Genomic DNA, 65,808 nt, shown 5'->3' with positions numbered 1-65,808 from the left:
GTGCCTTTCAGTGCTCCTGCAGCCTGGATCACCTGAGGGCATCACCCCAGGGCTGGTCGTGCCAGCAGCTCCCATGGGAGAAGGTCTCAGCCACTGCAAACACCTGCAGGCAGAGCTGGGGCAGCTCTGAGTGGATTCTCTGCTAAAAGTGCAACAGCTCCTTCCACCCTGCCTGGTTCACAGCAGCTGATTTCTGGTGGGGCTCTCTGCTCCACACCATGGTAAGGGACTGAGAATGCAGGAGCTGATTTCCTATAAACAGCTGCTGTATAGCTGGATCAGTGTGAAACAGGGAGATGTACAGGAATAACAGCCAGAGACTGAATTCCCTCTCACTGACCCTGCTTTCTTTCACAGAGCACAGTCAAGAAAGCCCTCAGTGGCCACTTTGGCATTCCCCAGGAGTCCTCTCCATGCCTGGCTGGCCATGAGAGTGCTTCCCTGGGACCTGTCACCGTGCCTGCCTTGGGGAATGGTTTTATTGCCATATTTTGCCAAGACACTGATCCCAGGCCCTTCAAAGTTTGCAGTGCTGAGGAACTGAGCCCCACAGGAATGGAACAAGGGGAGATGAACACAGAGAAGTGCATTAGACTTGAATGAAGTGAGAGACTCGTGCAGGTTCATTTGAGCAAGAGATGTGCAACTGCCCTTAAGAAATAATTGTTAAGGAGGAAGAAAGAAGGGAATGGGAAGACTTAAAGAACCTGAAGTAATTTAAGATGCTAAAATTAATGACTATTAGCTTCTGCTTTGGTGCTCATCCTAGCACCCTGAAGAACAATCAAGTATCTCAATTTTCTACTCAACTAGTACACTCTCTCCATGCAAATAATGGAAAACTATTGATGCAGGAGCAGCACAAGATGCCCCTTCCATCCACCTCCTTTGGAGAAGAAGACAGGAATGTGTGGGTTCTTCCAAGCTGGGAATGGACCAGATAATTCCATTGCTGAGCTCAACTCTGTGGGATGCTGCAGCAGGATTGGGGTTTCAGGTACTGGGGTCCACGTTGTGCTGTCCACTGCTGCCAGTATCAAGGTTTTGGAGTAAGGAATAGGATATTGAAAGAGATTCTCTGTCTTTGGCACAGGGATAAGAACTATGTTTTATTAAGTAATGGTAGTACAGTACAAAAATATGATTGTATACAACCTTTGAAAAATATGGCACCACTGAAAGCAGCCTTTTCTCCTTTCATATGTTCCTTTCTTTTCATAAATATACATTGTAAATGCTTCTAACTGTTTTTCTACCAGCACTGGGAAATGAAGTCTTTAAATCACAGTCAAGATAAAGGGCAGCCAACAGTGTAATTTGAATTATCTTTGCTTTGCAAAATGAAAGATCTTCAGAAGAATAAGAAAAAGCTTCCAGACAAGTCTGAGGAAAACAAAGCCCAAAAAAAATTTCCTGTTTGGAGCATATAAGATTACTCAGCATTTGAAATTATTTGATAGTTTTAGAAGCAAAGTCTCCTAGGCCTGACAAGCAAAGTCTTCTAGACAGGAGAATTAGGGCACCACCAGAGCCATGGAGGGAATGACCTGAGTGTTCCCAGGCAGATGGTGCTTGGCCAAGGCCAAGGCTGAGCTCTGCAGATTGCAGCAGCCCACGTGCTCGCTGCTCTCTCCTGGACCCTCTTCAGCACCTCTCTGGCTTCCATGGCACTGGGATCCCAGATGGATCAAGTATTAAAGTGGGAGGAACTCTTCAACCTGATCAATGTAGTAAGTTGGTGGGTTTTTACTCCGGACAAGTATATTTATGTGTAAGGAAAAAGAATTCCTTCTCACAAAGCATTACGTCTCCAGCAACATCTGGAAATAATATTTGGGATAAAGCTCTCTTTTTCCGAAGAAGCCAACTGAATTAGGACCCAATTTTCTCTCTTTACTGCCAGACAACTGCTGTTTTATTCAGAGGTTTTATTTCTGAGACTCATTCTTAAGGAAAGATAACAATTATGGAGTTAAATTCCATCAATATGCTGGGAAGTTCCCCTGCAATATCAAACCCTGTGTGTTCTTACTAATGAGCATAATTGCTGGCACCATTAAAGCAGCCTACTTTAAAGACAAGATAAGTTATCAAAACGAGTTCTTTTGCAATACAGAGACTAAACACAACCTGGCACAGATGGAGGAAAACCTTTGACTTTGAAAACTACCCAGACCTGCCAGGGATCATAGGACAGTCTAAAGTCTTGTCTAGGTGGTGAAACTCTCTGGCAGGACATCCCTGGGCCAGTTATCTCAGCACTGTCACACCTTCACCAAGATTCCCATGTGTTTCCTGGTGGGGTTTGACCTGCTCACTGTCACCTGGTGGCCCAAATGGAAACCGGCTGCTTGAGGAAGAAAAAAAACACTGCTTATGGTGAGCATCAGATGTGCCCAGAGCTTGGCAAAGCTGAACTGGAAGCCAAGGCAGGCTGGTAAGAGTATGATTCTTATTTCAGTCCCTAAACTTCCATGGGCTCCACTAGCAGCTGAAGTATGGGCAAGAAACAGCATCTATCTGATTATTTTTAGTCCCTACATGCCTTATTCTGTACCAGGAAGTGGCACTGGAGCTCCAGGGAAGCAGTAGCTGTCACATAACTGCATCTGCACCCAGGACGTCCAGGATGAACGCAGGATTCTCCCTTGTACAGCTGGAGCAGAATGAAGTGGGGTGGAAATGTCGTCCTTCTCCTTGCTCTGCTCCTGCCCTCGGTGTTTGGGTTTGATGTAGGACCAAAGCTCAGCTAGGTGGGAAGATGGGGCATGGGATTTGTTCACCTACAGGCAGCTCCTTTAGGAAGGCGCCCTGCTGTGCCCTGGAGAGCCAGCCCAGGTAGCCTGGGTGGACAGAAGGTGTGTGAGCCATGGCCAGATTGCCCCACTCCTAAGTGCAAGGTCCAGGCAGTGAGGAAGCAGGACATTTTTACCCAAATGACAGCAATTTGAGGCCATTCACCTGCATGAGGAAGGAGCTGTGGTATGTGGGTTGCCAAGCCTCTGCTGTGCTGCCGGGCAGGGAAGGAAATTCCCTGGATTTGCCTTTCATCTCAGACAAGGACACGGCGGCGTTTGAAGCAATCACAAACCGCAGCTGGCACAGCCGGCCCTGCGCACACGGGGAGAGTTCAATAATTCAGCAAAAAACCCAGAGCCAGCAGCAGACTTGGGCTCCAGCCAAGGCTCGGGACATTGCCCCAGCATCAAACAACGCCTCTGCTTGAGATCTCCCTGCCTGGGAAAGCACCGTCTGCCAGGGGAAGGAGAAATCCTCAGCCCACAGGATTTCTGTGCTCCAGTGCCAGGAAAGGGCTGATGTGCTGGTGGCTCATGCTCGCACTGTGTGACCTGGTGACCTGTCCTGTCTCAGCAGTACAAAGGGACTCAGAAAACTGGGTGGCCTTTGCCAAAACATTTGCCCTAGTCCACACAGCAACTGCTGTGGTTTTTATCTTTTTTCTCCCTTTTTTCCTCTTTCTATTTTTGTCCTTTCTTTCTCTTTCTTTTCTTCCTTCTTTCCTTCCTTCCTTTTTTTTTTCTTTTTAATTTTTTCCTCTTAAACTAAAGTGGTTTTAGTGCTGGTGAAAGGTGCTGAATGGCAGCCTTGGAGATGGATGTCCCTCTACTCAGCCCCAGCAAGCCTTGGTGTTTTCTCTGGTGTTTCTCCTCCTGGCATCATCCCTGTGCAGGACAGATCCCAGGTTCCCTTGTCCTCTCACCTGCTTCTTTCTGTGCTGGTTGGGACACCCATGGCTAAGCATGACTTCAACCTCCCATCCCAGGCTCGGGTGCTGCTGACCTGGGCCAGGCTGGACCTGGCAGTGCCCCAGGGCACTTTGCTGTGAGCTATTCCAGCCTCTGCTCCCACAACAAGCAGCAGATCCCCAACCCAGCTCAGCCCTGCTCCCATCCTGAGCCAGGAGAGGGAGGAGAGTGGATGCACCCCGTGGGTGCCACTTTTCTCTCTGCCTTCTTTTGGTGCCTAACCCAGAGCTGACCCCAAGTGCTTCAGTGCAGACTGATTGTCTCTTCCTTGGTGCTCTCTTTCACCTCTCTCCCTAAAGTGCAAACGAACACAACAGAGTCACCCTGGGTGCTGCAGCCAGCTCACACCCAGGGGCCCAGAGGGACAAGTGGGACATCAAGCCCTTGGCTTGCCCACAGGCCCCAAGCCAGGCTTTCAAGTAACACCCTAGAGGTGCTTGGCACATTTCTCCCCACCCCAAACACCAATGCCAACCTGTGCTACCTCTTGGGCAAAGAGAAACCCCTTTGCTCACCCCTTCCCACCTCCCTCCCCCCTCTCCCCATCCCCACCAAGCTGTGCCAGCCTCCCCCTCTCTCTGCCAGGCAGCAGAGAGGGGCAAAGCAGCCTGCTCCATCTTCCCATCCGTGTTCAAGGTAAATGCAGCACCAAAATAGATACAAAAATAGAATTTTGGGTCCATTGGCCCAGCTTCACTATTAATATAACTGCTATGAAATGTCAGAAAATAAAAGCTGCTCTCTCTGTACACACCTGCCCCCCACCCCCCTCACTGACAGTATTGCCACACGCCCGGTCCTGTCAAAACAAGGCATCAAGATGCCTGTTTTCTCTATATTTTAAATACAATTGCTTCCATCCCCCCATTGTAAACAAACATGGCAGAAAGGGGTTTGGAAAAAAAACAAACAAACAAATAAACAAAAAACTATTTTAAAAATCCTTCATCGTTTCTAGTGTTCTGAATAATATTTCTGCCTCCTGGGACTTGAATCCTGCCAGGCTGTTTAAAAGGACAGAAGGTACCTGTGATTTCTGATGAAGGCCCTGATGTCCTTCTTGGGTTTCCTTTGGATGCTCTCTGGTGGGGATGAGAGAGATAATGTATTTGCTTTCCTCTATGCAAAAGTCACAAAGTGTTTGATCGGCAAACCCGTGACTAAAAAAAGTAAATATATAAAATAAACAGCAATCCACAGCCTCTTTCTTAAGTTTCCCCATCTATCCAGTTTTCAAAGTGCAAAACCTAGAGAAGCACAGAATGATTTTCTTGAGGTGTTTTTCCCCTTTTTTTAGGGCTTCTTCCCCCCACGTGCTTGACTGGAATGGCCTTTCTATAGCAAAAGTCAGATAAAGCATAATTGCAGTAGTTTCTGCACAAGGAATCATGAATCATTCCAGTGACTTGAGAATCTAAGCTGTTAATAGGCTAAAAAAAGGATTTTTTTTGTCTTTTTTTTGTTTTGTTTTCTTTTTGCATTATAATTAAGCATGAATATATATTACTATATTACACTGCTTGGATTGCTGGAGCAATCCACACCTTCCTATGCTGTAAAACTAACTCCCACCCTGCACTCCCTAGATCAAGAGCTTCTTTTCTCCTCCCTGTGCCAGATACCCTCAATTCACATGATTAAAAGTCCCTCCCAGCCCCCCTCCCATTTTTTTTTTTTTTTTAGTAGATATTGCCGCATTCTTAAATTCATGCATTGCTGCATTGCTATTGCACATATATAAAGGATTGCTCACTCCCTCCCAGCTGCTCCCCTCCCCTCACTGGTTGTGCACGTCCTCCCTGCGGACTATCTTGTAGATGATCCAGTAGAAGATGTTGAAGATGAGGAAGGCCATGGGGAAGCCGATGCGGGAGATCTTGTCGATTTTCTTGGCTCTCTGGATGAAGAGCTTCCTCATCTCCTCGGGCGAGCGGGACGGCGGCGGCACCGGGTTGGCCGTGTTGTTGTTGTTGGCTCCCTTGACAGAGATGCCATCCTTGGCTTGCAGGCAAGCTGGCCCCATCCCGTAGGCGGTGAAGTTGAACCTGCCTTCACCAGCTTCGTCCTCCTGGAACAGATTGAGCATGGGACTCTACTTAAAATGAGATATAGACAGTGCACCCTCGCTATAAGGCTCTCCGCTGACACCGCGTCCTGCTCTGCACGGGAAAGGTGCTCCCACTGAGCCCCGGCACCCATTGGGCAAACCCCTGCTCTTGGGAGATCAGCCTTATAGAGGGGTGCCAGCTGTGTGATGCACAGATGCAAATCAGGGGATCCAGGCACCCCGTGGAGAACAGGACTGACTTCCACCCCGTGGAGGTCTTTGACCTATTGGAGGGTTTGTGGCACTGCTTTCATTTTTCCAATTGCATCCCCTGTTTTGCTTCTGCCTCTCCCTACCCCCTCCCACCTCCTATCAGCACCTTCTTTGCTTTGCCTGTGCAGTTTCAGCTTGCCCAGAAGGAGTGGGCTCCATGTAACTCACGTAGCCAAAGCTGCAGCGGCTTCCTACAGAGTTACATGGATGTGCAGGAGCCAGGAGCTGTCCAGGAAAAGAGCTCTGCAGGCAGCGTGCAACCTGCCCTCACTCGCCTGCCCACAGCGCCCCACAGCCATCCCCAGGAGCCAGCTTTTAGGTGAGGAACTGAAGTGCCCTTCTGTGGGTCAATGGTAAGACATGGCTGCTTGTGGTAATGCCAATTATTGAGAAAAAGTATAATTTGCATTCTAATCTAAAGGCAAACGGTGTTGCTGTTTGGGTTTTTTTGGTGAAAGCTTTGCTGGGATCCCAGAATGATTTAACCCTATTTTGTTGAGCACAGGGATGTAATGACAGGGAAAACTAAGTTTGGTCCAAGTGATTCAAGCAGTGATTTGCAGAGGCAGAGTCAGAATCCGAAGTCTCTTGACTTCAGGTCACCAAGGCTAATTGTAGAGCAGTGGTACTAATTAATCATTAACAGAGGCTGACCCATGCTGTGTCCCCCAACACTGCCCTTGCAGCCCCCTCCCTTGTAGCTGCCTGCCCACTGTGCCCTGGTGCCCCTTGCCCTGTCCTTTGAAGAGGGTCTTTTCTGGATGGCCCCTGCATCCCATGGGCAGCTGCATGGGATGAGGAGCAGGACACAGAGGATACTGCCATAGCTGAGCAAAACAAAACTACCCAAATGAAATCAGCATCTGTTTTTTTGCCATAATCAGAGCTTATGGACCTTCTCATCATGTCTGTAATGCAGGGGTTCAGGTAAAACTGCCTCTGCTCTTTTCCCATTGCACCAAAAAACACTGGCCCATGTCTGGCTTAACCTAAACCACTCAATCCTTAATTTACTGAATTTTTTTATCTTTTCATTCCTGAAGGGCCACTGGCTGTGACTTTGTTTTGGCCACTGTGACTTTCTTTTGGTGAGTGGTGTACTGGGGTTAGAGAAGACAACAGTGCCTTTTTCAAGGTGCCAATGCAAAGGAGAAAGGCAAAGATCACCAGCCACACTGGGAAATGTTTCCAAATGCACTCCATGTGGGTCTGATGATGGTGTCATGTTAACCAGACTGGCCCATACCACTGCAACATCTCACTTTTTTTTTTGCCTGGCGTGTCATGCCTAAACCAGTCGGAGCTACCCAGACAAGTCAGGACATCAGGACAGAGCAATTAGTGCCTTTGGCAGCTGCATTAGCTCATTTACATATTAGCAGTCAGCTTAGTTTTCTGATGGGCCTTGTTCATTTAGCTTTTGCAAGTGTTTTTGTTTATGCATTGCTCCAATTAAATAGCTGTGAGATTGAGCACGGACTGTGCTAACAGCCTTGTGTTGAGTGCAACAGCTCTCCAAATATCTCTTAAACTTGTCTATGCATTAGTAGCTTTCTTTCCTTCTTACTGTTTTATCAACAGACTGATCTGCATACAACAGCACAGATCCAGAGACAGGATGCCTGAATACAGATGAAGAGATAAATGCACTATGGAGGCATCCATGTGAGTGGGTTTAGCTCTGCCTCTGTTCAGCTGCATCTTCTGAACCAAAGCTTTGTTGATTTTGGGATGGCAGAGCCCTGTTCTGGTTAAACAAAATCAGTGGGTGCTGAGGGTCTCATCTGTTATTTCTTTTCTCTTGCATTTGTCCAACACTTTTCATCCCTGGTCCTGAGTGGGTTGAGGACAAATGAACAATTATCTTCTGTTTTGCAGATAGGACGACTGAAGCAGAGCGAGACAAATCTAGAAAAATGCACGTATTCCTGCTCCTCAGCCCCCACTTCCTCCTGGAATGGTAGTAGTTCTGCAAGCATACACTGTGAACTGCTGCAGGACAGGTTGGACCCTGGGAAAGACTTTTAATGGCTGGGACAGTGAAACAATGGAATGGGAGAAGGTTTCTGGATGGGATGGATCATGGAAAGTAGACAAATAGCTATAAGGAGTACTTAAGGCAGACCTTGGTAGTCACCTATGGGCTTGCTTGAGATTTGCATCAGCAAAATGGTCTGTTTTTTCTCTCCTAGAAAATGTACTGGATTTTAATGCTGTCCTGAGGGCAGCCTCTCAGGCCTGGTGCTGAAATTTTGCTAACCCCTTTCCTTATTCTACCAGTTATATAGGGACAATTCTTAAGTGCCTTTGGCCTTGTGATCACAGCCACCTTTATGTTTCTTTCTAATGTGAGGTGAAGTATTTGCTGTTGGAGCCCAGGCTGGGGAGCTGTCGGAGCTGCGTGCATGCTCAGATTGGGATTGGGATCAGCCACGGCAGGTAAGCATGGAGCAGGCTAAGGCTCAGAGTAAAGCTCTTTCCTTCCAGGAGGAATTTGCAGTCAGTCTGGGAAGCAGATGCTTTTGAACATGGAGATGGCAGAGACAAAAGAGGTGTCACTTACCTCTGGGCTACTGCAGGCTGTTGTGTTGGGGATGCTGCTCTCTGACAGACACCCCTCACACCTCCCTGCCTGCCTCCCCCAGCCCTGGCTGCAGCTTCTGGGGAGGAGAACTCACCCCAGAACACTGCTGTGTGACACTTGTCCTGTTGAGAACAACCCTTCTGGCTGAGCTAGCAAAACCCAGCTTGCTGGACTCCTGGGGTCAGCAGGCTGTTAGAACAGGCACAATCCATTGAGGCAGCTCTGCTTTTTGGTGTGTGAGCCTCCTTAACATCTGACTAGACACTGGGGACCTCCCTGGGGGCTCGTGGCTTGGCTCAGTTGACCATGGTGTTCTGCTGGGACAGATTTCACTGTGTCCTTCATGCTTTATGTATTACCTTGTGATGCCTCCTCTTCCTTCTGAACCTGAGCAGCTCTTTGTGCTGCCGGGACACGAAGTTGACGGCGGCGTATTCCAGAAGGGCAGAGAACACAAACAGCAAGCACACAGCCATCCAGATGTCTATGGCCTTCACATAGGACACCTAGGAGTCAGAAAAAGAGACAGAAATGGGGTGGCTTCCTTACCCAAATGCATTTTTATTTGGTGTTTTACATGGCTAACATCTGTTCTTGGATACCAGAATCTCACTCATTTAACGTGAATGTGTAATCACGTCACTGAAACTCCTCACAGTCACTTAAGTAGCAATAATTCCACAGATTTTAATTTATTCAGGCCTTGATTGTGATTGTTTATATGCAAGGAAAACAGTAATCCACCATACCAGAAGCCCTTCATAAAGGTAAATTCACTACTGTTATAAAAGTAGGACGGTCAAGTGACTAAAAAGATAAAATGTAGAGTGCACATCCATGTGTGGTTGTTGCAGGGGTTTGTAAAGTGCACAGCTCCTGGTTACTGGGATTTATGGTGAGTGCTGAATCTTAGGGGAGGTTTTGCTGCAAGTCATAGAGAATTAAAAATTTTTCAGGATGGGGCTGGAATTTGCTCTGTTTGTCCTTACACAGGAATTGTGCAAAGGCAGCAGCAGGATCTGTGTAGGGATTTCCTTAGGTGCTGTCCCCAAAAGGGGCATGAATTCCCTGGTGTTCCAAGGGCGTTCCCTACCTTGGGCAGTGATGCTCGGGAGCCAGAGCTCTGCGTGGTCATGGTGAGCACGGTGGTGATCCCCAGGCCCACACGAGCAGGTGCAGCATCCATGTTGATCCAGAAGGAGATCCAGGACAGAATGACAATGAGAAGGCTGGGGATGTACATCTGGATCAAGTAATATCCCATCTGCCTCTCCAGGTGGAAACGAGCTTCTATACAGGTGAACTTGCCTGAGGAGAATGGGAGATACAGGGGAGGTTATTGGGAAGGCACAGTGAGCCTCCTGCTCTCAGCCACTGTCTGGGGATTTTCCTTTTCCTTGTGTTGCCTAAACCAGGGTCTCGTTAGGGGAGGAAATGAACAGCTGTTGCCCAAGGAATGGGCAAAGGGATAGGACAAAGGGGAATGGCTTCAAACTGAAAGAGAGAAGGTTTAGATTAGATATTAGGATGAAATCCTTCCCTGTGAGGGTGGGGAGGCCCTGGCAGAAGTTGCTCAGAGAAGCTGTGGCTGCCCCATCTCTGGAAATGTTCAAGGCCATGTTGGACAGGGCTTGGAGTCACCTGGGATAGTGAAAAGTGTCCCCATGGCAGGGGGTTGGAGCAATATGGTCTTTAAGATCCCTTCCAAGCCAAACCATTCTAGGATTCTATGAACATTAACATAGCAATGAAAGCCATTTGGCAGTATGTCCTATGTCACTTAAATGTCAAAGACAAAAGAAGGTTCTAGGAGGGAAGATCCCAACCAAACACCCTGGAATTGATGCAATTGTTACCAGGGGCAAGAGAGTTTTGCACATTTATGTCCATTAGCTTTTCATTTGCTGTATGTGTTTCCACATGTCTATTATCTCTGGAAGTGTAGGACAAGGTCAGAGTGCCATCAGACAGAGCAAGAGTCTCTGGCAAATGCACAGTCCTGAATTCCTGTCCACTGAACCCCTCAGTTATGGTTAACAGCACTGACCTGTGTTGTAGTGCTTCGTGCAGTATCTCAAGTCTTTTTCTTCTTTGAGGATAAACTGAGGCAGTGTCAGCCCATCAGCAACTTGCACTGCTCCTTTTTCTTGCCACTCAAATATGAGATCATTCATTGTGTAGCCAACTGTTGAGAGGAAGGGACAAATGCCACATGAATCACATTAAATACTGATCTGGAAAGGGGCAGTGTTGCAGAAGAGAGCTTGGAAGCAGGGGGACATCCTGGCCTTCCTTGACAGTGCTGTCATGAATGGGATTTGGGTTGAGGCAAAACTGCTTGTCCATGTGGGAAGAGCCAGAGCAACCACCTCCACTGGAGCTGCAATGGATTTTCTGCAATAAATAACATTTTTTTCTTGAATTTGGCTTGGTGAACTGTTTTCTACTGTTTCCAACTTGACTGCTTTCTCTGGAAGGAGCTCATCATCTTTCCTTCCTTTGGGATAAGCAACATGTACAAGTGGCAGATGTTCATCCAGAGAGAAAAAATCCCACTTGCAGCTGAAAGCACTTTCACCTCTCCTGCAAAGTGAAAGGCCAGTGTAGACACAAGCAAGCCAGGGCTCCTCACATGGGATCTTTTGAGGTTTGGCTTCTCTAGCAAGTGTCACATGGGCTGAATGAATGGAAAATCCTAAGCAGGAGGTTCTCCAGTGAAGGCTGGGCTGGGGAGGGGCTGCAGCTGGGAAAGGAGAGGGCAGGGAGAGCAGCAGGGGAAGGAGGTTGTCTCCTCTCTGAAATGTGCACAGGACTCACAGCTTTCCAGCTGCATGATGCACGTCTGGACGTCCATGGGGAAGTTCTTCAGGTCCATGGGGCAGGCCAGAGTCAGCGTGATCCTGAGGAGAGAGGAGAGCACAGGGCATGGCAAACAGTGGCTCTGCTGAGGGCTGGGCTGGAGAAATGACTGATCATCCATCTCTTCCCTGCCTGTGCTCTCACTCTGGTACTGGACAGCATCAGAAATCCTGAACATTTGGGTCTGTGACCCCATTCCCAGCAGAGCCTGCTGCTCGTTTCATTGCAGAGCTCCCTCACAAACAGCTCTGCTGCTTTTCCTGTCCTGCCTCAGGCTGGGTTAGCAAAAAGCCCAAGCCCACTCTCTGGAACCACCAGAGGCATTTCTAGAGACTGGCACTGTTTGTAAATCTCTGAACAGAACATTTGTGTGTGATAAAAAAATACCAAAAAGAAGTTTAATCAGGATCATATGGTTGTGTGTGGGGAAAGAAATACTTCAGTGGGATTTTCTGCAGGGAAAATGCCTTGCGCTAAGCCAATATGAACTCCTGTATCTTCCTGAATTCCTGCAGAGCCCTTGAGACCTCTATATCTGTCTCCATTTTCCACTAGGTGCAGGCTGCATTTTCTGTGTTATATTGCTGTGCTGCTCTGCACCATGATCTATGCTTTAAATGTTTGGTTGGTTCAACAAGCTGATACTAAATGATTTGCTCCAGATAGTTAGACTTGAGTTATTTGGTTTGATAATGTTGAAAATGCTGTTCCCTGAAGTGTTTAGGTTTTTCAGCTTTTTGCCTTGATGTAGAAATAGCAGAATTACCCAGGGGACAGAAATTGAATTTTTCTATCATCAGACCTACAAGAAACTTATCAGGATGGATAGATACTTTAATTTAAAATCTTATGTTGTTAGAAATTCTCAGCTTGAGTTTGGAGGCATGTTGGGACAGAAGATGTGACAAAGTCCACCTTCTTGTAAATGCCTTGTGTGGAGTTTGATTATTGCTAGTAGTAGCAAAGAACCAGTTAGAAAATGGCACAGCACCTCATAGAGATTTTTCTTTTTAAAGGGAAAGACTATTTCTCCTTCTGGAAACTCTTTGAATTTACAGTGTGCTCTTGTTTATTTTTAATTTTCACAGGAAAATGTACTTATAAAGAAACCTATATTTTTATCTAGGGATGAGCGAGATAGGAAAGTTGTTCTTTTTAAACAAGAACTGAAATAATTGCAGGTTTTTGCCTTGAAAATGGTGATTTTTTTCCATGTTCCCTGCTGAGTCATTGCTCTGTTTGGCAGAGCAGCCCCAGGGCTGGGGCACCCTGTGCCCCTTTGTGCCCCTGCAGACCCCCTGGCACAGCACTCTGTGCCATGCTCGCTGCCAAGCTGCTGCTGTTGCTTTTGCTACCTGCACATGAAGAACTGTGAGGTTTCCCCATTCAGCCAACTCACGTGGCAATTCTGTTGTTGTTTTGGCCATCAGGGATCTGGTCTTTGGGCTGGAAGCACCTTGGTGCTTGATGGAGGCCATCAACAGCATTAAGCTGTTTATTTCCCATTTTACAGCTCCACACTGCTTTTCCTTCCCATTGCTGCCACTGGGAGCTGCAGTATGAGATGGGGTGTGTAGGCAAATTTACATTATACATGAGGTGGAAGAGTCTTCAGTATAGAGTTAAACCTTCCCAGTCTAAGCCTGTGAATTTTGAACTTAATTTCATTGGTTTAAAATAAAGTGTGAATGGGGTTGGAAGTGAAGGTGGGGGCTAAGGTTGATTTCCTGTGGGAAATTCAGTGAAATTAGTTCAATTTTGCTGATGGATTCTTGGATCTAGCAATAAAAAGATAACTGGGAACAACTAGGCTGAGACAAAGCCATGGGGCTCTACTTAGCATTTTCCATGATTTTTACTTTTTTTTTTTTTTTTTTGGTCAGGAAATGCTGCAGCTTTGAAAACAGAGTGTTCATGAGCTTCTACTGGTTTTCACACAGCACAGCTGGTTTTAGGCTTGCACCAACATAAGATATCTGAAGTAATTTTACATTAGGGATGTTAAGGAATCTACTCCAAGCAGAAGTCCTTGAACTGAAAGAGGTGAAGATGAGTTAAATTCTATCCCAGACCAATCCTCTGTCTCAATATGCTTTAGCAGAAGTCCCTTCTAACCACATTGCTTCATCACTGCTAATTGAATGATCTCACACCTTAAAAACCCCTTAAATGTCCAAAGGCTTGCATGACCTTGGTGGAGTCGCCTCACCTGATGCTGTAGAGGACGTTGCCGTTCCGGGAGATCCTCAGCAGCTTGTTGTCCGTGGTGATCTCGTGGAAATGGGCCCCTTTCTCGTTAGCAAAGAACAGGTCAGGCTTCCAGATGGAGTCCAGCATGGAGGGGTCCAGGTCCAGGGAGTCGTCGGGGTACTCGTTGTAGGCCAGCCGGGGGTCGTTCCACTGCTGCCGCAGGAAGATGTTCACCCTGTAATCCTGCACACAGACACACAGCAGAGCTCAGAGCGGCCTCAAGGTGCTGGCAGATGGGGAGCACACTCTAAAATCATCCTAAAACGAGCTAGACTATGTCCAGGCCTTTGTTTCCCAAGCTATGCCAAGTGGTTTTGGTATTATTCCTCAAGGAACAGTAATTAATTTTTAGCTTTGTAGCTTACAGCTATGGAATAGCATGAGCAGCTGCCTGTCCCTGCATCCCTCTGTTACAGCAATTGTCAGCTGTGTGGGAAGGGCCAGGACCTCTCTGTCTGGACCCTGGGGCTGCAGAGAATAGGAGCAGTTGTGGAGAGCAGAATGGTCACTGTCAGCAGGAGGATGTTCCAGGGGAGTAAGTGGGGAAAGAAACTGAACCCAGCTTCCTTTCAGTGCTGAACTGTCCCATATTGTGGCTATTTGTCGTTCCCCCAGCACTGGAAAAGGAAAAGGCACAGGGAGACAAATTCCTGTCCATGAAAGAGAAATTCCCTGTGTGTCTGCTAATGCAAGGATAACTCAGATGAGCTGATGAGAGCAGCTGCCCTTGGTTAGAGTTTCTGAGCAGGAGAGGGATATGCATGAAGTCTGCTCTCCTAATCCTGAGTGTTCTGGTTTCCCCTCTCTAATGTCAAACTGCCATAAAGGCAACAGATTTTATAGGGTGACCATCTTCCTGAATTGAAGGTAGTCCCTCAGCATTATGCAAAATTATATTTACTTCATAACCACAAGTCTTACAGCTCCCCTAAGTTCCCCAGATCAAGGCTGGCTGCTGAGGCTGAGTTCAGACACGACTGGAAAATCAGGGGCAGTTTCTCTTCTCCCTGTCTGGCCAACAGCTTCCCATGCTCCTTTTCTTCTGATTTTCACATAAGAAAGTGAGCCAATAAATTGAAATGGGGAGAGGATGTGCCAGCTATCAGGAGAGGGATGAAAGCTCCACAAGCATAAATTAATTGTCATTTTCTAAGTATAGAGGCAGACTGTGTCTGAAGAGCAGCACATAATAAACCAATTCCACTGCCCAGGCCCAAATGAATAGTCCTTCTCATGATTAAGGGTTTATTTGCTGCCTTTCTAATATAAATGTACTTTGAAGACTTTTATTAGGACACAGTTAATGGAGGGTGTCTGATGTGCTTACAGGTGTCTGATACCTGCTGCAGGCACCTGGTGAGAGGCTCCCCTCACTCTGCCACCAGCTCTGTTCTTTCCATCTGGAGAACACAGAGCTCTGCAGCTGAAGGAGAGTTGCCTGTATAGGAGAGACTTTCTGATGCTGCTGCCTCAAGAGCTCACTTGCCTGTGAACCTACAGCCTCTTGTCAACAAGGACACAACTCTCGTGGTGTCCAGTGGCACTGGAGGGTTGGGAGAGGATGTTGCAGTAAGGTAGAAAAATCATAAAGAAAGGCTTCATAAAATCAAGCCTGCTCTCCTGGAATCAGTGGCTGGCCTTGTCAAAGCCAGCACTTTGCAAGTTCTCATGTGAAAGCAATCCTGGTGGGAGCAGTTTGTTAACATAATCTATTCCTGGGTAAAAACAACTTGCACCTTTATAAACTGTTTGTACACCTTTAGACAGAAAAATGAAAACTGTCTCTCACAAAAAACTGTCCCTGCATGTAGACACTAAGAGTTTGAGTGACCAGTCAATACAGGATAACAACTTGTTACTAATGAATAAAAGTAATTGGCAAGAAAATTACTGACCAATTGGATTCCCACACAAGGTCTGTAAAACTGTATAAAAAGGAGTTATTTGAGTAAAGAATAGCCTTTTTCCACATGAAGAAAATGGAGTCCCATGTGGTATATTCCCATAAGAGGATTGTGTTGGGTGCTCTGTGTTTTGGACGAGGCACTTCTAGCCAAGCACATGGCCTGGAGTCTGTTTCAGGCCACTTGGTGCCATCTGCACCCTCAGAGCACAGGAGCTGCTAATGACATTAATGATTGTGACAACAGCAAATGAACCACGGACTTGACGCTAAAAGGAGCAGACCTCTGAACACAAAAAAGAGCTGCAACACTCTTTCCTTCTGCTGATATTCCAAGTGTCACCTTCACGAGTCCTAGTGCATCCCTCTGAATTAATTATTCATCTCTGTCGACCCTGGATAATGTGTCTGGAGGAAATGTGAATAGCTGGGGACAGCTGGGGACCAGGGTCTCAGCACAGGGCCAGCCCATCACACGAGCCTGGAAAAGGAAAGGAACCATGAATTCCCACTGTCCACAGCAGGCAGCAGCTCCCAGAGCTGCCTGTATATTTTCAATTCTCCCTTTTTTGTGCATCAAGATCTGCAGCCATTACAGTCAGGGGAAATCAATGTCACTGACCTAATAGGTAGAAAGCAAAAGGTTGTTTTGCTTATTCAGCTACAAAAAAGCTGGATGCTAGCAGGTCAGCTCCAGTTTGGGACTTCTGTCATGTACAACACAAATTAAACTCATGTTTGGAAGAAACTTCAGTGGTAGCTGCCCAGAAGTGTGCTCAGCCTGATGGAGCAGTAGAAGGGGGGAGGGAATGGAGCCAAATTCCCTCCAACGGCCTGAGTTACTGTGGGTAAGCTTTCTTGATGGAGTAAATTCACTGCTTCAGCTCCAAAACTCGCTAAAAGAATAGGAAAGGGCGAGACAGAAAGGGCTGAATGGTTTAGGCTGCCACCACAGCAACAGACCCCAAGCAGAATGATATCCATAGTCTTTGTAACCATGAGGAGGCATCTTAATTAAACACTTGTGGGCCAAATGAAAATTAACTCTCACAGTGGGTGGCTGTGAGAAGGCCCCTCCTAACTCACCTCCAGAGTGACAGCGTCCTGTCCTCATGTCCTGCTGAGAACAGTCCAGGGGCACATTGGGAACGTGTGGTGGGAGAAACTGCGCCACCTCCACCCCAGGGATGTGCAGGAGTAACTCTGGTTTGTTTTACTGTGTTCCTCCTTTAGAGACAAGTGTTTGCTGTGGGTATTTTTTGTTTTGGAATACAGAAAACAAGGCTTTTATGTTGTGATATAAAAGGGGCAAGGACGAAGAAATACGAAACATGCACTGAATGCAATTCTCTGGCTTTGCCATTTCAGGGCATTAATATTTTACCTCTGTGTGTGCATTTATGCAGATCTTCCTACTGAGGGAGTTTACTGCACAGTCCTGGCCTGCTCACTGAGAACGTGGTTTTCTCCCTTTGCCCTTATGTCATTGCACTGCAGTGTTGAAGGCTCTGAGCAGCCTTTTAGGTTCCTTGTGTCGAGCCTCATTTGAACATCCATGTAAAACCAAGCACTGTGACTGCAAACTGGACATGGCACTGCCTGAGGAGCCAGCGGGAGGCATGGAGAGCAGTCAGGGTATGTCTGTGCTGTGACACAGGCTCAGAGAAGGGTTACAGTGCTCTGTACCAGCTGAGCATCCCCTGTGCTGGAAGCTTTGTCTGTCCTCAGCATTGCAGTCAGGCTGAGGGGTGATGAGCCAAGCGACACTCATTCCTTGGCTACCTGGAGATCTGCAGCATTTCTCCTGGATGCTGTATAGGAGATCTTAATTAGCATCCCCAAGAAGTTCACAGTTATTCCTAAATGATGGACAGCATTGGCCAATTTCTGATGTGAACTTTCAAGCAAAGAAAGATGTTTGACTGGAGCTGCAAACTTGGCAAAAAAAAAAAAAAAGTAAAAATCTCTTTCTCCATATCCTCCTTATCCCTCACATTGCTCATTTGTGTGCCCATCACATCCAGGCATTGATTATCTTGTGCAGCCTGCTCCTCTGGCTGGCTTGGGAGAGGGGAGCAGCAGCTCTGTGCAGTGAAGGCATTCAGGAGCTTTGCAATTTGGCACAAAGGCATTTTACTCCCAAGAGGGAAATGACACAGGGCAGGAAGAGAATAACTGGAGTGATCAAAGTAGTTCAATTTGATAAAGCTGAAATGAAATTCTGCTTAGTGACCTCGCAAGGAGACGAGGAAACAGAAGATCATTTGAGACCTTCCCTTGCCAGGATCCCAGAGCCTTGACATCTCTGCTGAAAGCACAGGAGGCTGGAGGCAGTGCTGAGCAGAAGGGATGGAGCCCCTCAGGACACTCCTTAGGTTTTCCCTCCTGACTCAGGGGCCCTGTCAGAGCAGCCTCTGCACTTTTGGGGAGAGATTTCCCCTTTGATAAATTGATATTTTGCTGGTGGAAAAAACAGGGTAGAGACTGATCTCCTTCAGAAGGGGATCCTGGGACCCCACCAGAGCATGAGGGGCTTTGTTGGCATCGAGTTAGTTCTCCAGAATGGGAATGAACAAACACTTTGAAGGCAAACTGCTTTGTTAAGGAGCACTACAATAGACAGCAAAAACACTAAGGAGCAGCCCTAGGTAGGTTTAATAGCCAAGTAGCCAATTTGAAGCCTGTGTGAAGCCACACCTGGGCTAGGGGAGGAGGAGTCTGTATCAGGGAAGGGCAGGGACCCGGTGAGGGGTGGGAGCAGTACCCTGGTGCTTAGTAAGTGTGGGGATTTTTATGCTGGAACCCGTACAAGGAAGGTTTTTCTGTATCTTCCTCCAAAAAGTGGGGATTATATATATATATCTCTCTGAGCCAGTGGAGCTGCTGGGGTATGAGCTGCAGCCAGCACCCAGAATTGCTAATGTAGGTATTTAGTACTGAGGTCTTGTTTTTCAGCCTGAGGGGGTTTTGTGTCCTTGTATTTGAGTTGCACATTCCTATTTCATGGCTTCTTTTTGTTTTTTCTTTTCCCCCTCCTTTCTCCATTAGTGTAAAGATAAACTCCAATCATGGACAGCTGGAACACTGCAGGTCTAACACTGAGATGGCAGCAGACTGTGAGTAGCTGTGAAAACCTTTTCATTTTGTGTTTTGTGGCTTGTTAGGTGCTTATCATCTCTGTGGGACTGATGGCTGGGTTTAAGAATGACTGACTGCAGGGAATTTTGCTCAAAACCTAACTTCTGCTATGGGCTTTGTGCATTGAAACTCATATCTTTTACTGATTTTGGAGTGAGTGGGACCAGTATTAAATGTGGGACCCAAGTTCTTCATCAGAATCTCTGCTGTCCTGGGGTTTGTGAGTCTTGGTTGAATTTCTTTGTCTGATTTGCAGGATGCTTTGTTTTCTTGTTGGGAATCTCATGTGCAGATGTCTCTGAACAAGCATTTAACATTTGGACAGTTGCAGCCTCCAGCTTCTCCTGTCCCCAGGAGACGCTGGGAGCTCAGTTGTGGCTGTGCTGCAGCTGGCTGGAAGGTCACATTTGCTTTGCTCTTTTCAGATGAGATAACTATGGCATGAAAGCAGCAAAAATGAATTTGCATATTTACACTAAGGGAGGCTGTGCTGTCTCTTCTGTGATTTTTCTTTCTTGTTCAGTTTCTTTGCTGTGTGTGGGTCCTTTTTAAAAGAAGAGTCTAGAAAAGCTCTTCCTGAGTCCAGCTGCTAGCATTGCTAGGTGATGATGTAAAAATGTATAAAAAGCCATTGGAAGGCCACAAAACTGCAGCTTCCACTGGAAGAGTGAGCAAGGGCATCACTTAATTTCAAGTTTGCTGTTATAGCAGGGAATTTGTTAATGAAATGCTCAGATAATCCTATCAGTTGCTCATGCCTCAAAGAAAAGCCAAAGCTGGTGCAGTTTATTCATTTAAAACCCAAGACCTGTTCCCAAGGTGCTTCAGTTCTGTTTGTTTGGAATGAGGAATTTCTACATTTGCTATAGGTTTCATAGTCTGGTATGGCTGGGGAGTTTTTTATGCTTTTGAACAGCAAAAAGGGATTTAAGAGCTTGTGTTTGTCATTATAATAATTGCAGAGAGTGGCTGCACCTTGCCCTTGTCCTTGGGAATCCCCTGCTGTTGGATGCCCTGTTGCAGTGATGCTTTGGGACAGGAGGTTCTGGCTCTTGGGGTTGGTCCTCTCCCTCCCTTTGGAGCACAACCAGGGATGTGTTCCCAGTCTCAGCCTCCCTTGTCCTCAGAGCCCCAGGCAAGTGGGGCTGGATACAAGCTCTGAGCTGCAATCCAACATAAATGTCCCATCAATTATGTGCACCACTGGAGGATTTTAGGTTGGGTCTCCAGCTCTGCAGGATGCTTAAAGGAGTTACTTCACTTCCCTTGCTCTAAATCAGCTCTGCCTTAGAAATTCAATTTGGTGGATGACTTTGCCTTTAATTTTTGTTAAAGTCCCCCTAACCTCGCAGCAGTTTTCAAATCTCCATTTCTTGCCTTGTTCAATTTGCACCTTTGTGGGGCAGGTAGCAGCTTTCTGCCCACTCTGGGCAGTTTGTGCCTTCTCTTGGCTGCAACTCATTTTCTTTCCTTCTGAGGTTTATAGACCCAGCTGTCTACATCAAATACCAGTTTTTTTTTCTATTTTTCTGCATTTTTCCTCTTCCTCTACCCTCCATGAGGCCTCAAGCCATAAGTGTGCACTCTATAATTTCTCTACTCCTCTGCATGGTGAGCTCATGGTTTCCACTGATTTGTGATACTCAGGCAGTGTAAACTTAGAAGGGAGCAGTGGTATTTTCTGTAGGAAGTATCAGCCCACTATGGAGATATTTTAAAGCATTCTCTAAGTGCATGTGGGGTACCCATAAAACCCTGTGACTTCTCCTGCAGGTAATAGTGTAATAGTAATGAAATATAAGGTGGTGTAGTACTCAGACCTGAACCTGACCAGGCTTAGAGTGCCTAATGATGGGGGTTTAAAACATAATTTTCTGTCTCCTTTTGGCCAGTGAAGCAGCTGGGGGAGTTTTGCCATCATCAGTCCCAGGGGTCAGTGATAGGCTATGGCTTTCTTTCTGGTAAAACACTGATTTGCCCCTCTCCATTTTCAAGCTGCCACCCCTTCCTCTGATGTTTGACCACTTGTTTGAACTCAGAACGGTCAGGTCTGTCTCAAAAACCCTTCAAGACAGGACAGTCTGTTCTTCCCAGAACTGTTGGGGAGCTGACACTGCCTGTTTGTCCTGCTGCATCCTCAAACAGCAGGGAGGGACTGGCTGCTCTGCAGAGCAAATCCCAGGCTCCAAATCCCCAGGACCTCTCCAGCTTGCTGAGATCTCCTTTTCAGCTGTTCCAGTACCTGTGTTTCTTGTGTTGCTGTTGATGTTTACAAGCAGAGCTGCTGCTCCCACACGAGAACGTTAGCTCAGGCTGTGCTGCTGTGTCAGCCTGACATCTGGGCTGGCTTGTCAGAGCTGCCTTGGATATTTCCAGACAAAGCAATGTGCCCACGGGGTGTTCTCGGGCTCCCGTGGGGATTTTTTTTCCATGGAAGATTGCCTATGAAATGAGTGGCATCTGGAGATGATAGCAAGTCCCTGCAGCGTGTCTTGGAGGTGAACTGCATCTCTGTTGTGCTAGTCTGTGCTAATTTCATGGAGCATCCTGCTCACAGGGATCATGTGGCATCTTTGGCTGCTCCAGTGCATCTCTCAGTGTGGGACAGATGCACTGAAAAACGCTTCAGTGGAATGTGCTCTGTGCATTGCACAGATCCTTTGTGGGCTTGTCCTGCTCCCTTGCACTCTGGGTTGGTGTGCAGGAACAGCAATTATTGCCTGTAAGGCCAAAGGAGGTAACCAGTAAGCAGTAAATTAGGAACAGATGTGCATTTCAGTGGCAGTTCTTTCTCTTTTCATTTCTATACAAATGAATCCACACTACACTCCCCACCTGTGAGCTCTGACAAATTCTGCAGGCCAGGTAGGAAATCTGTTTCCTTGTGCTTGGACAGAGTAACAGCTTTTGTTTTCTCCTCCACTACCAGAACTGAACTGTCCCAACCCAAATATTTCCAGCAGAGTGATGTAGTGTCAGAAGACTTATAACCTGAACTATGGCTGCCCTCTGACAGTCTGTGCATGCCAAGTAATTTGTTCAAGTCAAGGGGTGTGATCTCTATGCAAAGCCTAAAACTTCCTGCCTGAATGCACAGAATGCCTGAAGCTGGAGCTTGGCATTCTTCATTCAGCATTTTTCTAGAAAAAGAATTACCAGAGGGTAATTAAACACCGTATTTCTGGATTATCTTTAATTAGCACAGCAGTAAGGCACAGTACCTCCAGAGTTTTCCTTTGCTGTTCACTGGTTATGTCACAACCAATCTTTAATAGTTTTCAGATGGAGCAATTATCTCCTGTTCTAGTGATCCTCTGCTCCTAGTGCCTTGCCAATTAGATACAGCCTTTAGCCATGCTCACTAATTTTGTATGAAGTGAGCCTTAACTCAGAAATATTGGTTTTGATTTTCTACTAAAGATCATTGTCTACCAGAAATGTCTCCAAGAAAACAATCATTGTAATCTTTAATAGTTCTTTTTGTCTTTGGGAATCTGAAATCCTGGTGCAAGCTGAATTTGAGTTCAGCTGATTTCCCTTCTCTTTGAATCCAGATTAATTTTGGATTTATGCCCGCTTAAACACAAAGTATCTGTAACTGTTGCTGAGCTTGCAGCCTCAGGCAAATCTTCAGAAAAAAGATTATTTGTTTTCCTTCCTGACCCTTGTCCTTTGCTCATGGAGTGTTTTTATAAAATGCAGATGGAGACTCTGTGATCTTCAACTACATTAAATAAGTCTCGTTGACCATTAATTTACTCAACTTTGAGCAAGCTCGGGAGCACTGAGTGTTTTCCCCTGGTCCCTCTGAGGAGGAGGGTGATGCTGCATTTTCTGGGAGTGCAGTGAGGCAGAGGCAGTAGCTGAGCAGCTGTGCTGTGATTTTTACTTACCATCGTTGTTTCTGCAATTGAACCAAAGCTGTTGATGAAAATGTTGCAGCTGACGTTCACTGGAGGGCCTGCATGACAAACACAGATTGAACAGCAGCTCAGTGTGTGCTTGTGGAACAAAGGATTTCCACTCTGGAGTTAAAACCTGCTGTGGGAATGGGGTGACCCAGCCAGGTCCAGTCTGGGTGCCAGTTTGACAGCAGACAGTCCTCATGCTCTGCCTCTGTTCTCCTCTTTGCCAGTGTTTACAGATCTCTGCTCAAATGAACAGGAATGGATCAGAACCAGACAGGACAGTTTCTAGGTGTCTTGACCTGGCTATATGAGTTGTAATTTCACCTTGAATGTGATATCAAAGTATCCCAGAAACAACTGACTTTTATTTAGAGCTGTTCTTATGAAATAGTCGCTGTTCCTGAGCTAGGATGATGTGCTCCCCTCAAAGCCAGTGCAGCAGGGTGAGCTGTAGCAGCAAACACCCCACATGATGATGGTGGTGTTGGGTTGACACTGCCTGCTTGACCTTCTGCATCCTCAAACAGCAGGGAGGGACTGGCTGCTCAGCAGGGTAAATCCCAGGTTGCACATCCCAAAGACCCTTCTAGTGTCCTGAAATCTCCTTTTCAGCTCTTCCAGTACCTGTTTCTTGTGTTGGTGTTTCCAAGCAGAGCTGCCTGTAAACCCCAACCCCAGGTGGTGATCCTGATCCAGGGCTCGCAGCTGGGTAGGAGAATTCAGGGCTCTGCCAGCAGGAATTCTCTGGCTGTCCTGTTTGGGCAGAAGGTGATCCTGGTCTCTGGGCCATGCCTCTCCTGAGCTTGATTTGCTTTCAGACCAAGGCTTTGCTTACCCTGCTCATACTGGAGAAGTTAAGGGGTCACCAAAGGAAAGGAGTGTGAGTAAAGGGATGGCAAGATTGTGGTTTGAGGTCGTGGGGGTCAGTCTGTTTGTGTGGTACTGATGCCCAAAGGTGTGACTGGAAGTGTTTCATAACATTGCCTGGAAAATCTGAGGTGGAAGTGCTGCATTTCCACTGAGGGGGATGCCAAGAGCTGCAGTTCAACACAAAGCAAAATGCTGGGGAATATTTTGGAGCCAGGGCATACCTGGTGCCTGGCAAACTTGTGGCTTGCTCACACATAATGAGATGATTTTATTTTTTTTTTTTTTTGTTAAAGGTTGAAGCAAAAGGGCCCTCTGCTCTGGGGGCTGCCAAAGGCTGCTGTGGGCACTGCCCAGGATGTGGTGGGGAAAGGCAGAGAGCAGAGACAGCCCCAGGGACCAAGATCCCCTTTTACACCGGAGTTAATCCCATATCATCCCTGCCACAGATGCTTCTGGGAAGATAAGATCTGTGACAGTAGAGAGTGTGGATTTTCAGATTATTCCCCCATTTTTTATGGAATCAGGGATGGTGTCTGAATTTCAAACACTGCCTGGTGGCTCAGCCTGCCGGGGGAGTGATGTTCCTGTTAAGGTCACATCTGCAGTCTGGCAATTGCTGCAGCATGAAATTCTGGGAGGAGGAATGGCTTTAACGAGAGCCTGGTGCCTCTAATCAGTGCAAACTTCCTCCTGTGTGGAAATTAATGGATTTTCCTGATTGCTGAGGAACATTTGGAGCTTTGTTTTCTCCTCTTCATTTCTTTCCTCCTCTCCTGCTTTGGCCTCCTCTGGAAGTTTGTGCCTGTCCCCTGCAGTGATGCTCTCTGCTGGGGTTTTCTTGGTGTGAGTCCCAGGCAATCTGAGCAGGCTGTGCCCAACCAGCCCCCAGACAAGCACTGCCAGCTCAGCAGCATCTCACACTGCTCAGCCTGTGCAGCTTTCTCCAGACTGTTAAACACTGGCATGGCTTGAGCAATCAGACACAAAAATTAAATGTTTTTTTCTCCCCCTGCCTTCACCAACCCCTCTTTTCCAGAAATTTATCCATAAGCTGAAAGCACACAATTATCAGGCTTTAGTGTTGGTTTCATCCCATCTGGTGAGCTCAGGGGCGTTGTTTTGCTGTTCTTGATCCATTAATAAACCACATAAAAGGTCCTTGAACAGGTGATTCCCCTCCCAAAGGGCACAGTACAAGGAAAACACTGAGCTGATCCCCTGGATGACTGCACATGCTCATGACTCTGGCAGGTGTGGGATGTTTTGTTCCCCCTGCTCCTGATCCAGTGCTGACATGAAGCTGAGTGTGGGGTGGGTTTGGCCCTGTGCTTGTCAAGGCTTTTTGGGGCAGCCCAGCTCTTGTTGAGGCACTGAGCTCTTCTCAGGGTGTCCAAGGTGAGCCATGAGCTCCCTGCAGGATTTGGCGATTTCTTGATATTTTTTACCTCGTAAGAGGCTCTAGAAAATTCCCTGCCTGCCACTGAACTATTCCTCCTCCATGCAGGGATGCAGCTGTGGAGGAATGGAGCTTTCCAGCAGCAGGGATGAGGGCACAGTCTGGGTGAGAGGTCCCCTGCCAGGCTCCTCTGTCCCTGCTGGAGCTCCTGACTCCATCCTCCAACTGAAAACCCAAATACTACTTATTTGTTCTCAGAATGTGAATCCACAGCTAAGTCCAGACTTTACAGCATTTACAGAAAAGCTGCAATCTTCTCTTTGTTAATCTTCCCCTCCCCAAAAATCAATCTGATATGGATCTTCAGCATTATTTTCATTTAGATCTAAGCAATTAAAATGTCCTTATGAGTTACTGCAGTTAATTTAAATGATGTGCTTTGAGAGCTACAACCCCAAGCTCTGTAAAACACCTTCTATGCCTCCCATATAAATTGGAGCCTGATTTATGTGTGGGAGGCTAAGCCAGCAAAACTGCCCTGAGGGGAAGGTGTAGTTCATTGAAATAAAACCGAAATTAAATTATCTCAAATAAAAATGCAATACAGCTGCCTTCAGCAGGAAGTGAATGTATACATTTCATTAAATATTAAAGTTTAATTTGTGTGTGTGCATAATTTAGAGGTAGGCAGGTTTACAGGGCGGTATTTTAGCTCCTTGTCATTTGGATAAGAACAGCAGTGTCCTCTGTTGCCTGGTTGGTTACTGGAACACAGGGTTCCCACCTTTCTTTGGGTTTAAAAGCCCAGCACAGATTTTATTGTTCAAAGCTGGGTGCCAGGTGCTGTCACCAGTGATTAATGGGTCCTGGGAATCCTGTCAGCCCTGCCAGTGGCTCCAGGGGAGAGGGAACTGGTTGCAGTAAACAAAAGAAGTAAACAAAATGAGCTTTTGAGATGGCTGGGCAGTGGCTGAGAGAAGCAGGTCCTGCTTTATCTCTGCCTGTGATCTGGGGCCAAAGAGCCCCTGGGAAAGTGAGCTCAGTTAAAACCAAAAAATCATAGAATGGTTTGAATTGGAAGAGCCCTTGAAGCCCCTCCAGTTCCATCCTCTCTGCCATGTGCAGGGACATCTTCCATTAGACCAGGTTGAAAAAGCCATCCAGACACCCCACACTTGCTAGAAGAGGGGTTTTGAGGAGAAAAGAAGTTTTGTTGCCTCTGCCAGGGCCTGATTCAGTGCTGATTGGCTGCCATGGAATATGGGATAGACTGGAAATGTGGGTGGGGAGCACAGAGCAGTACTGGGCTCAAGCGCCCCTTTACTGTGGGGACAGGGATGGGTCTTTGGGCTGCCCTGGCATCTTGTGGGGTTTCTCTGGAGCTGATGGGAGAGGCTGCAGTGGCTGTAAGGTGGGAGCATTGCCTGCCGTTGGTGGGTGCTGTGGGCAGTGACTCCAGGGGAAAGCAAAGCTGGGGATTTTATCTTTACCTCTGAAGAAGTTCAGCTCCCTGCCAGTCACTGCTTGGTTTGATAGGATCCTTGATCGCTATATTGAGATTGATATATTGAGATTCCCTGATCCAAGCAGGGATTGGGGGGCCCTAAGTTTACAATATGTGAAGTTCTTACAAGGTTGTTTCTACTCTGAGCGGACATTTGTTGATGTCTTTCCAGAAATCTATAGGGATCCATGTACCAAATAGCCTTATAATACATACTTGGTAAGAACATAAATATTCATATTTCATACAGCATTAGGAAGATATTAATGAGGACTGGATGCAGTTTTCAGTCCCAAAATGAGAAAAAGCTGGGGTTTTTGCATACCTTTAAAATTTGGTCTGATCCTGGCATCGTATCCTGAAGTTCTCCCCATCAGCTTGTCCAAGAAGTCAGAAGGAGACATGGGTTTGGGGGCAGATCGAGCTGCTGCTTCAGCTTCCTTGGAGGCTGCCAGGCTGTGCAAGTAGAAATAAAGAGGAGGTTTCACTGTGTATCCCATGCTGGGGAGGGCTTGGGGTCCAGAAACAGAGCAGTCAGCATCTTATTCCTGCTGAGGCAGGATGGGTACCCATGTGAATTCCTAATGAGGCTGGTCTCAGCTAATTTGTTTGCCCAGCCCAAACATCTCCAAATACAGAATCCCAGCTGCCACCAAAGTAGAAGAGAGATGATGAGCAGTGAAAATCCTTTTGTGAGTTTAGGTACAGCTCCTTGGTGTGCCACTAAATTACAAATGTGAACTCTGGCGCTGAGCTCCACAGGTAAAATACACTCTGAGATTAGCCTTGGGCAGCAATTACTGCTTAATTACAGGGCAAATAGCAAGGAGCATATTCAGTACTCTGACAGTATGGTTTTCCAGAAGGCAAGTAGGATCAGAGAAATCTGGAGTTTGAGGCTTAAATGAGCATCACGTGGTGCTCGAGCTCGTGCAGAGCCTGTGGGGCTGGGGGGGAGAGAGGTGGTTCTGCTGATCAGCCCAGGCTTTGCTACTGGTACCTGCAATGCAGGGTCTGAGTTCAACACAGAACTGGAGGGTCTGGATGGTGATCCTGAAATTTTACTCATGTTGGGTTGAAGATGAAAGGAAATGGAATCTTTCTGGGAGCTGTGTGGACTCTGGGGCAGATAAATTTGTGATTTCACTCTTTCTGTAGAACATGAAAACCAGTGGCTGGCAATGTACCTTCTGACTCCATGGGAGTCTGCAAGATCTGCAGAGTGATGATCTGGGCTTAGGAAATCTGTTGTTGCCATCTACAGAGGAGCAAGTAACTCTTGGTATTAGGTGCTCATTCTCACTTTGCAGGAAGGTTTGACTTCGTAGACAGGAGCAGACACCATTCAGTACCCTCCCTCTGGTTTTATGGTTTCTGCTTGAACACCAGTCTCTCCCCAGGCTGAACGTGTTGAGTAAAACTGCCTAGATGATCCAAAAAAATCCCACAAATCACCTATGCAGTGTGGTTAGGATGAGCCTGTGGGTTCAGGTGCCTGGTGCTGAGTAAAGCCTGCAGGCAGCATTGCAATGCAAATGTACAGTGAGCCGAAGGAAGTTGCTCAGGAGGAAATGAGTGCTTCACACTCTGCAAAACTGAATTTTTTTAGGTATGAAGGCTCTGGGAATGCTGAGGAGCCCCTGACAGAGCAGCTGGAAGGTCTAAGGGAGTTTACAGCAGGCACAAGTTCTTTGGCCACACATGTCCTCACAAGTGACACCAGGGTCCTCTCCTTGGGAGGTTTTTCAGCACTCAGACCTGCAGGAATAGTGCAAAGTACTGACACAAGATATTTTGGGAAGAATTTGGGACTATAACTATGCATGGTATTAATGTGATGCTGCTCCCAAAGATGGGCTATTCCAATCCAAATTTGAGCTGAAACCCCAAAGAGAGGCGTTATCTTGACAAAGCCTTGATAAGAGCATTTTGAACCATTTGATTCCTCAGAACTTTAAAAACTCAGATGGGATTCAACAGTGCTTGGGTGCCTAATTTCAAAATCAGGAATTTGGTAACTGCATTGCATTGACTTTCTTTTCTGGTGTCAGCAGCAATGGTTTGCCAAGCCTTGGTTTTCAGCCCTGCAAACTCACAGCTGCAGTCTGGCTCCTTTTGCAAGCTGCAACAGAGTTCTCTGATTGCTGGATTTTTTAACTGTTAAAACCAGTTTAATTTGCAGAGTGGAGATTAATTCCAGATCACTTCCAGTGAGAGCCTAAAACTGGGATTTTATTCACTCCTTTGTGTACTCCCAATCCACTCCCCCACTGGACCATTCCTGAACAGGCTGCTGCACCTCCTTCTCTCTGACAAGGTGTGCATCTTGCTCTTGCTACAACTGTGTCCCCTTTCTTGTCTTGTCCCCATCTCTGCCCCAAGAAAATACTGCAAAGCAGCGCCAATGTGTTTCAGGGGTAAATGGGGTTGTGGAATGGGTGATGGTTTTTAATTTAATTTGTTTTTAGAAGGAAAGCAACAGGGTGCGATTGATTTGCAAACGCAGAAGAAAGCTGGGAGTGGGAGGACAATCAATACTGGGCTTGACTGCTGCATTCCAATGGAGTGTCTGCATGGCAATGAGTCCAGAGAAAAGATTTCAATTAAGCAGCAAATGACTTGGTAACCAAAGACTTCTGCCACTTCAGCAAGATGCCAGACAGTGCAATACACTGATTTCTTCTCATTAACTGTAGACTGGATGAAGTATATGGAAATGGAAAATGTGTGTGGGAGGGGAGAGGCAATACAAACCTAATAAGCATCTAATAATCTTTAAGTGGAAAAAGATAATTAGAAACTGCAATTCCCCTGGCATTTGTTTTAAAAAATGAGGTGGAAAAAAAGAAAAGAAATCAGTGCTCATCTTTCCCCTAAATTCAGTGTGAAAGCCTCTACTCAATATATTCACCCCACTTCCAGTGAGTGAATCTGTATTTCTTGGGTGCCATTTTCTGATCCTTTCTGCATCAAAGCTGCAAATAAATTAATTTCATGGGCTCACTTCCCACATGGAAATAAATATTTGGATAACTGAAGCTCAGAAAGCTCTGGGAGAGGACCATCCTCTCACAGCCCCAGCTGCCTTCTGCAGCTTCCTGCCCATCCCTGTGACCAGTCCCTGGGAGCACCTCTGGGGATGTGCTGAAACTGTCACACGAGGCTTCAGTGGCTTGATGCATGTTTTAAAATCTGTCTGGCTGCTGTGTGGCTTTCCCTGGGAATGGTGAGTTCTGAGTTCCCTCCAGTTTGTTTGGTTACTAGATGCTTTCCTGAAGTTAGACTCCCCCTGGATTTACAAGAAAGAAGTGCATAGGGAGCAGCCTTTCTAGAAGCAGGCAGCTGAGTCTACTCTCTATCTTAGAAATAATGGCAGAAAACACCACTGGGAGCTACAGAGAGGATGGATTCTGTCTAACAGAATCTGTTAGACAGAATCCATCCGCCTGGGGTGGATCAGCCTCTCTGTACCTCCCAAAATCTTCTGGTTGTGACAGCTGAGCTTTGCAATGGCAGCTTAGCTCAGACAGCACCCAAAAATTCTGCCTGCTTCCTCTGTCTTCCAGGTCTGTCTGGACTAGTGCTTTATGTGCTGTCTTGGGAGCTTTCTGTGGTTTTCCTCCATCCCTCAGTCCTTCCAGAGCACCCTTGAAAGTCCCACAGGACTTTTCGTCTCCTGGCTTACAGAGACAAAGAGAGGGGAATTGCAGAGTGATTCCAAAACTATTGGCACTGGAAGAGAATTGGAAATTTAGTGGGGGTTGTTGTGTTGCTCAGAGAGAAGATTTATTCTGTGAATAAACAAAGGGAGGCAAAGGCTGTAACAAACCCACCGAGGATGGAGTTTGCAGTGGTCTAAGAGTTGTCTGAGCTGAGCATTTTAATAGCAGTCAGACAGAGGCTTATCTTATTTATGCTGCTGTAATCCCTAGTGGATCTGGCTGAGAAAGTGCCATCAGGCAATCATCACAGCAGCTACAATGGGAAGGATCTCTTCAAAGGGTCGATGAACTAGCATAATCTTTTGTGATATTAATGCTGGTGTGTAAGCAGACACCAGCAAGCCCCCGGGAGGTCCAGCCACGAGCAGGATCTGAGAGTGGTGGAGATGAGCAGCCCAGGATTGCATCCCTTAAAACACAGCTTTGCAGGACACTATTGCTGGTTTTTCCCAGCCTATACAGGCACTGTTTACTCTGTCTGCATCATTTTGTTTCAGCTGAACAGATGATATATTCTTATAAACAATTATTGGGTTTAGAAAGTGGCTGTTCTGCAGTCTGGATGTGTCTGTTCACTTGATTCCTGGCTCTCCAGTTGGCTGTTTCCTTCTCTTCCTCCTTCCATTTGCATGATCCTTTAGCAATATTTTTGTACTTTTTTTTTTTTTTTTGGCTGTGGCCATGGTTGTCCATCTAATTAAGTCCAACATCACAAAATGCCCTGTTCTGGCTGAATGCTGATACTGAGAAATACATTTTTCTTTTTTTTTTTTTTCTTTTCAAAGAGGAGTAATGAAGGAATTTAATTAGCACAGGGCCTCTATTCCCTTGTCAAATAATTTAATTGTTAATCATTAATTCTGAGTGTAAAAAAATCATGTCTGGCAGCAGAAACAAACTGTTGCCAAATAAGTGTTTGCAAAGGAAATATCTCTCTGCAAAGTGTGGAAGGCTCAGGTCCCTGTGAAGGTAAAGTGCTGCCACATGAGTGGCTCCAGAGAAGGCTGGGGAGATATAGGAGATGCTTCACCCCTATCCTGGTTCTGTGCTGCTCAGCAAAGGTTTCTGAAGTGGTTGGTTTGGGGTCTTTATTATTTTTGAAACACAGCAAGCCAGAAGCCTTGGCAGGGATGTGTTGGGAATAGCGTTCAGGTGAGCTGCCTCACACGTTTGTCCTTCAGATGTGATGTGTTCTTTAAGAACTATCCCAGGGGAGGGAAATACCCACCAGGTCTGAGGTAGGCTGAGGTGTGCAGAATGACTGCTTCCCCCATTGCCTCCAAAGCCAGGCTGGGGCAGTGCTGGGGGATGTGGGAGAATTCATCAGCTTTGTCTTATTGACTTCAGTGGGCTCTGAGAGGGGCAGCTGCACATCAGAGAGCTGGGCACAGAAAGGCACTGTGCTGTCCATGATTAACAGTGCAGCCTCTTCTTCCTCCTCCTGAACCCTCTCCCTGGGCACAGAGCAGACCCTGGAGCTCAGCAGAGCCCAGCCTGGACTCAGAGGATGCTGGGGCTGCCTGTCTCTCTCTTCTCTGCAGCAGGAAGGACAGATTGTCCTGAAAAGAAAGAGGGGCAGCCCTAAACTCTGCACCCAGACATTTATTTCTGACTGCACACCAACATGTTATCTAGAGGGGAATGCTGCCAGACCCTTGCTGGGAAGGCTTGGCAGAGACTGCAAGCAGACTTTTTATTTTAATGATTAGATTTACTATCAAAATTAATAGCACAATCAATATTGATATGCAATTCAATTAAATAGGATGAAACTCATTGCCTGCCTGTTTTTCTCCATCACCTTGTCTGAATTTCTGGCCTGCAGCATTAGAGGTGGAAAGGAGATGGAATAGTGGAGGTGAGTGGGAGAAGAGAGCCCCAGTACTGAATTTTTGGCCTATCCTGGTGCTGAGTAGAAGGAGCTGTGAGTGTTACAATGTGCTGGTTGCACAGTGGTGATCTCAATCCCTTGGTCGTGCTCAGCTGCTGGTGTTTTAGAGTCCCTGGTGCGTGGGGTGTTCTCAGGGGGCAATTTTAAAATTAATTCTCACAGGTGGGAAGGGAATTTGGACGTTGTTGTTTTCTTAATTCAGTTGAGTGTTCATGCAGGAGAGTCGGGGAGCAGGCCTGAATACAGGAACAGGATGGGAAAGTGGACGTGTACAGTGAGACTGGAGAAATATGGAAATTGAGAACCTGGGGAGAGATTTCACTCTGAGAAAGCTCATTGCCCATTCTAATATTTGTCTCCAGTAGTGGCAGGAAGATGAGGACAGGAAAGAAAGAGTAGGCTTGTTAAATGTTTCTGTCCTGGATGGCTGTGCTCTGCTGCTGAGAGCTCTTTAAACCAGTTCTAGCTCTTGCACCAGAAGTAACTGCATTGCAGTAGTCACAGGATGTAATCAGTTAAAGTTTTAACCCAGAGGATCCCAAAACACTCTCAAAGGTCCTTCACCACCCCTGTTGTCACTGATCCCTGTGGCTGTACCTGAGGAGAGGAGCTGGGAGGCACTTTTTCATGAACCTCAGGAAATTAACCCTCTGTGGTCATTCCCATCCAGGGAAAGCTGTAACAACTTCACTGGAGTGAGATAAATCTCTTCAGACTGCAGCATTCTGGTGTCTGTGCTCCACTGCCACGTTCCTGCAGCCCATGGCTCCTATGCCATATGGCAAAACACTCTGTCCAGAACTATAAACCATCCCAATTACACTGATTAACTCTATGGAAAGACACCAGCACTTGGAACATTTGCTGACGCTGCCTGGACAGAGCAGTAAGAAAATAATAAATGACTAGACAATTGGCTGGGGGGAGGAGAAATCTGCATGTTGTATATAGTTGGGAATAGCACAGGGAGACCAATAAATTGTATGGGAATAATGCTCCGTTTGTGCTGGGTCTGCTCCTCACAAGGATTGTTGTTGTGTGGTTACTCTTGCTTATTGCATACTAAAAAGTGTTTGTTAAATTAATTTTTGAGCCACAGGCATTATTTCTAGTGACTTTCTCAACTATTCCCTCTTCTAGAAGCATCTATAGCTCTTGGAGCCCATGCAGTGACTTTCTGGGGATGTATGATCCTAAGCCTCTGAGGCAGGTCTGAAAACAGTTCAAACAACAGAGAAGCACAAGTCAAAGCTCAGGTTTTAAGCACTTGTGAGATAAATCCAGCAAATTGACTCTCACCTGTGCCTATACTGAGAGGCTTACAAAAAAACCCAAAGTTATAATTGCTTTTTGGTTTTTTGTGGAAAAACAAAGGGAAAAACATCCTTGCAAAGACAAAAGCATGTGTCTGTAGCTTCGCACACACACACACTGCATATTCCTTTTAAAGTCAGGAGGGCTAAGTCAGATATTCAAAGTTGTGCATAAACAGCCCTCCTGAAGGCAGTAAATAAAGGGGGAAAATGTCTTAACAAGATGAAACTTCATCATCTAGGTAAGAATATTCTCTTTGCTGATGTGCTTCTGATTTGGTGTTTGGATGGAGAGCTGCAATGGGAACCTCAATTGACGTCAGAGGGTTTTAGATCACAGACCAGACAAGTGTCAGAGAATTCCGAGAAGTCGTGGGTGCTCTTCTATCTATAGCTCTGCAGTCACTCCCATCAGTTCAAATAGCTCCCTACAGCAGCTTTTTAAAAATTAGTTTTACTTTAAGGATTTATGCTGCTTGTGAAGGTGGGGTAAGGATATTGTAACTTTTTTTGCTAAATCAGAAGTGGTATGAATAGAATTCTTTTTAGGGATATGACATGTAGTTCAGAGGGGATTTTATCTTCTGAATGTGAACTTTTTGCTACAGATCCTTTGAAGAGGTCTCCTGAGCTAACCTGTGTAACCTACCTACAAAACTGGGGGTCCTGTGGTAAAGCTGGGGCTCTCTGATGAAATTTGTGCTGTGTAAAGTGAGTTGTGTGATGAGAGCACTCACGTTGATATATGCTGATGGAATTGATCGTTGTAATTGCAACACAAATACCCTGCTGGGCTTGAGTGTTCCCTCTGTGCCATTTGTGATTCCTAGTGTAATTCATGAGTTTATTCATGAGTAACAATAAAGTGTAACTTCTGGACAGAATGGCTAAGCCCTGGGTCCCCTGCCCAGGAGGGATTTTCTCCTCCTCACTCTGACTTTGTTTTGTCAGGGAACTGAAGAAACCAAACTCAATTTTTTCAGCCCTGGTGCAGGAGAGCAAGTTGTGCTTGTTGCTTTGTCAGCCACACTGCTGGGAGAGGATTTCAAAGTCCACAGCTCTGTGTCAGGGTGTGATGGATGGGGCTGGAAGCTGGACAATGCTTACAGTTCCCAGGTCCATGGGGTGGCAGGAGAGGTGGGATACACGCATTTTGGGTTGTATATGAGATCTTGGGAGAGCTGGTGCAGGAAAGAATTCTGTGTTGTTGTGTGGGTGTGCCAGCAGTTATTTGCCCTGGTCAGCATTGCTTCCAGAGGGTGAAAGCACTGGGAGGAAACAGACAGGATTGTAGACATACCCCTCAGAAAGTCACTTCTTGAAGACAGGCTGGGGACAAAATTCTTGAAAGGTTCCCTCACCCAGCAAGCCAGAGGTTCTCCACTCCTCACTGAGGTAATAATACACGTTTGAACATTTCCTGCTGTAATGGGGGACTGAACCAACATTGCACAGGCACTGTTGGCACCAACAGGGACATTTGGAGCTAAGGCTTTTTTAAAGGGTGCTGATAACAGCTGGCCCTTGCAAGCTTTCAGGTTTTGTAACTCCCCCATAAGAGAGAGGAGGAGGGGTCTCTGCTCGAGGCTTCATACAATGCATCTTTTTACGGGCATCAGCCCAAACAAAAGAATAAACCCAACAAAATTGGAAGAAATCAAGTAAAGGTGAGAAAACCATGATTTTGTTTGGATTTCCTGCAGGATTCCTGGCTCAGCTGAGTTTTGCTGCTGAGCCCGACTGATCCAGCCCTGATCCCCCTTGCGCTGCTGTTTAATTGATTTGTGTTTGCTCCGGCCCTGCCGGGGCTGGGCACGGGATTTGCATTCTGGGCGAGTGGTGGCAGGCAGGGCTGGGGAGCTGCTGGCGGCAGCTCTGCTCTGAAGGCAGCCCGAGGTGATTGATGGCACTGCAAGCCCTGCTGTTCCAGCCATGCGACACTCCTGGGCTGGCAGCCCCCTGGTGCTCTGTTCCCTCCTCACCCACCCACAGCGAGGCACTGATAAACACAAGAGGCTTCCCTGGCTGGCTGCTAAGGCACTTCGGTGTTTTGTCCTTTTTTTTTTCCCCCTTTATTTTATTTCTAGCAGTCTGTGAGCCTCAATGGAAGAGTGAAGAGGGAGAAATCAAAAGGAAAGCAGGGGCGCTAAAGTATTTCCTTATGTTTTGCCCTCCCTCTCAAAATCTAAATTTTGTGATGCTTGGTAAATGAAGATTTCTGCTGCTCTTTTTGCTGGCACTTATACCCAGCAGAGATCTATTTGCAGAATGCCAATGTTGCCCATGCACCAGCCAGATGTGGTGCAGTCCCCAAATCAGCAGCTCACCGTGGTGCTCTGTATGGATGAACTAATTGTCTGCACAATGGGCAAAGCTCAGCCCCTGTGAACAATGGGTGCATCTGCCTCCATCTATTTCTGTTCTCTGCAGGCCCCCTCTGGGCTTTGGCCTTGCTGAGGGGAGGACAAATATTGTATTTCTGGATTTTTTCAGTTTTTGTGCATTAGTCCCTTGAAGCATCAGAGAGATTTAAGAGCAGCTTGGAGGTGTGTATGGGATCGATAGCGCCAGATCAGCTGGACTGTATCAGCACTTTCGCCAGAGGGGAAAGGAACTGTAATATTTTGCACCAATCTTGGCTAAGAAATCCCAATGCAAACCACCTCCTTTGGAGGGAAATGGTTTCTGTTCTGTCTGCCTTTGTAAACACAAATGTAAATTATTTTGATACTTTGGGGAAAGGGTGAGAGAAAAGAAATCGGTGAATATTTTGTCTCTCTAAAGGGTACTGACCTGTTGAATTAGCAATAGTCTATTGTGCTGATACAATGCAAAAATTGCTCTTTTCCTAGGCAGTGCAAGTAGGTCTGGAAGGCAGCAGTCAGACAGTCTGGTGTTGAGTTTTCTAGGCATGGCTGCTGCTGATCCTTCCAGTGCCTTGCAGGAAGAATCCCTGCTTTTCTCACTCTTTCCTTTTTGCTTCACGTATCCCAAGCTGATGTTGGGCTTTGGTGTGTTGTTGGTTTGGGTTGTTGTCATTTTGTTGGATTTTCTTTTTCCAAACTAAAGTTATCAAAAGTTCTTGGAATTACTTAAAAAATTGATTCCAACTGTGGTGGGAAGGGTGTGCTGGAATGACATTTTTAGCTTTTGAAAGCTTACGATGAAACCTTTCTCTTGGAATGTGTGAGATGCACAGGTGTAACCAGAGTTCATGAAAAAGCCAGTAATTTGTGCTCTTGCTGATAGATGAAGGTCAGTAGAAACATGCCAGGTAATGAGAGCAAAAGGGTAATTTACTGGAAACGGTGAAACCCTAATTTAATGTGCCACAACAGTGAGAGCTGATACAGGCAAATAAACCAGACGGAAGTCATAATTTGTAAACAGCCTATCTGTTGTCTTAACATTGATCACTTTGGGATCTCAGAAAAGCTCCAGGTTATAGAAAATAAGCAAGTGAGAATAGGTGATGTGATTTGACATAATTAAATGTTGTGAGTTAATGTGATTTTTAAAGCATGATTTATTTTTATAAGACCCTTGTCTTTCATTAGTACCTAAATAGAAATTCTATTCATTAGGTGGTCTGACATCTTGTTTTGACACTGGAATTTGGAGAGTCCTTTTAAGCTGCATGCTGAGATGAAATGAGAACAGGCCAATCTGCTGCTTTCCTATTGCAGATGAATGATTGCTGCTCAGTGCTGGGATAATAAAGTAATTTAATTTTGGACATTGATTAACTTCTTAATTCAGATGTTGAGATCCTTTTCTATCCAGGTCAGCTCATGAGGGTTTGGTGAGATGAATTTCTTCAGCCCACAAGGGATGTGTTTGCCCAGGACCAGGGGAGCTGCCCTGTGCTGTTGCTTATGAGAACTTTCCTTTCTGGCTGGAATGACTTGGTCAGCAGCAGAGTGAACTTCCTGAGCCTTTTCCTGTGCTGTTAAATCTGGGACACTCAGAGTCAGAAGGCTGCTGACCTGCTTCATACCTAAGGGTCTCCAACACCTCTTATGGGAGAAGGAGAATAAGACTTTCCATGCCTAAATTGTTGTTTTTGAAGGAAGTCTCTGTAGTACCCTTGCATGTAAGGGCAGGGTCTGACCATTCCCTCCAATCTCCATCTCTTCTCAGAAGCAGCAACTCTCAGGTGTTTGAACAGTAAATCTGTGTTTCTGCCAGTGGGACTTGCTGCAGTGTGGGGTAATGTTCAGAGCGAGCCAAGATGGACAGCCAGGCTGCATTACCTAAAATCTGCACAGCACCACTGCCTCAGATACCAAGGGTATTTTATTAGCTCATGTGAGAAACTGCAACATTCCTTGTAATGGTTTTGATGAGCAAGTTGGTTATTTAGGGTTTTCCTGCTCTTTGTACCCAACCTAAGGCAAGGGAGGGAAAGAGTTTTTTTTTTCACAGGCAATTGTGGAGCCTGTCTTCTGCTCTGAACCATCCACAGAGCAGGTCTGGAGTTGTTTCAGACAGCTGTTTGGCTAAGAAGAAGGTTAAGACTAGGCTGTCAGAAAATGTAGTTTACGTTGATTTGTCTCAAATGCAAGAGTCAGGATGGATGGATCAAAGTCCCTGCAGAAGGCAGGGTCCCAGACATTTTGTGCTTTTACTGCAATGACATCAAATTAATCTTTCTTTACAGAATGATTTATAAAGATTTCTAGAATTGTCTACATGGCCACGTTTTTCAACCTTGGCTCTGTAACCCTTTTAGCAGGGTCTCTAATGGGGCTATTTAAGGTTGCAGACCAAAGCAGCTAAAGAATATCCTTAGAACCATCTGGTCCAAGACTTGCTAAATCACTTTTATTTCATGGAGATGAGGGACTCTGCAGAGGCACAACAGGTCATAGGGCACAACTTCTAGTGGATTTTAGTTAGAATGGAAATATTCTGTGACTATTGACAACATCTGCTACATCATTTATCTTGTGGCTCTGGAAGTCTCAGGCTGGAGCTTCACTCTGTGATGTTACCTCTCCCTGCAGAGCTATAGCAGGAGCCTTAGAGAATAGTGCAGGTTATTCTTCTCATTCTTGGTATTTTCAAGGAGATGAAACCAGCAGCTCTCCAATCATCCCTTTACTTGCCAAGACTGTTTTAGGAGATGGTTTGTTCGTGTTTTTTTTTTCCTCCCTGCAAAGCTGAGGCTTCATGTTTGCAGTGGCACCTTCTTATTGTTTATGAACTGGCAATGAAGAGCTCTATTACTGACAGGAGGGAATATAAACAGGCCAGTTGGAGCAATCCAATAGGGACTGAGGCTGGCAGCCACTTTTAGCCTGTGACTCACTTGGAGCAGTTGCCTGGAATCACTCCTGCTAGCTGACAGATTGTTCAGAAGGGGCCGACCCTGATCTTGAGATACGAAGGTCGTGCTGCTGATTCCTGATATTAGGACCAAATTCACACCCAGAGGTTTTCAAAGCCTCACAGGACAGTGTCCATTTGGGTAGGGGGTCAGTCCTAGGGCATCTTTTCTCTTCTAATTAGACAAGGTGCATTCCTACCTCCAGCTTATGCAGCGGTGTTTCTGGACCATTGCAGCTATTAAAATTCAATGGTACCACAGAAATTCCAGGATAAGGGAGCATTTTGTTCTGCATGAAGGAATTCACAGCTGAGCACTCAGGATGTGTAGTTGGACTTTGGGAGAATGATTGATTGTAAATATCTCCACAGATATAAGCAGGACATCTGGAAATCCTTGTGTCTAATTTTGCCCCAAACTGCCCAATCTATTTTAAACAACTAGCACTTTGCTTTATCTAGATACCTGTAAGGAAAGCTTGGCCAAACAAGCTGTCTTCATCTCCCATCCCAGCCCAGTTCCCATCCCTGCCCAGGTTCCCAGGAAAAGCCTGAGTCACAGTTAAGTGACTGCAGTCTGAGGAGGCAGGTAGCAGGATGGGAAGTGATCTTCCATAAAGAAAGGCATGTCAGAATAAGCCACATATCACAAATCCTTCTAAAACACCCCAGCTGGAACAGAAACAAATATTATATTGGCAGTACCATAATGTTTGCATTCACACACCAGCTGTTACTGTTTCCCATGGGGTCTTGTTTTTTAAATGGCTGGTGGAGGACATTTCTGTTAAGCAACAAATCAAGCCTTACTTTCTATATTGGCTTATTTTCCTATATTGGCTGTATATAATTTTCCTTGGAGTGTTAGGTTTTCTTTTTCTTTTCTTATTTTTTTGATATATATATTTGTGTGGTATATATACTAACATACAATGGATTCTCTTTGACAGGCTGACAATAAAGCATGGTGCACTTTGTAATTTAAATTAATGCACACTTCTCTTATGGATTATTGGATTATCAGCTTTGGGTTTGTTAAACATCATGTATGACTGAGTTTGAGTAGGAGTAATTGGCACACATAATTTATGAATGACTGTTAATTAATAAACTTCTCTTACTGAAACTGAAATAGCAAAGCTATTCCTGGACCAGAAAGGCTGGTAGATTTTTGGCCTGTGATAAATTGAATGCATAACAAAGAGTGGGAGAGAAAAAAAGAAAAACATTGCGTCGAGTCAGTTCTGAGCAAGAATTACTGATTGGTTTTCTGTTTGGTTGGTTTTTTTTTTAATGTATTTAAAACATTATTGCAGTATATAAATCAATTTGATTTCATCCTTTCCCTGTAATTGTGTTAAAGCATTTTCAAATATTTTTAAATGTTGATTTTGAGGAAATAAAAATTCCAGAAATAACTTTTGGATGCAATATGATGTAGTACCACATTTTTTGTGTATAATCTATAACATTATGAACCTTTGCATTAGAATCTGAAGTGACTAGTTTACCAGGGGTTTGAATTGCCCATGACTGTGATGGGTGTGCTGGGAACCTGTCAGTGCTCACACGTGTGGGGTGATGGAGCACAAGCGTGAGCAGGATCTGCAGGACGAGTGTGCATCAATTTCACTGTGAGTGTGCATCAATTTCACTGTGAGTGTGAATCAGTTTCACTGTTCTGGCACTTCAGAGGCTTCAGTGCCAGGGACATAGCAAAAGCCTGGAAATACTATTTTTTTCAGTTATGTGATTTTCCTTTTGCTTTCTGGTGTTTCTATTGTTTAGTCTTGTTTGTTTTGTTTGTTTTTTAACCCACTCTTTCCCACTGTTGAACTAAGAGTTTATTGCACATCCATTTGCTCCCTGTCATCCCATCCCACTGTGTCATGCAGGGCTGCAATACACTTGTGACTAAGATGAGAAAGGAAGGCTCTGAAGTGTTGGTTATTGGGCACTGCTTCTCAGAGACTGGTGATTTTAGTTATTTCTAGAACACTTGTTTTATCTAACATAAACAATTACTGGTTTGAGTTCATGAGACGAACTTGCTGTCTCTGAATTTCTGTGGAATTACAGGAACAAGTGGGGATGTTCCTTTTTTTATATCTAGAAAGACTTTTGTGTTCAAAAGGAAAGAGAATGTTACCTCAAGGTCTGGCCAGTACTGGCAGGTCTGCTGCTGTGATTCATAAAATAATAAGTATAATAATAAGTATTATGCCAGCGATTTTAAGTAAATAATGCCTGTGTTTTCACATTAAACTATGAGATGAGACTTTGGCAAAACACAGAAGTAAGAGCCATGAAACTGAAAGGAAGGCTGAGACTGATGAGCAAGTTTAGATCATGAAACAGGGTTTGTTTTTTCTCCAATTGCCTATATCTGGTGTCTCTCACTTGCTACAGCAGGCTGCATTTTTCATTAAAATATAGAAGCTTCTACTGTCCATTATTTTTTCTATTTAGTAAAAGGCACTGCAAGGATAGATGGACAAGAAGCAATTCTTTAAGACTAAAGCTGTTCCTTCTATCTTAGCCTTAATGAGAAACTGAACACATCTAAACCAGAGTCAAAATACAGCTGGGGGATAACAGGCATATTTGGAAAGAGCTCCCCCCCACCCCCTTTGGCTTTCATTTAGATTCTGCAAAGAAAGAATATTCAAAACAGCATGAAAGAGAAAAAAATAAGTTAGGAAGGAAGCAGATTATTCTATGCTTTTGGTAATTTTAAACACAGCCAGCTAAGGACAGAGGGTGAGCCCTCGGAGGCAGGCAGTGGAAACATCCCACGGAACTCACCTGCAGTCTGAGCATGGGGAGGGGGTGAGGTGGGAATATTTACCCGGGCAAATTCAAGTGCAGCATTGCCAGCCGCCACTAGCTGTCACTTTGCAAGCAGCCGGGCTCGGTGTTTTCAGCACTGCGGTTAGCGAGATTGCGGTGCCAATTAAACGGAGTAACTCCCCGAGCCGCCGAGCGTCCCGAGCCCGGGGCTGGGCGACAGCGAGCCCAGGAGGCACCGAGGGGAGGCAAAGGGCAGCTGGGGGCAGGGGCCATGCCCAGGGGCTGTGCCCCAAGCTGGGCTGGGCACGGCGCTCAGCCCGGCCGCGCTCCTCGCGTAAAGCCGAGCCTTACCTGAAGAAAACGATCGTCTCCCACACGTAGACTCCGAGCGCGTTGACGTTGCACATTTTTCCAGCTCTCGCTGTTGTGTTGTCTCTTTTTTTTGGGTTTTTTTTTTTTTTTTTTTTTTTTTGTACTCCGTGAGGGGTGGGCCTGTGGGGTTGGCCAATAAAGTAACCGGGCACTTGGGGAGAAGCGGTGGGGAGAGCGGCAGAGCCCCGGCACGGCCGCGCTCAGCACCGCGGACAGCGGCGGGCGGGCTCAGCACCGCGGACAGCGCCCGGTGCGCGCCCGCTCAGCACCGCGGACAGCGGCGCCGCTCCCGCCTGGGCTCGGCCCTCCTCCGCCGGAGCCCCCGCCACCGCCGCTGCAGCGCCGCTCGGGGCCGGGGCTGCCCGCACGGAACCCTCCCTTCAGCGGGATGTCGCTCCGGACATCAGGCTGGCGACAGGGGCGGCCTCAGCGGGTGTAGGTTTGCCATCAGGGTGCTGGCGGTGAGGTGGGAGATGGGGAGGGGGACACGACGACCCTCAGGAACCCAGGGTTTAATCTCCGCTGCTGGCCGGGGTGTCCTCCTAATTACATCCACAGGAATTTGTCAGTGTGGAGCCGTGCTGCAGTCCCGCTTGTGGCGCTTTCCTGCCCGCCGTTTGGCTGCTGTTGATTCCTGCTTCCTGGGCTGTTTTCCTCCCGAATAAGTTATTGCTGCTGTAGGGAAGGTGTCCCATCGCTCAGGGCTAGAGCGGAGGGGAGCGAAGGGGAAGTTTCTTGGGAAGCACTTCCATTGTGCTCGTAAAGAAAGTGGCTCAGTGTCTTCCTAATGCATCTCATCTCCCCTCTGCCCTCTCTCCCCTGCTAGGACTCGCCAGATCTTGGGAGTTTCTTGCTGCATTAATTTACTAAACTAAAAAAAAAAAAAGGAAAAGAAAGAAAAAAAAAAAGGAGGGGGAGGTGGAGAGAGGGAAGGCAGAGGGGAGGGGGTAACTCAGCCTCTCCACCATCCCAAGGCCCTCCTCTTAGCTGTGCTCATTGGTCTCGGGGCTGAAAAAACTACTCTAGGACGTGGTTGGATAAACGCATGTTGTTCAGCAGAGGCCGTTAACCTTTAAAGCGCTGATACGTTTTGGTTTATTTCCATTTTTTTAACCCGAATTGCTGTCTTTTTAAGAAGTCTCTGAAATCGTCTCCCTTGACAGGACAAGTGAAACGTGCCTTAAATCTGCATGTCGTGGAAGATCTGCTTGGCTGGCAGCTGATATGTGTTGCTGTTGGCTTTTAAGGAACATCTGTGTTGTGCTTTTTTTGTCGTTTAGCTTTGATTTAGTTTTTTTTTTTTTTTTCCTTTTTCTCTTTGTTTTGTTTGATTGGTTGTTTTTGGTCTTTTGCATTTGGTTTTTCAAAGAGCTTTGGCAAACACCAGAGCCATCAAGGCCAGGGCAGGTAAGGAGCTTTCAGTAGTTTCTGATCACAGCTCTAGCTGTGCTCGCAGGGTGCTGAGCTGCTGGTCGGGGCGGGGAGGATTGGGCTCCTTGGTCACTTTGTCAGCCTGCTCGGCTTCTCATCAACTTCTGAGAATTGAAACTTAGCTCTCTTAAATAATCCAGGATTAATTTCCTTTTCTTCTCTATTGTCCCGCTGTATTGGGATTATTCTTCTTTAAGTTCTGTTTTGTTTACTTGTCCTGTGCTTTGCAAAACTCCCCATGGCAAAGATTTGCTTTTAACCCCTGTTTAGCTGTCATTAATCTGTTCAAGGACTCTTCCTATCCCACATTGAAAGATGGAGGATGCTTTCTTCACCACTATTGCAGCCCCTCCAGGCTGAGAAATAACGTTTTTCTTCTCCTTTTGAGTTGCATCTCAAAGGACCTTACTGCCATACTAGAATTCACCTGATGTTTTTGATCTTCTGATTTTTTTTTGTTTTTTGTTTTGTTTTGTTTTAATTTTGTTTTGTTTTAAAGCAGTGTGTTTATGTAGTGAAGCAGACAGAAATATCCTTTGGGTCACCATTCAAAAGAAAAGAAAGACCTGCTTGGCTTCTCGCCACTGGTACAGTGGGAATTTAATCGGATTTACTCCAGCTCCTGGGTCTCAGTGTCTGGATAGATTAATAACAGGCTCTGATTTCACCTCATGGAGATTCCTGGGGACGTGATTCCATGCAGCACTCCCTGCCTGCTGCTTGCTGGCTCCTCGCTGTCCCTTCTCTCCTGACATTTGTCCCCACATGGATGAGCCTCTGTCGCTGTGCTTTTCCAGCCCCCTGTGTGCTGAGAGACCAGAGGAGGAGCTCCACACCGAGAGTGTTAACAGGACCCACACAGCAGCAAAGAAATTGTCTTTCTGTTTTGTTTTTTTTACTGAGAAGCAGTACAAAGAGCAGGAAGCAGAATCATCTCTTGGTATCTGTGGGTTAATTGTAGAGGCTGTCAGCCTTCTTGTTCCCTTAGAAATGGAAATGGGCTCTGTAGGAGATAGGAATGTCTCATGTGATATTTCCCTTGCTTGCAAGTTTGATCTTTATACCAAAGGAATCTGGGCTTGTCTCCTCTTGTCCCCACTTGCTGCCCTTGCACTCTCTTGGGCCAGGGGAGCAGGGGAGCTGTGCTTAAGATCAAAAAAGCAGATAAATCTGTATTTATATAGAATAAAGAGTCTTCTTGGCTGTTAGTGTTGAAGGGTCTCAAAACTGCTTTTCCCAGGGAAAGAACTTCTCTGCTTTGCTGTCATCTCTCCTGGTGGTGATGGTGACCAGGGGGCCCAAGGACTCTTCAGCTGATATTAAAATATTTTTTCCTACTGGAGAGAAACTGGAACATTATTTGCTTTGACATTTGGAGAAATGGAGGGGAAAAAAAAGGTGCAACAGAGATTTGGAGCAGGTCTAGGCATTTTTACTCCCTGGTCTAAATCAGGGAGTAAAAGATAAATGAGAATTTAGGGATATCAGTTTTGCATGTCTTATTGGGATGGCACCAAAAGTACCCACACATTCTGCTTTACATTTTTGCCTATGCTATCTAAGAGTACTATCTCACTCTTACCTGCTTGCCTTGGTACAGTGCCCTGTACTGTGCTATGCAAACATTTCAGGCCTTGGCCAGGATGATTAGAGGTCCTTGTAATTCACATCCTCTGATTTAACCCGATGATTCCAGAAAAAACCTGACTGACACCCATCTGTACTTTCTGTGCTCTGTAGTTCCTGATGTTCTTTCATCTGTAGATATCTCTGATGGAGTTTCCAACATTTGTTCTGTACCCTGTCAGATATTTAGATTTCCTTCTGTTCTCCAAGAAGTTAAGGGCAGATAAACTGGAAATAGGCCTGGAGATCGAATAATGTCTGCAATTAATTTATCACTGTTACTTTAAGTCACCCTTGTCATCAGGTACTTCTCTCCCTGGGTCTGTCCTGGCTTCCTCTTAGACCAGGTTTCAGCTTTCTGATTGGTTTTGCTGCAGTGGTTTGTGATTTGTTTTTTTAGGGGAAAGGTTCACTTGCCAGGTCTGCTGCTTTTCAAGCAGAGTCCAAATGGTTTTGAAAGGCATTAGTGTTTCTCTGGTGGCACTTGCACAAATTCAGAGTTGAAGATAACTTACCATTATGTCAAATGAGGTGCTAAAAATTAGAATTACCTGCTGCATGTTCATCTTGTTTTTAGTTTCAAAGTAGATAAGTCTTGTGAAACTCTCTTGTAGGTGCAATTGTCTGGGAAGATCCTTTGTCATCTTCTCTCTGGGCTGTGAGTGATGGATTCTCTTCAATGTAAGATACCACAAAGATAATGGTTTTAATTTGTTTTTTCAGCACTGAACTAAAACTTGGGGACATCTGCTGGGAAGGGTGTGCAGGAGGACTGATAAAAGCCAGGGAATATCAGTTTTTCCTTTATGTGGCTCCTCCCTGATCCTTTCCCTTTGAGAATTCTTTTCTGTGAAGAAAACTATTCTTCCTGGTAGGCTGTGGTTTCATTTTGATAGTTGATAGAATTGCTTAAAGACAAGGAGAACACAGAAGGCCCTGGAAATCACTCTGTAATGAGGTGACCGTGCACTCTATGCTGAGAATTAACCCTAAAGATTCATTCACAACTGCAAATTGATTTCATTCCTGATCTGTTTTCCATCTCTGGATTTTATAGCGGGTAGAGTCATTTTCTTGCTTTTTAGAATTCAAAATCTGATAATAAATTCATCCTGGTGATAAACTCCTTCAAGCTGACCATGCACTGCCTTCTTTCCCCAGATAAATGACAGAATTTTTGGTGAAGAGGTGGCCAGCACAGCAGTAAAGTACACTCAGCATTATCTTGGGAATACAAAATCCATTATTGTCAGTTTGTTCTTTGGAGAATGGCTAATGAGGAAACAGTGCCCCAAGAACTTGGATTCTGCATCCCAAGGCAGAGATTCAAATTGCTACAGCAGCACTACTTGCCTTTTTGACACTGAGCAAATGAAAAACAAATTTTAAATTAGAGTTAAGTTCACAGAATTTTACAAGGTTCTATAAAGTAATTTCCTTTTCAGCTAATTTCCATGTCGAGTAAGCTACTTCTATGCAAGATGGTTCAAGTAAATACAATTTTCTTAGAAACTTGAGAACCTGGAATTCTTTTTTTTTTAAGAAAGTAATTGCTGGTAAAATAACACCATAAAGTATTTCTGCAAAATAAAGTGCAGAAAAATATTCTTTACTTAAAAGATGTACAGATGAAAGAATTAACTGGAACTAATGTAAAGGTCCATCTTCCACTGCTTTTGGAAGTATCCATCATCTAAAATATTTTTAGAATTGAACACTGATGAAAAGTTTGATAAATTCTCTTTTGATATGCATTGGCTCTTTGGAAAACAATCACTGGTGTCTTGTAAGGGAAATTCAGCAGCCCAAGACTGGAAGGCTACAAGGGATGGAGGTGAGGGTTTGTGGTGTTGGTGATTGATGTTTTTGACTGAAATTCAGAACAAATATCACTGTTTGACAGCCTATTACCCCACGTGTTTTTAAAATTACAAGTCTAACTGTATTTGAGTTCAGCCCTACGATTTCCCCTGCAGGCAGAGCAGTTCCATGGATTGTCGTTGACCTTCCCTCTCCTGGGCACTTTATTTCTTGACAAGCAGAGTAGGAACTGATTTCTCATCATGGGAAACATGGGCCCCACAAGCCTGGTGACATCCAACCTGTGATCACAGACTCTGGAAGGGCAGCAGAGCCCTGGCCTGGGATGACTTCATGACACTTTGCAGTGTGGTGCAGGAGGCCAAGCAAAGATCTCACTTTGTGTAACATGATTTGAGTGTGTGTTTGTCCTCCCATGTCCAGGTTAAGGCAGTAATCCTCGAGGAAGAGGAAATAAAAAAGAATGGATGGTTGTTTCCCCCTAGGAGTGCTAAGTTATTAATAAATTTCCATGTCTCATATGTCACAAAATGACATTTGAGCTGTGAGTAGTCTTGCTGAGTATCACAGGCTTGTCATGGTTACAATTTATGTAGCGTCTTACAGTAAAAAATCAGCAAGGACCTTATAGACCTACAAAAATCACACTGCTAGAATTAAAGTGCAATCCTAAAAGAAAATTACACTCCCACTAGAATCCTGCAGTATTTCGGTTGATTGTTTCTGACCTGTACAGAACAATTACCAGGCCATTCCCAAAAATCCAGAAGTATCATTTCTTTCAAAAATCTTGACCAAATCTTTTTTTGGTTACATTACTATGTGAATGAAAAGAAGCCAAAGCTACTTTTGTAGCCAGTCTTGTCAGAACTTGTTGGAAGTTGTTGGAAATATTCTTCTGTTGTAGGAAATAGTCTCTTACCTTTTAGTGTTGTGAAGCCCATTGCTCCTGCCCTAGATGCCCTCAAGTGCTGTGAGAAATTGAACTTCTCTACTCTTTATCTCACTTTTAAATGAAAGAAACCCTCTATTTATTTTGTTGTTGTTCTATACCTGCTGCAGGCACCAGGTTTTGCAGAGGTGTAGAAGGATTCAGGGCAGACCTAGAGTTATTCACATTACCCTCTTCATTCCTGTTGTCCTGGAATAAAAACAAGCAAAACAAGAATCACTCAATTAAAAAAACCCCACACCTCTCAAAAAAAAAAAAAAAAAAAAGCCCCAAAGCAATGAGATATAGGAGGATAAAGAGGGAAATAAATGGAAACAAATACATTGAACACTTTCATTGCTTCACTTGTCTTGTGAATTCAATAGAGTGTGTGTGGGAAACTCCAATAGAGGAACCCTTTAGAGGAAAAGTTTGACTGGAAACGACAGATTTGGAAAGGAAATTGAGAAACAACCAGTGATGCTGAAGTGGCCCCTCAGTGTCCAAATGCTTGGATACAGGAGCATCCTCTTACATGCCCCAGTTCACTCACAGGACCAAGCAGCAAAATTTATCTTCTGGAGTGAAAGAAATAAGCTGCATTTTTTAGTTATTATTATTATTTTTTAAGCTTTTGGCAAGAGAAATATTTGCATGTCAGACATCTTAAAGGATAAAAAAAAAAATCCTCATAGGATCCCTCCTCTTTTAAGAATTGCACAGGGGTCCATCCATTTTAATGAAGCCTTTTGGCTTTGAGAAGTATGGAGCTGATCTTGTTGATGATCTCAGTTGCTGCAAGTGTTGATGATAGTCTGGGATTCACATTGCATTAGCAAAAAAAGGGCTTTTCACCCATCTGAGCTGCCTCCAGCCTTGATAGCACTGCTGAGGTATCACTTTCAGCAGGGACTTCCCTCTGGTAGAATGTTAGAATGTGAATCCTCCTTCAGTGTCAGTCCTCTTGACCTGTCCCAGTTTGTTATTTTACCCACGTGGGAGTGGCAGCTTTGGCTGTTCCACTGCCATGCAAAGCAATCCTGCCATCCCTAGTGGGCTAAGCAGGGATTTTGAGAGGTCATTAGGCAAAGGATTTATTACCCAGCTTTATTTTATTGTTTAAAACCGTGGACTTGCAGGAATTTCCCTGAACATCACTGACTCGGGTGACTTGTTTGGTGTTCACAAAAGCCTCTTGTTTCTGCCCCTGTGTTCCAGGCAGAGAGAGCTGATGTAGGGCTGGGTTATAAGGACACCTCTGCACCAGATTTACTGATAACTGTTTCTGGAAGTCCCAGAGGGAGGTGAAAGGCGCCATTTGAAAATCTCAGCTGGGCTGGGTGAGTTGAGATGCTTACTTCACCTAAAATCCTTGCCTCAGGTGTGCTATCTGTGCCTCAGGTGAAAGTCAGAGAACAGAGAATTTACCACATTTGCTAAGTTGCTTTTTATTGCCTTGGGCTATGTATTTCTTTGCAGCTTGCTGAGCTAAACCCTGTGACAGGTACAAGGCCTTTTTCATGCCCTCCCTCAGCTCAGTGTTCGCCCAGGGCTTGGACAAAATTCCCCTCCTGCCACCCCCAGGGTGTGCAAAGTTTGTTCAGTGAGCTGTGATTCCAGCATTTGGTGTGACACAACTGATTGTTCACCAGCTGGAGAAGGGGATTAGCATGGGCCACTCCTTGGGCTCAGCAAAGGGAATTTGGCAGCTCTCAACAGTTACTTACCCTCTGCCAAATATGATTGGTGGGAATGTTCCTCTGTGGTCAAGCTCTGCTTGATCATAGCATGTGATAAAGCTCCTCCTCTAAATGACTGCCACCATTAATGAATGGAATTCCTTGATTCTTTGGACAAATCAGAGAAAAGAAACTCCAGCCTGTTCATAATGTTGCACCACATTGGCCTTTTTGTCTTCTATAGCTTTCCCTTCCCATGAAAATAGTTCTCTGCCAAGGCAATTGAACTGAACAGAAGTGATTTATGTAGTCTGTGCAAAGAGAAAAGGCTTTGTTAGATTTCAGGGAAGACATGGAAACACTGGGGGTGAGAAACAGCTTGGCTGAGAGATGGGAATCACAATGCTCTCATTAAATCTCCAGCCCATGGCCAGGCTGGCCTCACTTTGCATTTGCTGCCTGATTACCGAGTCCATGGAGCTGCTGTCTGGAAACAAAAAGCAGTAAATCAAAGCAATGGGCAGCTTTCAGAGGGGGCTGGAGGATGCCATGTTCTCCTTTGGCTGCTTGTCTGACACCAAAACCTGTCCCTGCACATTTCTGCTTACACATGGAAGTGCAAATACACCTCAGCTTTTTAACTCTTCATGTCATGTCATCGTGGTCTAGGAGAAACTTCTCCTCATAAAAACAGATCTTCCATTCTCCTTCCAGATGACTTACCCGTGGGAAAATCAACTGGTAGGGAATTTTGTTTGACATTGTGGGCTGTGATTGGGAGAGAAAAGAGCGAGTAGCCTTGGTTTGAAGCAGTTTAATTCGATATTAGGTGGAACTTTGGAGACAATCACCTGACTACAGGTTAGTGTCTGTATAAATTATACACAAAATGCTTTTTTAACTTTGCTCTTTAATTGGTAAAATACCATCTTTTCCTCAAAAAGTCTGCACTGTTTTGGTGGAAGGCTGAGGAGGAATCCAGTATGAAATTGCCATAACAGAAGGTGGACAAAGTTGTAAATGAAATGGGGGTTCCAGTGGACTTTGGGCAGTCTGATACTGCTTCTGGCACTGGGTGATGTGATGTATTTATTGTCTGATAAATTCCACTTAGCATTGCACCAGCTGTCCATAGAGGGTGTGCCTATACTGGATAAAACCTGGGACCTCTTGGGACCTTGTCTGTTAAAGTTTGTTGGCCCAATAAACTGGCTCACATGGCAGTGCTGGATGCTAGAAATCAATACAGCTGCTCTTGCCTTGTCCTAGCACAGGAAGGGAAAGCTCCAGGGACTGATTAAGTTCTCTTTGCTGAAAAAAGCTACTGCATCCTGAAACATTTTAAATAAATCCCACGCATCTACAGGTGCATTTAATTCAGGTTTTATAAGAGGTTTGCTGTACACTAAATAAATGCAACTTGATTATAAATAGCTACTCACTGTAAACACACATCTTATTTAATAGATTGTACATCTCATTATGCTACTGTTTCTTAATTAGTACGGTGAGCTGTCACAGTGAATTGTCATTGGCCAGGCTTTCTTGCTGCTGTTGTGACTAAATTCAGTTATCCATTTACCATCACAGCCCCAGAAACAGTAATTTATTTATGAAATGTTTTAATAAGCCAGATAACATTTGTGCTCCTTTTCACTTGGCTCAAAGATGTTTTATTTCATGTTCAAACCCCTCAGTGGCATCAGCTGGTCAGACTGTCCCATGGGGCTCTGAGGGGGAGGAATCTCTGGGAAAGGCACGAGAGCTGTGGGTGTGGAGTGGATTTGTCAGATTACCAAATTTGTAGGTGCCCAAAGATTTTGAAGACCTCTTCCTCTCTTGGACTGGTGTTAATGAGGAGTCAGAGTGAGAGTTTGGGGAATTTTGGCTGTGGTGGTGGCTGGGTTTGTGTGTGGGGCTGTGAGTGTGGTACCTCCGCCAGCCCTGGTGATGGCGAGTGCAGGTGACACATATCTGATGAGTCAGGCCTGTCCCTACATGCCTCTCAAGGATTCAGGACTAAAATATCCCTGGGGACCCATTTGGGAAGGGAGCTAGAGCTGCCTGAGGGCCAACATGTGTGTTTCTTTCCTGTTCTAAGCACCAAACTGGAAGGGTCATGCAGCTGGGAATGTGCCAACACCTCACACTTGCATGTCTATGTAAGTCTACATGTCCATGTCTATTTTATGTGCTTGTATTTATCACTGAGCAACAAAAAAACCCTTTTCCCAAAGAAATTAAGAGAGAGTTGGTTTATGCTGCCCTGTAAATTATTTAGGTGAAACTTCATGCACATGACTTGTGTGGTTACCAATTACCATTCCCAGAGGAGGAGCAGAAGGAGGGAGAAAAGGGGAACTTGGTATGATGGGAGTTAATAATCAGTGTAATTCACAATCTTCAGCTCTTCAAAGGAGTTGCTAATAAGTGTTTGTCTTCTCTTTCCCTCCCACTCCTTTCCCCTTAGGAGCCTTGTGAGAGACATAGACAGCACTGATCAGAGAAGGCAAATTGTAAAGGAGGGAAGAAATCCCCAGTGGAAACTCTTTAATCTGCTTCTGGAAAGGCCAATTTATGTCAATAGGACAAAACTGTAACGTTTAATATCAATTATAGGGACTGGGGGAGGAGCACATGAAGGATGGAGGCAGAGAATAGACTGGAGGGAAGGAGAGATCCCATTGCAAGAGCTTTTTGCTTTACCAGGAAACAGAGCAGCCAGATGAACTCTGTTTTTCCTATCAGTGAAGGAAGGTTTATCTGCAGCAAGTACCAGTTGGATTCTGCTCCCAGCAAAGAAGTTTCAGGTGTTGCAGACAGACCCTGCTCCTCTGTGTGCCCCAGTGGACATTGCTGAGCTCAGGCAGGGTGTGTGGAAGATGAGGAAAAGTGCGTGGAGTGGATTTCATTGCACAGAAATCCCTCCTCACCTGGGCTCTGGAGCACCTAAACCTGGCCAAGGAAAGGGACCTTCCCCTCCCTGAGGAATCCACCTCCAAAATTTCTAACTGGGCATTGTGGGCAGAGAGCAGAGGGGGAGGAATGTCCTGAGGGCAGCAGGGACTTGCCTTGCATGCCTGAATTAACGCAGCCCTATCAGTGTCAGCTCCTGCTTCTGCTGCTCATCTCAGCCCTGCATTTGGCACCCATTTCTTCCCTCCAAAGTGTGATAAAAAGATGATAGGAGATTTAATTTCCAGAAAGGGACACCCAGGCAGGCAGCAGGATGCCAGCTGTTGGTTAGATTAATGTGGGAAGTTTTCTTATCAGATGTTTGGAATCTCTGTTACGGATAAGCAGTGTCTCAAAAAAAAATACATAAAAATGCCCCTTTGCTGATGAAGCATCTTGGTGATGTTCCATTACAAGCAGGATGAACATGAGCTGGATTTCATCTGACCTTTAAATTACCTCCATTTTATCAGTTCAATTTCATCAGCAGCTCCTTTGAGAATGAGCTCCCACTTGGAATTAATAGATTCCTTCAATGCAGGAAGCTGACAGGGGCCTGTGAATAGCCCAGCCAGAGAGTGCTGTTCCAGAAGAGATCACATCTGGAGAGAGGAGCACACTGACACATGGGAAGGTGCCTGGCAGGGCTGCCTCTGCCTTGATAAGGCCATGTTCCTTATAGGAGAAAGTTCATTACAAATGGTGACAGTGGCATAAAATCCTAATTTCATCTTCTCTCATCTGCCAGACCTGTGGGGGCAGGAGACAGGTTATCTCCTTAGCATCCAAGAATAAAAGAAAAGAACTTCTGTAGTTCTGGAGATAGAAATCAAATTACTAGGTGTGTGAAGGGGTTGGATCTGGGGATTGTTAGGGGATGATACTGGATTTATTATATTGTTTTCTGTGGTGCCTAGTAGTGACTGACCTTTGTTACACCTTCCCAAGGCTGACTTTAGCAGCAAAAGCCGCCAGCCAAGGGCAGCTCTTGCAGTGAAGTGGTTTCCTGGAGGGTGTTCTGGGCCTCCATCCCTCTCATATCTTGGTCTGCCCCTTTCTGGCACCACTTGTGGGACAGAAAGAGACCTCAGAAAACACCCAGGCCTTGCCACTCCCCTCACACAGCTGTTCATACCAAAGCACCCCAGTGGATGGAGTTTGAATCTCACAGATAGATGTGGCCAGGGGGTGAAATGAAACAGAGAAGCTCAGAAGGCTGAAACCTGCTTTCCTGGCCCCAGGGGAGCTGGGGGTCCTTCTGTGTTTGTGATGGTGCTGAACTTCAGCAGTTTGGGGAGGGACAGCTCCCAGGACCTGCATGGTACAAAGAGGATGTGGGGGGCAGGCATGGGTTCCCAGCAGAAGGTTCCTTCTTATTTAGCTGAATTCTTCTCCTGAGTGACCTTTTGGGGTGTGATTAATCCCTGGGCTATGCATGCACAGATGGGTTTTGTTGTCTAGACTGTGCTTTGTCATATCAGTTCCTGGCAGTCTCATCTACGTACAAGTTAAACATTTTTTTTTTCATAGTTTTCATTTTTTTCATAGTGCTGTTAGAAAACTCCAGAGTGAATAATGGTCATAATGTCATGTATTGTCTTCTACAGCCTTTTTTAGTTGATCCATATATTTATATTGCAGGATGGCACCTCTCTGATTAAACCTCCCTCCTTGCATCACCTTTAGGGCTGCTTCAAAGAAAGATATTCCTGCATTTGTTGGGGAAGATGGAGTTTTATAATGGAGAAATAGCCTGTTGATAGTAGTTAATCTCCTTGTTTAAAGAAAAAAAGACCCATTTCATCTTCTAATTTAATGATAAATTGCAGTGATTCATCAGGGAAGGAGGGTTTATTAATAGAGAGGATAATAAATGGGCTGCAGAGAGATATGAGAAAATAGTTTTGTCAAATAAGGGACTTGGGGGGAAAAAATGCAGAGCTTGAAATCAGAACTGGAATCTTCAGAATCATTGGTACCCCTCACATCAAATCAAGGACCTTCTCTCCTTGTGTCAGACTTGCTGCTTTAGGTTAAATTCAGACTGTAAATGATCCAAGAACAGAAACACCTACAGACCTATGACACGTCTCCAGGTCCAGAAGAGGCATGAAAATACTTTAGGAATGTTCTGTGTTGAGGGGAACTGGAACTGTCTATGAATTTGGGTTGAACTAAGGGAATTGTTTCTGACAAGGCTTCCAACTGTAAGATGAAAAATACAAAATACTTTTTTTTTTTTTTAATAGAAATTGGGTTTTGGAATTCCAGGGTCTGGTATTGACTTTGCAGAGATGGTGTGGGCAAATCCACCCATGCAGTCATCTCCCTTCAGTACCATGAAATGGGATTCTTAGGTTTGGGTTGATAGGAACTGAACTTTGACATCTGTCCCTGCAAATGCTGTTTAAATTTGCTGGGGACAAAAACTGGAGGTGAGATTTTCCAAAAAGTCACTGGCAAAGTCCTTGTTGTTAGGAAATGTTTGCTTAGGAGTGAAGATAAACTCTCTTTTTCTCCAGATAGAGGGGAAAGTAAATCTGCATTTCCCTTTTCTAACAGGGCTTTTATTGAACAAGGACAGGCAGAAGCTGTTGATCTTTTGAGAACATCTACCCCTTCCTGTCCTTTGCTTCTCTCAGGGGACACTGAGGTAGAATATATTTCCTGTAGGGCACTTCAGAGGTTCCATTCGGACGCATAAATGAGATGCTTTAAAGTGAACAAAAGAAAAGTGACATTTTGATCTGATTTTTGTGTGTTTTTTCCCCATTTGGGCCAGCAGCTAAACTGATTCTCCAGCTCCCAGCTGCTTTCCAGGCCCCAAGTGCTGCTTCTGACCAGGCAGGCTGGAACAGCCCAGCATGGTGAAATGGGTGATCCTCCTGATGCTCGTTAACAAACAGTTATTAATTGTGCTTGCTTTGTGCCTCCTTTGAAAGAGGAAAAAGGTTGGGAGGTGCCACACTCGGCTCCTCTTTGCCTTGGAGGAGAGGAGAATATGGGTCAGGCAGAGGCATCACCTGCTGTGCCAGGGGATGGCTCCCGAGTCCGTGGTGCTATTTAAGGAAACAGATTGGAAGAGGGGAGGGAGAGGGAAAATCCCTCTATTAACAAACTCATTAGTGCTGGGACAAGGCAGACCAAATTGCTCTTCAGAAAAGCACTGTCTAGCTGGATTTATTATTCTCTGTAATTAGGGCCAAAACAGGATGGAGTGTGGTACAAGCAGGGGCTGAGAGAGGAAATGTGGCCTGTTCAAAGCCAATTATTTGTAATTACTCAAGTCGAGATGTGACATTTACACCAAGGAGAGAATAAGATCACAATGGTATTTCCTCACATAAGGAGGCTGTGCTGTGCTTGCAGGCTGTCTGCAGACCAGAAACACTGTGAGGGAGATGGTTTAAAGAGATTTATGTGTGACAGATGAGAGGTGGGATGCCTGGACACATTTGTATGCTGGCATTTAGGTTGTACGTGGGGAAGTGGATATTTGTCTTGGATTGTATGGACCCAGCAGCTTTGGGCACCATTCACAGGCTGGCAGAGGTCAGAGCTGGGCATCCTCAGAGAAAAAGGGCCTTGTGTGGAAATGACCCCAAGCCTCAGCCACAGCTGCTGCTGGATCCCACAAGGCTTTCCAGGGAGGATTTTCTCTGCTGGATTTGAGTTCTCAGTGCCCTGCAGTGACTGCCCTGGCAGCAAAGAGAGGGGCAGAGCCTCCTGTGGCAGGGAACAGGAGCTCCAGCTTCACCTGCCCCAGCTGGAGAGCCCTGGCTGAGCTGCCAGCAAAGCTGTCCTTGGCAGAAACTGGTGCAGAAGGGAATAAAAAAGGGTTCCCCAGGGAAATCTGCCGCTTAGTGCCTGCCCAGGAGAGGCTCTGCAGGCACTAGTTGCAAAAGCTTTTGTCTCTGCCTCTTCAAACACAGCAGCCTGAGGGGTTTCTTTGAAAGAGGCTTTTTGGTGCGCTGCTTTCAAGTGGCAGGAGATGTGTGCTTGAGCTGCAGGTGGTCAGCTCCACTCGGAGCAGTGTGTTTGCAGGGGCTGGCAATTCCAAACTCCCTGAGCAGAGAGGAAACATCAGAGGGATTTGAGGCTTCTCCGTGCCTGGATGTGGCCTGGACTTTGGAAACAGCACAAACTCAAAATGCTTTCATGAAAAAAGTGTAAGCATCTCTGTGAAGATTCACAGCTGGCTTTAAAAGTGACCTTTTTATTATTTTTTTAATAAGTTATTGATCAGAATATAATCATCTTTAGTTTAAGTCTTCTTGAGTTTAGCAGTGTATGCCTAAAATGTATTTAAAGCAAATATAATAAAAAATTAATCTGGTGGTGTTCCCCTACTCCTACACCTCCCTCAGTGGCAGTTTGGTGCTGCCTCTGGCACTCTGCCACCCCTGGTTTCTCCTGTTGACTTCCTTTCTCTGTCCCAGTTGCACATGTTCAAACCTGACTTTGCCTCCTCCTTGCTCCTTCTTCCTCCTCCATCTGGAGGAAGGAGAGGTTCTGTTTGAGCCTGCACCATTTGATGGAAGATGGGGTTCATGTGTAGCCTGCAGAAAAATCAACAACATCAATGCTTTTTTGCCTTCAAATATTTGAGTGTGTGGATTCTGAGACAGCTCCTTCACCTTTCCCTGCCCTGGGTCATGCTGTTTCTCTGGGTGTGTCCCTGCTGCAGCACAGTCAGCCTTAAATCAACTTGCTTGGAGCTTTGGAGCTGTCAGGCACTCTGCAGCAGTTGGCTGCTGCATTCCCAGGGCTGCTCTGGGCCAGCCTCTGTGTTATGGTGCCTTCCTAAGTGACCACGAGCCTTGTGGCAGGCAGGACTGTGTGACCAAGTCACGCAGGCATCATCTGAGTTCCCATGGCTCTATAAGCACAGGTAATGATCACAAAAGACATCTCAGGCAGCACAAAGAGGTGTCCCATGTCCTCACAGACTTCCCTTGCACATGTTTGAAGCTCTCTTCATTGTTTTCATTATTGAATCCTCTGGTGTGTAGGAGGGGAAAGGCTGTACCTGCAGTGTGGCACTTGGCAGGGATGAGCTTGTCATGCCCAAGGATCCTTCTGTGGAACAGTCTCTGTGCTGCCCAGGGGGTGCTGGGGCAGAGAAAATGCCATTCTTTGCACTTCCCTGGTGCTGCCAGGTTGGAGAGATGGGCACCTGTGGTGGTGTTCACAGGGATCCCAGGATGAGAATCTTGACTCCGTGTTTCAGAAAGGCTGATTAAATCAGAAAGGCTGATAAATCATAATAAGGTTGATAATTATAAATTAATTATATGTTACTATATATTATATCGTGTATAATATATAAATTATATATAATATAAATTATATAAATTATATATTATATATCATATATATAATATAAATTATATACAATATAAATTATACATTACATTAATTATATATTATATTAATTATCTATTATAAATAAATGCTAAATTATCATAAGGCTGATAAATCATAAATCAGAAGGCTGATTTATTATTTTATTGTACATATTAATTAAAAGAAAATTATATACTAAAACTATACCAAAAGAATAGAAGAAAGGATTTCATCAGAAGGCTAGCAAGGAATAGGAAGGAAAGGAATGATAATAAAATCTTGTGACTGACCAGAGAGTCCGAGACAGCCGGACTGTGATTGGCCATTAATTAAAAACAACCAGATGAGACCAATCAAAGATGCACCTGTTGCATTCCACAGCAGCAGTTAATTATTGTTTTTCTTTTCCTCTGAGGCTTCTGAGCTTCTCAGGAGAAAAAATCCTAGCAAAAGGAATTTTTCAGAAAATGTGTCTGTGACAGGCCCCCGTTCCATAGTGCATTGCTGGACTCTGGTGTTAGTCCAGCACCTTGGGCTGGCAGTTCAGTCCTTTCTCAGCATGTCTCGCAGCTCAGCAAATGTAAAAGCAAACCAAAGCTTTCTGTCTCTGCCTCTCAGCCCCTTAACGTTGGAAGGACTTGCTGGGAGCCTCCTTGTGTGTGGTGGGCCCATCTTTGTGTCTGGGGCCATCTGTGCCTCAGGGAGCTGCTGCTGGGCTTGGCAGGGTGGATTGCTGCATCCTGTAGCTCACCTGGCGCTCTGCAGAGCCACAGCTGCAGGCCTGGGTGCAGCACTAGCTCAGGTGTGCCTCTCTGTGCTCCCAGGAGAATCCCAGGGCTGCCTCCACCCTTTCCCTCCTCTCCAGCCCTGATTTAACACAAAACTCCTTTTGCTTCGAATCAGTTTACTCTCAGTCATGTCTCTCTGCAGCACTGAGCTGTTTCCAGATATGCTCTGAGAGTACAGTGAGGGGGAAGGGAGGCAAGTTTCTTATTGATAATAGCTATCTTTAACTCTACAAATAGCCCAACCTCTGGGGATGGCCCTGAGCTGATGAAAGAATCGTTTATGTTGGTCCAGCTCCTGTGCAAAGCTTGAAAACTGACAGGAGAATAATGCAGAAAATGTCTTTCTCTAGGAAAGCACAGCATGACTCGGTGCTTTCTCACATTTCCTTCAGGGAAAACAGGGTTAAGAGCTGATTTATACAGAAAGAAAGGAAAAGCAAGAAAAAAAACTCAGTGCAAAACAAGCAAGGATGAAACTCTCATGTTATGAGATGGTTTCACAAACTAGAAGAGAAATTGGGAGCTGAACTTCAGTAGAAATGAATGTTATCAGACAACTTTCATTTTTGTTCTTGCACCTACTGGGCCCAGCATCCAGAGAGGATATGTCACATAGCAAATGGGCTTGTCAGCCTCTGGAAAACACAGGTTTTGTAGCTCAGGACAGGAATCCATAAATGAGAGAGGGTGATCCAACACCAGGAGCCTTGAGTGGCACAGGCAGGGCTGCCATGGGTCACCATGCAGAGGAATCAGGGACGGGGGGGAAGACAGGAAATCTGCACTGGTGATCTGATTGTAGAGGAGGAGAAGGTGGCTGAGTTCTAAACATCTTGATTTTCTGTAGAATTAGATACATCTTGTCTGCTTTGGCTGCTAGAGACATGACCCTGAGCTAGAAACTTCTGCCAAATGCTGTGTCAGTTGTAATTTTCTAATCAAGTTCCTACTGCAGCCCATCAGAGACAGATAAACAGATTCTCTTCAGTCTCCATCCATGTATGAGCCATCACTGTGTGCTTTGGGGCATTCACAGCTACAAAAGTACTTTTTTTGGGTGTGTGGGGGGGTGGCATTTGTGTATCTAATAAAAATAGGGATAAAATGAGTGTGGAGGATTAAATCATGACAACCAAAATAATAAATTTGGTTCTTAATGTTTGTAGAGGTGTTTGGTTTTGTTTGTGTTTGGTTACACTTGTGTGATTTTTTTTAAATTTAGCAAATCATCAAGATTATTAAAAACATGCCCTTAAATTTGACACAGTTTTCAAACTGTTCCTTTTGACTTGGTCTCGTGCTATCCATTATTCTTGGTGTTTGAGGGGTCATTTCAAGTGCATGGTGTCATTTATGAATCTGAACTGGAAGAAATCCAGCCTAAATTATGTCTGGACTATTGTGAAGATGGTGAAAGAAATTACACATTTTTGATGCCTTCATTCCAGCTATGCTTCTGAATCTATCTTCCTGTTTGTGCATTTGTGAGCTCTTTGGTGTCTGTGACTGCATCTTTGGTGGGACAAAAGGCATTTCTGTGCATGCTTGTGGATGCTGTTCATTAGCACAATATATTTGGGTGAGTCTCTCCTCTTACTCTGATTTTTGTGAAAGTTCCTTTCCTTTTTCTTTTTATTAATTTTTTTTTTTTTTTGCTTGAGAATTTAATGTCAAGTGTTACTTGCTAAAAGCTCTCTCCCCATCCTGTTGCAGTGGAAACAGGCTCATTAATGGACTTATTCACAATCTGCAGCCAGACCTACCCAGGGAGATCTGTGGGCTCTGGGCTGACGTGTCTGTGGCTACCTCTGCCAAGTGGACATCTATTATTTTCTCACCTCAGCCCCAGAAATGGCTCCCCTGACAGAGGCACTTTGCTATACCACAATAGCCAGAGATTGCTGAATATTCATTATATCTGACTGCCCAAAGTGCTTTGCCAGCACATGGTGCTGGAGCCAGGGTGTTTTATTGCCTTCTTGCCCTTTGCTTTCCTCAGAGAACGTGGTGTGGCTGCTGTGGCAGCTCAGTCAACTTCCTCATCTGCGCTCCTTCATTCCTGCTCTGCTTGGGGAAGGGGGAACAAAGGGGAAAAACTGATTCAGCCCGGGTGCTTTAGTTCCATGAAAGTGAGATTTGCAGCCCTGTTATTCTGCTGGAAGATTGATTAAAGAAGACAAGCCTTTGAACTTTGTTTCAAACAAGAGGCAGTTGTAATAACTGCAATTTTCTGCTTTATATTTCCCCGTGTGAGGGAGGGAGGAACTGCATTTCCCTCTCTGTCACGGTGAAAATGAGGGGTGTAGGTACCTTGCATTCAAACAGAGTGCCCACAGATGCTCTTTGTACCTCTCAAAATCCCATTTTGTGTTGCTTACTGAGACCTAAAACTGGCTCAGATTCCTTTGTGGGCTTCCAGCTCGAGGAAGGGTGAGCAGCAGAAAGGACCTGGCCACCGTGTGCAGGATCGTGGGCTGTGATCCCCATCTTCCAGCTGGAGTGAATCTCACTTCCCTGGCATTTCCAGCCTGTCCTGTTTGCTGCTGGCGTGCAAACACCCAAATGGTCATGGAGAGACATCTGCAGGTCCAGCTGTGGGGGGATTGCCTTTGAGCAGCAGCAAACAATGAAAATAAAGTGTATGGAAGTGAATATAGACATTATAGAAAGAATAGCTTTCATCTGTTCTGTAGGAGCAAATGCCAAATCCTTGTGGTCAAAGAGCTGTGTACTCTTCAGGCTTAAGCAAATTTACAAAATTCCACTTTTGACAAAAATCCTTTTTTATTCATTGTCATTGTAAGCAAAGGGCAAAAAATAAAGTGCACCTTTGATCATTATGTAATTACTTGAGGATTTATCTTCATGATTGTAGGAGATGACTTTAAAAAGCAGTTTTTTCGTTAATTTTCTCCTCCCAATGTTTTGAGTGACTTAATTTTAATCCTTTCCTCTGTCTGACTGGGTTCAAACCTGCTTTAATTGTTTCACAGAACATTTGTCTGGCAATGAAGTTGTAGGCAGGGGTTTGTGTGTGTGCATGAAGGCAGAACTCCTGCTTCAGTAGTTGTACTTCATGTTTAATTCGATGTTCAGCAAGGGAAAGAGCATCTCCTCACCCCAGTGTCGAGCAGTCCTGCACGTTCTGAGCAGCCAAAATACCACATCTGGTGGGCAAGAGCCCTGGAGAATTGTGGCTTATTTGGTGGCTTGAGAGGTCTCTAGAAACGTAGATTCAAATTGTAAATTGAAATGTAAATTCTATCATTAGGTGGAAGGGGGAATTGAATCCCAATGCAGCACAGGGCATGAAAGAAAACGTTGTTATTGTCTGATGTTTGTGGGTTTCAGTGCCTGCCTAAAGGATGTGGCTCAAACCACTGACAACCTGCTAAGCCATGCCTAACTTGTGTTAGTTCTTGTCTTTCATTAATTCTTTTAAATTAAAGGGCTCATCCAAGGAATTCAGTGCTTGCACTTGCTGAGATGCTGAGCAGTATTTAACTCTGTGCAATTGTTAGGGCTCTGCTGCATTGACCCAGACTTTTTTCACTGATTGTGTGATGAGATTTCTACTTTTCCTTCCTCTAAAGGAATTTAGTTATCAAAAAAACAGGGAATGGAAGGACAAATATGCCTTATATCTTGGATACTCTGCAGAGATCCCGTCATACAAGATTTTATGTGCAAGGAGTACAGGCAGGAAGATGTACATGGAAAATAGTGTCTGTGATGGCAGTGATGTGGAACTACTCTATTTGATACCAGCTTAGTTTGAGGGTCTCTGTTCAAACTCTCTTGACATTACTGTTGTAAGTTAATTCAGAATAATTATGCTACAATTTACTCTCTGTAGATCCTACAGTCAAATCTCTTCCCATTGATGTCACCTAGTTCTCAGCTCAGTAGATGTGCCTTCACTGCTGGAAATGAAATCATCTAGGTTTAAAAGACATTTTCCCTATACTTAAAAAAACCTGTTAGGCAGTTTTAATACCAAATCCGTTCCAGCTATAGAGGCAGAATGGAATAAACTATCTGTGTGTCTGGCTACAGGCAATAGAAAATCCACTTAAAGAACTGGATTTTTTCATTTCTTATTCAATGTTTGCCTTCACTATATCCAGCCACACTTGGCAAAATAATACGTTCATGTACTCCCTCTGCCAACAATATTAATATTTCAACACTACATAGCTGAACCAGACTTTGTTTGTTTCAGTATTAATTCTTTTTGTGCAAGTAAACACTGCCCTTAGCTTTGTGGGCTCTGTGGAGAGCCTGCATTTTGATTTGCTTTGGGGTTCAGCTGAGTTGGTCAGCACAGGAGATTTATGGTTTTGGTTTCCAATTGTAACACATCACAAACACACCCTGGTTTACAAGCAAGCTGCAGATTTGTCAAATGGACAGCATGACAGATCTCCTGAACTTGGATGGAGGAATCATAACTTGGAAAGTTAGTGCCAATGTCTTCATACAAATTTGCATGCTATTTATATATCCATGATGGTTAAAAAATACACTAAATTTTGTAGTAAGTTTCCTTCCCTTGTCTAGAGTTCAGCTGGGCATTTTGCTGTGCAGTCTTGAGGTGTGTAGAAGTGCTGAGTAGCTCTTTCAATAACCTTTGGCATCATGAAACTTTCTTAGGAGATCCCAGAGCTGCTCTTGGAACAGCTGAAAGTTCATGCTGAGCCCCACAGGCACGCACAAAGCAGGGCTGTGGAAGGGTTGTGTCAGGGCCAGATAATTCTCTTTCTTTGGCACCTGTGAAACATCATTTTCACCATTCTGCTTGCTTTATCCTAGCTGATTGTACTGCCAACCTCTGAGCTCCTTGCCTGAATTTTCCCAGCTTAGTGGTGTTCCCTTTCCCTCCCAATAAATTCAGGTTCATCTGATGTTTCTGCAGCCTTGTCCTTGCCAGGGCTCTGGCACTCAGGTGCGCCAAGCCCAGCCCCTGTGACTCAGACTGATGGAACTGAAGGCTCAGAGTGGTGCAGCAGCCCTGACAAACAGCTCAGGGAATGGAGGAGTTCTGCCTCACTCAAAGATGTGAGCGAGGGGAAGTTAAGGGAAGTGTGGGCAGATAAAACAGAATCTGCCTTTTAGCCATCACTGGGGGCATGGAAGGTGGAGCTTACAGAGCAGATTCTGTTGGTGGCTGATTTCATTTGGACATCAGGAGATGGATGCTGGAGATCTCCCTTTGTTGCCGTCTTACAGAAAGAATTCAGATTACCTTGTTAATTAAATTTTTAATAAAAATTTTCCATTTCCTTTGATTCAAGAGGATACCAGTTTTACACAGAAATCCCTTTTTTACACAGGGATTTCTGTGTAAAAAAAGGCTATTTTTGTTTACCTGAGCATCCTGCCCAAGTTCATTTGGACATCAGGAGATGGATGCTGGAGATCTCCCTTTGTTGCCACCTTACACAAAGAATTCAGATTATTTACCTTGCTAGTTTTAATAAAAAAAATCCATCAATTTAATTTGTTTCAAGAGGATACCAGTGAGGGGATTTCTGTGTAAAAAAGGCTGTTTTTGTTTACCTGACCATCCTGCCCAAGTTCAGTGCACCTCACTAAAGGTCAGCCCTAAAATCAGGCAGGTTTGGCTACAACAATCACCACATGGGTCTCCTGCAAGAAGTGAGGTGCAGGGAAACAGCATCACCGTGTGAGGGTGGCTGTGTGTTCTTCATGTCTGGACCAGAACTGGACAGTCTGATGGAGAAGCCACAATGTCAAAAAGAGGCTGGACTACCCAGGTGATGGGAAATTTAGTCATATTTCAAGTTTCCATTTTAGATGCTTTACAGCCTTGGAAATTTATTGCCATTATATGGCTTAAATTTCAAACTGCTTTAGAACTAACCTTGGGATCAAAATGTTCTTAGATTTTAATTTTTTTTCCTCCCTGGGACAAAAATATTTAACTTTTGAAGGAGCAATGCCAAGCTTGTACCTTTTATGAGCCAGTATATTTTTAGCTAAATCACAGCATCTATGCTATGCTCTTTTTTTAAATTTCTCATACCAAATACAGGATTTTTTTCCTTCAAAAAGAATTTTTGAATAAAAGCAATTTTCCTTTATCAGTAAGGAATTAGCCCCTGTTGGGATCCTTTGATTTCTTCAGTGTACAAAAGGTAGGGCACAGGGGATTTTTAATTTCATGGTTTGTTTGGTATTTCAGAGGCAGTGAACATGAGTGGTTAGATCAGCTGATAGTGGATCAGAAATCACAACATTTTGTGTAGCTTTTACCAAGTCTTTTGAATATTCTTTTGCCTTATTAACCCCTTCTGATAGGGTGTTACTTATACTCGACTTTAAAATGGGAATAAATCCTCACAATGACAAATTCACCAAAAGGCAGTAAAAGATAATAAGTAATTTAAAGCACAAAAATGAAAGGGGATGAATGGGATTTCTGCATGAACTGGTGCTGTTAAACCTCTACTCCGACTCCATCTTGTTCCAACCCACCCAAGGGTGGAGAGCTCTCTCTGGGGTGACCTGGGGACACCCAGACCAGACAAATTCCTCTTCTCAGGAGGAAAGGTGTCCTCTACCAAGCTGGACACGTGGATAAAGGGGCATTTTGGGACAATGTGTGTACTGGCATTTTCCACAGTGTGCTTGCTTGCAGATAGCTAGAAGAGGTCAATAACAGGCCAGTATTTTTTTTTCTCTGTTCTAAAAATCACTCAAAATGCCAATGTGCTGGTTGGTTGTTTGGGATTTTGGGGCTGGTTTTTGTTTGGGGCTTTTTTTTTTTGATTTAAAAATTATATGAATTGTCAGAATTAGATTCTGGTGAAATATTCTGCAAAATTTTGAGCAAAACAAATGCTACTGTAATAGGGATTGTTTTCAGAAATGAGATGTATGAAACACAGCATAATAGCAATAATAATTCAAATCCAGAACCTTGACAATTGTTCTGGCCCAAAGTCTATAGAAATCCTAATGAAAAGAAAAAACCCAGAAAAATATGAAGCAGGGGCAATTTCCCAGAAGAAAATTGTCACCTTTTAACAGCAAATACTTTACCTATTCTGCTACATGCATTTATGTTTATAATTCAGCAATTATTTAGGCTTCTGTTGCATTCTGTATTTTAATGGCCAATTGATATTTAACTACCTTGTGATTATTAATGCGTTTAATTAAGCTTGCTGTTCCTTCCTTACTGGAACAAAGGAATCCTGGACACAACAACAAAGCCATTTCATCTCCTTGTCCAGGACTGAGGCCATTTCTGCTGTATGTTGAAAATCAGGTTTATTCAGTGCTGCAGTGTG

At 45.0% G+C, this 65,808-nt stretch overlaps 1 protein-coding gene across 2 annotated transcripts; it reads right to left on the bottom strand.

Annotated features, from left to right (window-relative positions):
• Positions 1 to 5,465: 5,465 nt before the first annotated feature.
• On the bottom strand, positions 5,466 to 42,759 carry GLRA1 (glycine receptor alpha 1). 2 transcript variants are annotated; one of them, XM_066560058.1, is made up of 9 exons: positions 41,895 to 42,759; positions 26,825 to 26,955; positions 22,715 to 22,782; positions 13,740 to 13,963; positions 11,489 to 11,571; positions 10,719 to 10,856; positions 9,765 to 9,979; positions 9,031 to 9,177; positions 5,466 to 5,859 (listed from the first exon to the last, which is right to left on the bottom strand). In XM_066560058.1, exons 1-9 carry the CDS (start codon positions 41,948 to 41,950, stop codon positions 5,545 to 5,547), a joined length of 1,377 nt encoding a protein of 458 aa, XP_066416155.1. In that variant the 5' UTR covers positions 41,951 to 42,759; the 3' UTR covers positions 5,466 to 5,544. The 2 variants fall into 2 exon arrangements, with proteins under 2 accessions (XP_066416155.1, XP_066416156.1); XM_066560059.1 differs by having other exon boundaries at positions 5,466 to 5,835.
• Between the last annotated feature and the right edge of the window lie 23,049 nt (positions 42,760 to 65,808).

Source organism: Molothrus aeneus, chromosome 15 (assembly GCF_037042795.1).
Source record: "Molothrus aeneus isolate 106 chromosome 15, BPBGC_Maene_1.0, whole genome shotgun sequence".
Classification (NCBI taxonomy): Eukaryota; Metazoa; Chordata; class Aves; order Passeriformes; family Icteridae; genus Molothrus; species Molothrus aeneus.
The sequence above is the reverse complement of the archived record's forward strand: the minus strand, read 5'-3'. Positions and strand labels throughout refer to the sequence as shown.

Coding starts and splice junctions, on each gene's coding strand:
- GLRA1 (XM_066560058.1), bottom strand. CDS start 41,950: ATGTGCAACGTCAACGCGCTCGGAGTCTACGTGTGGGAGACGATCGTT. Junction 22,783..26,824: donor GATCAGACCAAATTTTAAAG/GTATGCAAAAAC, acceptor TTTGTCATGCAG/GCCCTCCAGTGAACGTCAGC. Junction 9,980..10,718: donor CACGAAGCACTACAACACAG/GTCAGTGCTGTT, acceptor CATTCTCCTCAG/GCAAGTTCACCTGTATAGAA.